Source organism: Phoca vitulina, unplaced genomic scaffold, assembly GCF_004348235.1.
Source record: "Phoca vitulina isolate PV1807 unplaced genomic scaffold, GSC_HSeal_1.0 scaffold3, whole genome shotgun sequence".
In the NCBI taxonomy this organism is placed as follows: domain Eukaryota; kingdom Metazoa; phylum Chordata; class Mammalia; order Carnivora; family Phocidae; genus Phoca; species Phoca vitulina.
In genome coordinates, this window is record NW_022589706.1 from 61687756 (window position 1) to 61751167 (window position 63412).

General features: G+C 39.4%; 2 protein-coding genes across 6 annotated transcripts in view; one reads left to right on the forward strand and one right to left on the reverse strand.

Annotated features, from left to right (window-relative positions):
• Window positions 1-17805, forward strand: part of COPS4 (COP9 signalosome subunit 4) — a 40012-nt gene extending 22207 nt beyond the window's left edge. For 4 of the 5 annotated variants that reach the window (XM_032400684.1, XM_032400687.1, XM_032400686.1 and 1 more), the window contains 6 exons: window positions 695-848; window positions 1011-1161; window positions 2534-2704; window positions 10553-10668; window positions 12487-12571; window positions 17305-17805. In XM_032400684.1, coding sequence (XP_032256575.1) covers window positions 695-848; window positions 1011-1161; window positions 2534-2704; window positions 10553-10668; window positions 12487-12571; window positions 17305-17438 — 811 coding nt within the window. In that variant the 3' untranslated portion in view covers window positions 17439-17805. The remainder of the gene's footprint in view (window positions 1-694; window positions 849-1010; window positions 1162-2533; window positions 2705-10552; window positions 10669-12486; window positions 12572-17304) is intronic. The other variant, XM_032400688.1, reaches the window with a different exon arrangement.
• Window positions 17806-22878: 5073 nt separating this feature from the next.
• LOC116628298 (placenta-specific gene 8 protein) lies at window positions 22879-49461 on the reverse strand. Its single transcript, XM_032398536.1, has 5 exons — window positions 49406-49461; window positions 34613-34754; window positions 32407-32531; window positions 26987-27102; window positions 22879-23164 (listed from the first exon to the last, which is right to left on the reverse strand). Exons 2-4 carry the CDS (start codon window positions 34722-34724, stop codon window positions 26998-27000), a joined length of 342 nt encoding a protein of 113 aa, XP_032254427.1. The 5' UTR covers window positions 34725-34754; window positions 49406-49461; the 3' UTR covers window positions 22879-23164; window positions 26987-26997.
• Window positions 49462-63412: the final 13951 nt, after the last annotated feature.

Below are 63412 nucleotides of genomic sequence, written 5' to 3' on the forward strand. Positions count from 1 at the left end.
TTACTATCTTCATATGTATGTATAGAAATACATCTTAATAGTGTCTTACATGCTGTTTTATCCTGTTTTTTTACTTAGTAAAAATACATGACTATTATATAGTAATGATTATAAAAACTGTATATTATTCTACCATCTTTTATGTACCACAATTTAGTTTATTATAAGTATCATAATAGGTGATTCCCAGTTTTTTCCTGTTAAGATGTTTATGAGTAACTTTACAAATGAATATTCCTTGTATGTATGTGTGCACATCCCTGATTATTTTCTTGGGATTTATTTTCTAGAAGTAAAATGTAGTAGTTAAGGAATATATGTATTTTAAAGGATTCAAAGGGTCATTGGAAAATATATTGCCAAATTGTTTTCCATGATGGTTTACTCATATTATAGCCCCAACAGCAGTATATGATACACCTCTCAACTGGGCATTTTTTCTTTTAAGTTCTTTGACTTGTGAGATTATCCGAGGATTGAAAGAAGCTAAAATACAATGGAACAATCATGATAAAAATAATAAAAATTCAATATAATTTATTTGGAAATATTTTTTACATTTTCTCCAATGCAGTAAAAATTTGATTCTCTTATATTAACAAAATATATAATGAAAAAAATGTATTTTCTCCAACTCCTAAAAATTTTCTTGATAATATACTTAGTCATTCTGTGTTTATCTGTTACATCCTAGGCAGTACAATGTAGATTATAAGCTGGAAACTTACCTGAAGATTGCTAGGCTGTATCTGGAAGATGATGACCCAGTCCAGGCAGAGGCTTACATAAATCGAGCATCATTGCTTCAGAATGAATCCACCAATGAACAGTTACAGATACATTATAAGGTAACAGATGAGTTGATTTGGGATTAATTTTGTATTGAAGAATCCTACTACACTAAGATTCTCCAGAACATCTGATAAATGATGTTATATATTAGAAATTATCTTTTATTTTTTGCTTTGATTTTTAATTTTTTCCCCTAATTGAAAAATTTCCCCCTATAGGTATGCTATGCACGTGTTCTTGATTATAGAAGAAAATTCATTGAAGCTGCACAAAGGTACAATGAGCTCTCTTACAAGACAATAGTGCACGAAAGTGAAAGACTAGAGGCCTTAAAACATGCTTTGCACTGTACCATCTTGGCATCAGCAGGTAAACATGTAATTTGTGCTTTCATGAACAGTTATGTTTGCTTAATAATTTCAGGTTCATTACTGCTAGAGGATTTAGCAAGGAACTATTTTATTTTTATTTATTTATTTTTTATTTTTAAGATTTTATTTATTTGACAGAGAGATAGAGAGCACAAGTAGGCAGAGCGGCAGGCAGAGGGAGAGGGAGAAGCAGGCTCTCCGCGGAGCAGGGAGCCTGATGGGGGGCTCAATCGCAGGACCCTGAGATCATGTCCTGAGCCGAAGGCAGACGCTTAACCAACTGAGCCACGCAGGCGCCCCGCAAGGAACTATTTTTAAATATGCATGTATCAGTCTGTTACCCACATGTGTTAGGAGTAATTAAGAGAGATAATATGAAGTTTAGTTTGCCTAATATATCTCTTAAAAATGAATAACGAAATTAAGTGAGAATTATATAGAAGGAAATAAAAATTAAAATCTAGAGATTAATAATAATGTAGTGCTTTGGGGATTTTCTTTAACCTTCGAGCCTTAGTTTTAGATCTCACATTTATCTTTTTTTTTGATAAATAAGAAAAATAAACTATTCTTCTTTTTTACTAAATTATAGTATGTAAATCACTCAACTTATAAAGCAGAAAAGGCATTGAGAAAAAATGCTGATAATTCTAAACCATGGCTTTTCTAAATCGTTTTTAGAATGTTTATTGATCTGTATTTAGTTGAGAGCCTAATGACATGTTCACACTACACATTTCATTCTTTATGAAGCAGTGATCTTTTTTAAAGGTTTTTTATTTATTTATTTGACAGAGAGAGACACAGCGAGAGAGGGAACACAGCAGGGAGAGTGGGGGGAGGGAGAAACAAGCTCTCCGCGGTGTAGGGAGCCTGATGCGGGGCTCAATCCCAGGACCGTGGGATCATGACCTGAGCCGAAGGCAGACGCCCAATGACTGAGCCACCCAGGCGCCCCTGAAGCAGTGCTCTTACTTATTTTATTTTTGTTACTGAAAAGGCAATACATAAAATGGTACTGCTTCCACTTCTAAAGAACTTTTACTGGTTACTTGGAATTCCTTCAGTGTAAAAGTTCTGTGTGTGTTCTCTTTTTTTATCAACGGTATCATGATACACATACTTTTGTAACCTGCTTTTTTCCTACCTGTATATTGGCAATCTTTATATGTCAGTACATACCACTCATTCTTTTTGGATGAGCAATTGAGTATTCACTAATTCAGTGTGGGCAGCAACTTTGTAGAACATAACTGCTACAAATCAGGACAATTGACTATATCTTAGTAGGCAAAAATTGAGTCATTAACATAGTTTCTTATTGGAGAAATAGATTGTGAGAATATTTGATGCTCATTTGTTTCCCTTAGGACAGCAGCGTTCTCGGATGCTAGCTACTCTTTTTAAGGATGAAAGGTGCCAGCAACTTGCTGCTTATGGGATCCTAGAGAAAATGTACTTAGACAGGATCATCAGAGGAAATCAACTTCAAGAATTTGCTGCCATGTTGATGCCTCACCAAAAAGCAACTACAGCTGATGGTAATGATCATGTCTTAAAAATTTGTGGGAGTGAATATTTAGGTACACACTAGTGGAAAGTGTGTTAAATTTGAAGCATCTTGGTATCTTCCTATAATATTTTTATATAACACTTGACCAAAAAGGAATATTATATTGACTGAAAATGAGTATTATATACAGATAGGGTTTGAATTATAAAAATAGCCCTATTGGAAAGTGTATTGTAGAATAATGCATTTTTGGGAATTGTAAGGGCAGAATTACAGCCTATGTTAATAGTGCCTGGTTTTTATTTTTTAATTTTTATTTATTATTTATTTATTTTTAAAGATTTTATTTATTTATTTGACAGAGAGACAGCGAGAGAGGAAACACAAGCAGGGGGAGTGGGAGAGAGAGAAGTCGGCTTCCTGCTGAGCAGGGAGCCCAATGCAGGGCTCGATCCCAGGACCCTGGGATCATGACCTGAGCCTAAGGCAGATGCTTAACAACTGAGCCACCCAGGCGCCCCTAGTGCCTGGTTTTTAAAAAACTCAAACCCTTTGATAAGTACCTTAATTAATTTTAAGCATCAGTTTTTAACAGTATAATTATCCAGTCCTATTTTAGATAGAGTAAAATTTGGCACAGTAGCTTGCTTAAGGTTATTCAGGGTGAAAGTATTGCCAGTAAGAATAGAACTTGGTGTCATGTTTCCTAGTTAAGGGATGTATTTGTTTTGTCAGGCTACCTTTTCCAGAAAAGTTTTTAATAGTTGCTTGTTTATAACATCAGTCACTTTATATATGTTTGTCTACAGAGGTTTTAAAGTACTTAAAACAATAACATATGTGATAATAAAAATATAAACAGCATCAGAAACATGAAAAAAGTCAAGATAAACAGATTTGTTGGACTCACTTCCTTGGATTCAATGAGTATATATCAAAGAGAATTTAGCTATAAAGAGTCATTTATGCAGGGATTTGCTGAAAGGTATACACTTCACCCAGTCCTACTGCCCTGGGTTAAACCGGATCACTGAAGGGATTATAGTGATCTCCTATTGAATTTTTCATTTAATTTATATTTTAAGAAGCAAACTAGTTGATTCTCACCTTTCTGTCCAAAGGAGGTATTTTTTTCTATAGGATATTCGTTACGCAATCCTCAGGGAAAATTCCTTCACAGTCTTGCAGTTGTGATTCTCCTGAACAGTTGTTTTTTTATCTTATTAAACACACTTTGAGTTGATGAACTGATTGGCTTTTCTTATCTTGACTGCTAGAGAGCTTATTAAATTTGTGGCCCACCTATAAATAGTGTGTATGTATGTGTTTTGATATTTGCTACTTTTAAATTCTTTTCCATGTATTCTGAGCAGCTTTAACCATTTTTTTTTTTTTAAAGATTTTATTTATTTATTCATGAGAGAGAGAGAGAGGCAGAGGGAGAAGCAGGCTCCCAAGGAGCAGGGAGCCCGATGCGGGACATGATCCCAGGATTCTGGGATCATGATCCGAGCCGAAGGCAGACGCTTAGCCATCTGAGCCACCCAGGCGCCCCTGAGCAGCTTTAAATTCTTTTTGCAAGGAGATACCTGACAAGTTAAAAGATAGTTAAAAAGAAAAAGTTTCCAGGATTGATATAGTCAAGCTTCAGATTTGACTTTGAGCTTTCTGGCTGTGAAAAAAAATGTGAAAAGATGCTTTTCTAAAAAGGATACTTACTAGGACCTCTGAGGATGCAGATGATTCTCAAATTTCTCACATGGGACTATATAGAGAGGACAGATGTTTTGTCTTTTTCCATTTTAGGCCTTACTGTTTTTCCTTATTTATCTCTTTTGGACATTTTTGTTTACTGGCATTACAACCCTACATTAGCAATCTTGAGATGTAATTTTTTTTTAATTACAATTCATTGTTTTTTAGTATATTCCCAAACGTGTATAATACTACTACTAATCTGCTTTCTGCTCAGTAGATTTGTCTGTGGTGGGCATTTCATGTAAGTGGAATCACACAATATATAGCCTTTTCACTTGGCAAAGTGTTTATCCATGTTGTAGCATTTATCAGTACTTTATTCCTTTTTATTGCCAAGTAATATTCTATATATGAATGTACCACATTTTATTTCCTCATCAGTTGATGGACATTTAGGTTATTTTCACTTCTGGGCTATTAATGCTTCTATAAATATTCATGTAAATTTTTTAAAATTTTAATTCAGTTAATTAACATATAATGTATTATTGGTTTCAGAAGTACAGGTCTGTGATTCATCAGTTTTAACCCCGTGCTCATTAAATCACAGGCCCTCCTAATATCCATCACCTAGTTACCCCATCCCCCATCCCCCATCCCCCTCCCCTCCAGCAACCCTCAGTTTGTTTCCTATGATTAAGAGTCTCTTATGGTTTGTCTCCCTCTCTGGTTTCGTCTTGTTTTATTTTTTCCTCTCTTCTGTGATCCTCTGCTTTGTTTCTTAAATTTCACGTATCAGTGAGATCATGTGATAATTGTCTTTCTCTGATTGACTTGTTTCACTTAGCATAATACCCGCTAGTTTCATCCACATTGTTGCAAATGGCAAGATTTCAGGGGTTTTTTTTTTTGATGACTGTGTAATATTCCATTGTATATATGCCACATCTTTTTTTTTTTTTTATTAAAAGACTATTTATCTATTTGACAGAGAGAGAGACAGTGAGAGAGGGAACACAAGCAGGGGGAGTGGGAGAGGGAGAAGCAGGCTTCCTGCTGAGCAGGGAGCCCGATGTGGGGCTCGATCCCAGGACCCTGAGATCATGACCTGAGCCGAAGGCAGATGCTTAATGACTGAGCCACCCAGGCGCCCCTATGCCACATCTTCTTTATGCATTCATCTGTCAATGGACATCTGGCTCTTTCCATAGTTTTGCTATTGTGGACATTGCTGCTATAAACATTGGGATGCAGATGCCCCTTCGGATCACTACATTTGTATCTTTGAGGTAAATACCCAGTAGTGCAATTGCTGGGTCGTGGGGTAGCTCTGTTTTCAACTTTTTGAGGAACCTCCATACTGTGGAGAGTGGCTGCACCAGCTTGCATTTCCATCAGCAGTATAGGAGGGTTCCCCTTTCTCCTCATCCTCGCCAACATCTGTCATTTAATTTTAGCCATTCTGACCAGTGTGAGGTGATACCTCATTCTGGTTTTGATTTGTATTTCCCTGATGCAGAGTGATGTGGAGCATTTTTTCATGTGTCTGTTGGCCATTTGGATGTCTTCTTTGGAAAAATGTCTGTTCATGTCTTCTGCCCATTTCTTGATTGGATTATTTGTTCTTTGGGTGTTGAGTTTGATAAGTTCTCTATAGATTTTGGATACTAGCCCTTTATCTGATATGTCATTTGCAAATATCTTCTCCCATTCTGTTGGTTGTCCTTTGCTTTTCTCGACTGTTTCTTTTGCTGTGCAAAAAGCTTTTTATCTTGATGAAGTCCCAGTAGTTCATTTTTGTCCTTGCTTCCCTTGCCTTTGGTGATGTTCCTAGGAAGAGGTTTCTGCGGCTGAGGTCAAAGAGGTTGCTGCCTGTGTTCTCCTCAAGGATTTTGATGGACTCCTGTCTCACATTTAGGTCTTTCATCCATTTTGAGTCTATTTTTGTGTGTGGTATAAGGAAATGGTCCAATTTCACTCTTCTGCATGTGGCTGTCCAATTTTGCCAATACCATTTGTTGAAGAGACTGTCTTTTTTCCACTGGACATTCTTTACTGCTTTGTCAAAGATTAGCTGACCATAGAGTTGAGGGTCCTTTTCTGGGTTCTCTATTCTGTTCTATTAATCTGTGTGTCTGTTTTTATGGCAATACCATACTGTCTTGATGATTACAGCTTTGTAATACAGCTTCAAGTCCAGAATTGTGATGCCACCCATTTTGGCTTTCTTTTTCAATGTTTCTTTGGCTTTGGAGCAGACTTCTAATAGTTCTGATTTTGTGCTCCGCGGCTCTATCACTTGCCGGTAGTGGCTGATGGAGGCCCCCTCCCCCTGCGATCTGTCTTCCCGAATATCACCTCGGATTCACTTCTCCGCACGTCCTGCCTTGCAGAAAGTGGTCGCTTTTCTATTCGTAGAGTTGCAGCTAGTCTTTTCTTAGATCTCTGGTTAAGTTCACAGTTTGATAGCTATGTAGCTGAATTCCTGGGACGAGATGAAATTACGGTCTCCTACTCCTCTGCCATCTTCCATGTAAAAATTTTTATATGAACACAGGTTTTTAATCCTTCTGGGTATTTACCTAGGAGTGGAACGACTGGGACATATGATAACTCTGTGTTTGGTCTTTTGGAAAGTTGCCAGACTGTTTTCAAAAGCAGCTGCTCCTTTTTACACTCCTGCCAGCTGTGTGTGCAGGTTCTAATTTCTCCATATTTGCTGTCACGTTTATGATCTGTCTTTCTGATTTAGACATCCTAGTGTGTATGAAGTGGTATCTCATCATTTTGATTTGCATTTCCCTGAACAGCTTTTCATGTACTTACTGGCTATTTGTATATATTTAGAGAAAAGTCTGTTCAGATCCTTTTTGATTTTTAAATTGGGTTATTTGTCCTTTTACTACTGAATTGTAGGAATTCTTTATATATTCTAAACCTGATCATTATCAGATGATTTGCAAATATTTTCTCCCATTTTGTGTGTTGTTTCTTCACTTTTTTGATGGTATCCTTTGAAACATTTAAGTTTTTAATTTTGATTAAGTCCAGTGTTTCTCCTTTTTGTTGCCTCTACTTTCAGTGTCATATCTAAGAAACCATTGCCAAATCCAGGGTCATGAAGATTTGCTCTGTTTTCTTCTGTAGGTTTTATAATTGTAGCTCTTACATGTAGACATTTGATTCATTTTGAGTTCATTTTTTTGTATATGGTGTAAGATAAAGGTCCGCTTCTATTCTTTGCATGCAGATATCCAATTGTCCTATCACCATTTGTTGAAGAGACTGTAAGTTCCCCATTGAATTATTTGGTACCGTTGTTGATAAGCAGTTGACCATAAATGTGAGAGTTTATTTCTGGAGTCTCAGTTCTATTCCATTATTTCATATTCCTGTTCTTATGCCAGCACCACACTGTCTTGGTTGCTCTATCTTTATAGCAAGTTTTGAAATTGGGACGTGTGAGTCCTCCAATTTTTTTTTTCCCCCTCAAGATTGTTTTGGCTCCTCTGAGTCCCAGTAGAATGAATTTTAAAATCAGTTTGTCAGTTTCTGCCAAGAATCCAGCTGGAGGGGCGCCTGGGTGGCTCCGTTGGTTGGGCATCTGCCTTTGGCTCGTATCATGGTCTCAGGGTCCTGGGATTGAGCCCTGTGTCAGGCTCCCTGCTCAGCCAGGAGTCTGCTTCTCCCTCTGCCTCTCCCCCTGGCTTGTGCTCTCTCTCTCTCTCAAATAAATAAAATCTTTAAAAAAAAAAAAAAAGAATCCAGCTGGAATTCTGATAGGGATTACCCTTAGTCCATAGATCAACTTGGGGACTGTTGCCATCTTAGCAATATTAAGTCTTCCTATTTTCCCATTTATTTAGGTTTTTATATTTGAAAGTTGCTAAGAGAGTAGATCTTAAAAGTTCTCACCACAAGAAAAAAAACTTTTAACCATGTGAGGTGATGGATATTAGTTAGACTTATTGTGGTAATCATTTTACAATGTATACGTATATCAAATCATTATGTGGTACATCTTTTTTTTTTTTTTTAAAGATTTTATTTATTTATTTGAGAGAGAGAGAATGAGAGAGAGAGAGCATGAAAGGGAGGAGGGTCAGAGGGAGAAGCAGACTCCCTGCCGAGCAGGGAGCCCGATGCGGGACTCGATCCCGGGACTCCAGGATCATGACCTGAGCCGAAGGCAGTCGCTTAACCAACTGAGCCACCCAGGCGCCCCTATGTGGTACATCTTAAACTAATACAATATTATATGTGATGTCTGATAAAGGGTTAATCAAAATATATAAAGAACTTCTAAAATTCAGCACCCAAAAAACAAACAGTTCAGTTAAAAAATGGGCAGAAGACATGAATAGACATTTTTCCAAAGAAGACATACAGATGGCTGACAGACACATGAAAAGATGCTCAACATCACTCGTCATCAGGGAAATACAGATCAGAACTACAAGGAGATATCACCTCACACCTGTCAGAATGGCTAAAATTAACAACACAGGAAACAATAGGTGTTGGTGAGGATGCAGAGAAAGGGGAACCCTCTTACACTGTTGGTGGGAATGCAAGCTGGTGCAGCCACTCTGGAAAACAGTATGGAGGTTCCTCAAAAAGTTAAAAATAGAACTAACCTACGATACAGCATTTGCCCTTCTAGGTATTTACCCAAAGGATACAAAAATACTGATTCAAAGACCCAAAGGATACAAAAATACTGATTCAAAGAGATATGTGTACCTTGATGGTTGTAGCAGCATTGTCAACAATAGCCAAATCATGGAAAAGCCCCAATGTCCATCGACTGATGAATGGATAAAGAAGAGGTGTGTGTGTACACACACACACACATACATACACACCGGAATATTATTCAGCCTTATAAAAAAGAATGAAATCTTGCCATTTGCAATGACATGGATGGAGCTAGAGTGTATTATGCTAAGTGAAATAAGTCAGAGAAAGACAAATACTATATGATTTCACTCATATGTGAAATTTAAGAAACAAAACAGATGAAAATAGGCAGAAAAGGAGGCGAACCAGAAAACAGACTGTTAACTATAGAGAACAAACAAGGTTACTAGAGGGGAGGGGGCAGGGGGATTGGTTAAATGGGTGATGGGTATTAAGGAAGGCACTTGTGATGAGCACTGGGTGTTGGATATAAGTGGATATAAGTGATGAATCACTAGATTCTATACCTAAACTAAGGTAACACTGTATGTTAACTAACTGGAATTTCAGTGAAAGCTTGAAAAAAATCATTGAAATTAAAAACAACAACAATACTATGTCAATTTTATCTCCATGAAACTGGAAATTAAAAAAAAAGAAAGAAAGAAAGAATTGGGTGAGCCTAGCAGTCAGACACCTTCAGAATGGGGCCTTATGTCCAGCACTTCGTCAGGCCTTATGTTATTTCACTTAAGGGAGGATGCATACCTGATCTCTCGTGGTTAGCTGGCCCTACCTTCTAGACATTTCTCATCTTTGCCTCACAGTAAGGTGCTTATGGAATGCCCAAAAAAGGAGAGAGGTATTTCTACTGAGCTGTATACGTATTGACTTTGTCAAGCTGGCAGAACAGGTTGCATGATGGTTTTGCTGCTTCTTGCTAATCAAAGTTTGTGCTAATAGCAAGAAGAGTAAAGTTAATGAATCTGATAGCTACCCTAAGGAAGTAGAACCCCAAACCTAACGGGTTAAATCCATTCAGCCTGTTAGTAGCTACTTGCCAATCACTTATTTTCTAAATATGTTATTTGTATTTAGTTGTATATTATTCATACTCTACCAAATAAGGCATTTTCCTTACTTTTACAATTTGGTAAAAGGAATAAAGAAAATGATTATGGGTTGTTACATGTGTAGAAATTTTTAGAAAAAAAAAGGATGAGTCTTTTAAAAGTGTAAAACAAGGGGCGCCTCGGTGGCACAGTTGGTTGAGCGTCTGACTCTTGGTTTTGGATCAGTTCGTGATCAATCAGGGTTATGAGATTGAGCCCCATGTGGGGCTCCGCTCAGCATGGAGTCAGCCTGAGATTCTCTCTCGTTCTCCCTGTGCCCCTCCCTCCCACTCACTCTCTCTCTCAAATAAATAAATAAATCTTTTTTAGAAAAACGTGTAAAACAAGTTTCAAGCTTATAACTGTCTTATTTATATTTATTTAAGGTTCTAGCATCTTGGACAGAGCTGTTATTGAACATAATTTGTTGTCTGCAAGCAAATTATATAACAATATTACCTTTGAAGAACTTGGAGCTCTTTTAGAGATCCCTGCAGCTAAGGTATTTTCTTGTTTCCAATATATAAAAAAGAAGTTAAGAGACTATTGATGTAGTGAGAAAATATGTAATTGATAGATATTGGCAACTGCAATAAAAATACACATAAAAAGCCTCAGGAAAATGGAAATAAATTATTTGAATGTTAAAGTAGTACTGTGATGGAATTGTCTTAGATCTTTGCTTTTCTTAAACTATATTTTATGATAGAGTGAGGTGTTCCAGGTTATGATACCTGTTTTGTGAGAATCTTTGCTTAGTGTCTGTTTAAATCCACTTCATAGTGTTTTCTGATTTCTGATGAACTTGAGATTTTGATACATGCCTTACTTCTTTTTCTGTTCTCATTGACTCAAAGGTTAAACATTTCATCTGTTTGAAAGAATAACTGTGATAATTCTCTAGGCTATTCCGTGGTAACTTTTATGCTTGATTTATCTTAATTTGACTGAGTTAGTATGAAATTAATTTCATTTTTAGTCATGATAAGGGTTTGGTTGGCTCTGTACAAATACCAACAAAGTACCAGTAGTCTTTAGAGGGTATTTCAGCTATCATTTAAAAAACATTCTCTTAATTTTAGATAAGAGTAAAAATAAGCAATCAACTTACTTTTACCTAACTTGCATACCTTAAAGTCATGTAGTAATGGATCACATCCCCTTTTATCTGTTGGTGAAATTTTAATTTAGAATTTCCTAACATAGTTCCTTTACTTGTACACATTCAATACACAGTACAGGAAATGGAACAATTTGGGAACCAAAGCTTAAGTTCCCATTAAAAGATACTTTCTTCTTAGACTGAGAGTTAGGGAAGTGAATATATACTTAATAATATAATACAGTCTGTTTAGGATTTATTGTGAAGATGGTCAGAATTACTAAAATGACCAAGTCATAAGCCAGTTTGCTTACACATAGTAAACATGAAACATGTCTTTAGGAGCTAGGTAGAGGACCTTCTGGTTCCCTTTAATGTCTTTATTTTTTTTTAAAGATTTTATTTATTTATCTTAGAGAGTAATAGAGGGAGAGCACTGAGGGAGAGTGAGAGGGAGAAGCTGGCTCCCTGCTGAGCAGGGAGCCCGATGTGGGACTTGATCCCAGGACCCCAAGATCATGACCTGAGCCGAAGGTAGACGCTTAACCGACTGAGCCACCCAGGCGCCCCTCTCTTTAATTGTCTTTAGAATCCTTTTAATTTTTATTTATCTATTTATTTAATTTTTTAAAAAAGATTTTATTTTTTTTAAGTAATCTCTACAACCAGCGTGGGGCTCGAACTCACAACACCAAGATCAAGAGTCCCAGGCTTTACCAGCTGAGGCAGCCAGGCGCCCCTTTTTAATTCCCTTTTAAATTTGAACATCATTCCTCCTTCAAAATACTACTTTCTTCAAAAATATTATTTTCTGAAAGAATTTTTTAGGTGATAAACACTGTAAATTTAAATGAAATAAAAAGAAAAACTAGTTTGTTTAGGTTTTTTTGAAGTGTGGATCTCAGTGAGAAGAAAAATTGTTAGTTTGATTTTAAGCAGAGGAAGAAATTGGTAAGAGTGCTAGGTTCTTGTCCAAAATCGCACAAGTAAAACAGATCCCAGGGTATATTAAAATAATCAATTATGCCCAGAAGAACTGGGGGTTAAAATAGGCAGATTTACAAGAGTAATCTTGTGGTGAATGGCAGATGAACATATACAGAAAGTGTGTGGGTAGCTAAACCAAGAGATTTCAGTTCTCTTATATGTGAGTAACTGTTAGATATGATAAAGTCTGTGAGAGTTTATTGTTTCTTTGGATTTTTTTTTTTTTTACAGGCAGAAAAAATAGCATCACAAATGATAACAGAAGGACGTATGAATGGATTTATTGATCAGATTGATGGAATAGTTCATTTTGAAAGTAAGAAGTTTTGCTTATTTCTATCATAATGAAATGGCAGGAAACTCTTGTATATTTATGATTAGGACATGTTGAACAATTTCCTTTGACCCAGTATATTACTACTGGAATGAACTTATTTCCCAAAGAAATAATTTAAAATAATTTTTATGAACTACATTCATGGATCTACTTAATGCAGCATTTTTTATGCTGTGGAAAAATTTGAAACTGGAATCGTTATGCCAGTTCATTCACTGACTCATCAAGCACCACATACAATGTATCAGGCATGTAGCGATTCCAGTGGATTTCTTCTTCAGCAGCACATTAAACTCATGGAGGCAGACAGATAAGTCTATCTCTTGACTCTTGTCAAGCCTATTCCTCCTCAGCCCCTATTCCTACCTCATTTCCACCCTGGGCCTTGCTGTACCTGGAACCATGCTACTTGTAAGATTGGAATTTGAAATACTCTCACCATAACCTTTACCCTGTCTTTCTAGCAGTTTGTGTCAGTTAAGTTCCACTTCAGCTCCTCCCTGACTACTTTCGAGCCTCCGGTCCATTAACGTTAACTTTTTTCCAGTCAGCCCAGTCCTTTTTTGTCTTCAGTCTTCCTATCCAGGTTGGCATCCATGATTCATTTGTATCTTTTTTTTTTTTTAAGATTTTATTAATTTTTATTTTATTATTTTTTTTAATATATTTTATTTATTTATTTGAGAGAGACAGAGATAGAGAGAGCTCGAGCAGGAAGGAGGGGGAGAAGCAGACACCCCTCAGGGCAGGGAGCCCGATATGGGGCTCGATTCCAGGACCCTGGGATCATGACCTGAGCCGAAGGCAGAGGCTTAACCATCTGAGCCACCCAGGCGCCCCTAATTTTTATTTTAGAGAGAGAGAGAGTGTGTGAGCAGGGAAGGAGCAAAGGGAGAGAGAGAGAATCTCCAGCAGACTCCACGCTGAGCGCAGAGCCCAACGCAGGGCTCAGTCGCAGGACCCTGAGATCATGACCTGAGCTGAAACCAAGAGTTGGTCACTCAACCGGCTGAGCCACCCAGGCGCCCTGATCATTATTTTCATTACTGTTTCCTAGGTGCCCTAGATGCCTTGCCTGTTAACTTTTTGTTCTGGCTGTCCAGGAAAGCTTCACCTGGAATGAACCCATTCTCCATCTTTTTCATTCCTTTACTCGGGTAGCTAACTAATGTTGGAGAAGAGTCAGAACACCAGACAGATTGATAACCACCACAAATTCAAGGTCATGGGTTCTCAACAGTACCTGGGATTCTTTTTTTTTTTTTTTAAGATTTTTATTTATTTATTTGACAGAGAGAGAGACAGCAATAGAGGGAACACAAGCAGGGGGAGTGGGAGAGGGAGAAGCAGGCTTCCTGCTGAGCAGGGAGCCCAATGTGGAGCTTGATTCCAGGACCCTGGGATCATGACCTGAGCCGAAGGCAGATTAATGACGAGCCACCCAGGTGCCCCAGTACCTGGGATTCTTGACACATTTCTCTAATCCACCCTTTTTTTCTACTCTGCAGTGGGTATTTCAGATTTCATTTTTCTTAAATCTCAGACTTTTCTCCTCCTTCACTCTCAGCAGCAAACCTTGTTTCCTGTTTCACAGAAAAAAAATCTATCAGTATGAAATTAAATTAACTTCTTGATCAGATTTATAAAACTTCTGAATTTTAAATATCATGTGATTATCTTTTTCTTCCTTTGTGTTATACTGGAGGTGGTTTCTGTCTCCCTTTCCAGTTCTCCTTGTGCTTTGGATCCTTTCTCTGACTGGTGTCCCTCCCTCTCAACAATTTTTTAGGAACTTGAAATTAGCAGTTATTTTGTCTGTTTTCATTCTTTCTTGCTCTGTTGGCTTCTTTCCATCAATATTTAAACATACTTGGGTCTCTCCCATTTTAACAAAGATCTTTTTATCTTTCAGGCCTCATTTTGACTTTTCAGCATATTGAGTAGCATTGATCCTTTACGACTTTTTGAACTATCCCCGCCACCCACACCGTCTTGATTCCTTCATCTCTTTCACCCCATTCTCCTGCTTTCCCTCCTCCTTTTCCAGCGATTCTTCCAGTCATCTTTGTAGATTCTGTAGTGCCTTTAAATATAAATATTGCTTAGGGCTAACTCCAGGCCTTTTCCTCCTCACTCTACTGTTCCCCTTGGTAATTCCATCTGTTCCCATTGATTCAGTTGCCATCTCTATGCGGACAATGCTTATATTTGCCTTTCTAGTGTATAATTCTCTTCTGAGTCCTAGACCCAGTGGTGTTAAGTGACTATTAGGTATTTTCCACCTGTTTGTTTGTTGAGCATCTCAGAATGAACATATCCCAAACTGAATTCATTATCTCCCCTCCCTGTCTCCCTTCCACAACCCACCAACCAGCCAGCCAGCCAAAAGCTGCATTGTTCACTTTCTCCAGCATTCCTTATCCTTGACCCCACTTCTTTGCTGCCCAGAATCCTTTCAGTTTTATCTCCTAGGTGCATCTGGAACCCATATACTTGTCTTCATTTATTACTGTCACCAGCCTATTCTGAAACCTCCTCCACCTTCTGGGCTTTTCCCCCTCATGTCCGCAATTGCTCCTTTCTGGCCCAATTGCCATAGTACAGCCAGAATGATTGTGATCTTTTCATAAGGCAAGCAAACAAAACAAATAAAAACCAAATTATTAAATCATGTCAGTTGTGTTTCTGAAGTAAGGCAATGCATACCATAAACACATTTTAAAATTCTTATGCAGCCAAATATGTCAGTTTTTAATTTTATGGCTTTTTAGTTTCCTGTATTGATTTAAAAGATCTCATTCAGGGCGCCTGGGTGGCTCAGTCATTAAGCGTCTGCCTTCGGCTCAGGTCATGATCCCAGGGTTCTGGGATCGAGCCCCGCATCGGGCTCCCTGCTCCACAGGAAGCCTGCTTGTGTTCCCTCTCTCGCTGTGTCTCTCTCTGTCAAATAAATAAATAAAATCTGTAAAAAAAAAAAAAAAAAGGTCTCATTCACTTTGTGGTAAAACTAATATTTTTCTAAAATTTCTTCTAATATTTTTATTTATGTTTAGAAATATAATCTGTCTATAGTTCATTTTTGTGTATAATTTTAAGGTATGGTCTAGTTTATCTTTTTTTTAAGATGGATTGCTAATTTGCAAGTACTATTTATTAAGTAAAACATACTTTCTGATCTTTGACAAATATTAGGTTCCACATACATGTTTGGATCTCTTTCTGTAATCTGTTTAGTTCCACTGATCTGTAACAATATGATAATAAACAAATTTATAGTAAATTTTGCTGTTGGAAGAGCATCTCCTACCCCTCCACTGCTATGTTTTTACTGAGTTGAAATTCACATAACATGAACCATTTTATTTTTTATTTTTTTATTTTTTATTTTTTTTTAAAGATTTTATTTATTTATTTGAGACAGAGAGAATATGAGAGAGAGAGAGAGAGAGAGCACATGAGAGGGGGGAGGGTCAGAGGGAGAAGCAGGCTCCCTGCTCGGCAGGGAGCCCGTTATGGGACTCGATCCAGGGACTCCAGGATCATGACCTGAGCCGAAGGCAGTCGCTTAACCAACTGAGCCACCCAGGCGCCCAACATGAACCATTTTAAAGTGAGCAATTCAGTGGCCTGTAGTAGGTTCACAGTGTTGTGCAACCACTAACTCTACCTCGTTCCAAAACATGTTCATCTTCCCAAAAGGAAATCTTGTGCCTATTAAGCAATTGCTCCTCATCCCTCCTTCTCCCAGCCCCTGCCAGCCGCTGTCTGAATTTTTTTAGGACTTACCTATTCTGGATGCTTCATGGAAATGCAGTCGTGCACTATGTGACCTTTGACTTCTCTCACTTAACATAGTGCTTTCCGGTTCCATTCATGTCATGGCATGGAAGTGGTACATTATTCTGCGGTAGAGATAATACTACAGTGTTGCCACTGTTCTTAATTTTCAAAATCACGTTGGCTGTTCTCAAACATCAGTTCTTCCATATTAACTTTAAATATTGTCCTGTTTAGAAAGCAACACAGGAAGGGGGGATTATCTTTGTAATTTTTAAAAAATTTATATATTAACAGGGAAGGACTTTTTTTTTATGATATCGCATCTTTCCATCTGGGACTCATTTGTGTCTACTCAGATTATTTTATGTCCTTTCTTAAAATTGTTTTATTTTAGTTTTTCTTTTCTGTGCCCATTTCTGTAAATTTGGGTACTGTTTCGAATGGGATATTCCCTCAGGTTTATCATTTCTAATTGCATATTGCTGGTGCAGAACAAATCCTGGTGTTTTCATGTTGAGTTTTGTTTTTTTGTTTAAACATTAAAATATTTATCTCTCAGAGTCCAGTAGAGACAGCCTTGACTATATAAAGAGATTTGCTTTCTCCAGTAGGTGGCAGTGTCTTATGAATCAAGAAACTAGTGATGAGATCGGTTCAGTGACGCTTTTATTGTGGTGGCTTTTGTGATTGAGGTGCTTTGGTTGGTTTTATTTTGTTTTCATGAATAATAACATGGATCTGTGTGGATATGTTTTTTGGCTTTGTGCCTTGTGCCAGTGATTTGGGTACTTTCCTTAATTAGCTTAATTTTATTAGCCAAGATTTTTGGAATAGATTTTTGAAAATTAATACTACTGTGTTTATCTTTTAACTCACACTTGCTATGAATATATGGAGTAATGTTCAGCTGTGTACATTGTTCTTTTGTGTAGCACGGGAAGCCCTGCCGACGTGGGACAAACAGATCCAGTCCCTTTGTTTCCAAGTGAATAACCTGTTGGAGAAGATTAGTCAGACAGCGCCAGAATGGACAGCACAAGCCATGGAGGCGCAAATGGCTCAGTGAATGCTTGCAGGGCTCTGTGCACACGACAGCTTTTACAATGTTGTACAGATTAATTTCACGGTCTCTCCAAAGCATTTGCATCTGACCTTACGTATTTCAATCCCTTTTATGCTGGATTCCATTTAAAGAAGACATTGTTAGAACAGAAAGTGCAAGCATTTAAAAATATGTAGTTCCTATATATTCAGGGTCTCTGTGTCTCAAGCTAACTCAAATGTTCTGAAAGCTTTTTCTTTAAACGGAGTAAGTGAAATAGCCGTGGCTAAAAGGTTTGGGATTTGTGATAACTTTGTAGTCATGTAAAACGTTAAAGTGCTTCGTGCCTCTCCAAACGTGGTAATTCTAATAAATGGAGAAGTGAGCCAAATAAAAGTAGTACTTTGTTTTTAATTAGCGAACAGTGTTTTGTTCATTTTTCCTTTCATTTCACTAGACATTGATTTATACCACGTGCTAGAACCGCAAAGCTGTGCCATGACGCCGGTTCTCCAGCCAGTTGGTCACAGAGCCAGTAGCCAGCAGGGGAATACTTGTAGTTGCGCCAAGCACTGGAGCGCACAGGAAGGAGCTTTTCATTTCTTAGAGACAGGTCTGGGAAGGCTCCTCGGAGAGGGTTATTTCAGGCCAGCTTGATAGAGAAAATCAGGAAAGGACTAAAAACAAGTTTGTAGGAAACTTCCAGTTTCAGCTCCAACATGTGAAGGGCCTGGAAGTCATTACTCCATCCTCACAATAAGAAAAAGGCTGGGGGCGCCTGGGTGGCTCAGTTGGTTAAGCTACTGCCTTCGGCTCAGGTCATGGTCCTGGAGTCCCTGGATCGAGTCCCGCATCGGGCTCCCAGCTCAGCGAGGAGCCTGCTTCTCCCTCTGACCCTCCCCCTCTCATGTACTCTCTCATTCTTGCTAAAAATAAATAAATCTTTAAAAAAAAAAAAAAGAAAAAGGCTGAACAGGCTGAAAATCGATGGCTTTTCTTATTTCTACCAGAGAATTGAGGTCACAGGGCAAACTACCGCAAAAACTGGAAAGACAGGCAGATAGACTCGCAGTTGAGCGAGCTTACTGGGAGCAGAAGCTACTGGAGCAGTAACTGATAGGAACAGTGAAATGGTAACTTTGACAAGTTACTGGAGGCTGAGTGTAAACTAGCTTGACAGTTAAAACCCACTGAGGGCCCACTCTCAGGGGAGGCTCTGCACTGTCTAGGATTTATCCCCAGGAACCCCATCAAGTTCTCAGGATTGAGATCAGGATCCTCTGTGTTTCAGGCAGGACAGGGGAAGGGAAAGTAACTATTTTGAAATACACCTGGATCGTCTTCCATGACAAAGGCCTGCCCTCTAAGGAAAACCAACCACATTACCAGAGCCTCATCTATCCCGGGGCAAGAGCAGTTAGACCATTCTAGCCCCCTGTAGCCTTCTTGTGTCACATAAGAGGAGGGAGAAAAAACGCTAAGAAACACTTCTGAAGGTCACAGCCCAGGGACTCAGGGTAAGTATAAACAGATTTGGAATCGTAAGATTATACAATACTTGCCAAATCCTTTACATCAAATGGGACTCCAGTGTCATAATAGCGGAATTTGACTGAGAGTGATAGGACACACTCCTTAAGAAAGTATTCTTAGGGAGACAGTACAACAGGGAAGAATAAAAACAAGGAAAAGAGGAAACTGAAGTCTATACAACTATAGCAAATATTAAATGCAGCCCAGCTCCTACCTGGATTAACATAAAACCTTATACTAAAAGCCTGATTTCCTCAGTTCCTGTTTACCTGATACATCATGTCTGGCTTTCAACCAAAAAAACCTACAAAGCATAATGAAAAAGCAAACAAACAAACATAAAAACAAAAACAATTTGTTTTCTTGTTATTGTTTTAGAGGGTATGGTGAGGGGCAGAGGGAAAGAGAATCTTAAGTAGGCTCCATTCCCCGGGGCAGACGGAGCCCAATGCGGGGCTCGATCTCACACACCTGAGATCATGACCTGAGCGGAAATCAAGAGTCGGATGCTTAACTGACTGAGCCACCCAGATGTCCCGAAAAATACAATTTGAAGAGACAAATCCAGCATCAGAATCAGATGGGTATGGCAGGGATGTTTGAACTAATCAGACCAAGAATTTAAAGCAGCTGTGCTTAATTTGCTAAGGGTTTTTAGTGGAAAATAGGCAACATCCAAAAACAGATGGGTAATGTAAGTAGAGAGATGGAAACTCTAAGAATTAAAAAGAAATGCTAGAAATAAAACACCCTAACAGAAATGGAGATGCCTTTGATGGACTAATCATCAGACTGAACACACCTGAAGAAAGATCAGCGAGCTTGAAAATATGTCGGTAAAAACTTCCCAAATTGAAATGCAAATAGAAAAAAAAAAACAAACTATCCAACAACTATGGGCCAATTATATAAGCTATAACATAGGTATAATGGAAATACCAGGAGAAGAAAGGAACAGAAGAGAGATTTGTGATAATAATGGCTATTTTCCAAAATTAATGATGGACACCAAACCACAGGTCCAGGAAGCATAGAAAAGAGCAAGTATGATAAATATGAAAAACATCTACACCTGAGCATATCATATTTAAACTGTAGAAAACAAGGACAAAAAGTCTTTTAAAAAAGCTAGGGGAAAAAATACCTTTTTTTGTTTTGTTCTGTTTTTTTTTTTTTTAAAGATTTTTATTTATTTATTTGACAGAGAGAGACACAGCAAGAGAGGGAACACAAGCAAGGGGAGTGGGAGAGAGAGAAGCAGGCTTCCCACGGAGCAGGGAGCCCGATGCGGGGCTCGATCCCAGGACCCTGGGATCATGATCTGAGCCAAAGGCAGACGCTTAACAACTGAGCCACCCAGGCACCCCTGTTTTGTTCTGTTTTTAGAGAGCACAAGTGAGAGGGGCAGAGGGAGAGGGAGAGAGAGTTCCAAGCAGACTCTGTGCTGAGCACGGAGCCTGATGCAGGGCTTGATCTCACAACTCTGAGATCAGGACTTGAGCCAAAATCAAAAGTTGGTCACTCAACTGACTGTGCCACCCAAGCGCCCCCAAAACACCTTTTCTATAAAGGAGCATGAATAAGAATGATATTGGATTTCTCATCAGAAACCATGCAAGCAAGAACAGAGTGTAGATATTTAAGATGTTGAAAGAAAAAACTCACCAACAGAGGATATTATCCAGCAAAATTATCCTTTAAAAGTGAAAGACGAAGAGTCAGCAAAAACTGAAGAAATTTGCCGGAGATCTGCCTTACAAGAAGTGCTAAAAGTTCTTCAGGGTGAAGGAAATGGCATGGGTTAGAAACTCGGATAAAGGACATGCACTGGAAAACAAATAGATGAAGGTAAATTAAAATCTTTTTTAAAAATTTTAATTGGTCTAATAGATGACTTTGTTCAAAATAATAGCAACAATTTTTTAGTGTTTATAGCGTATGGATAAATAAAATGAATGACAGCAATGATGGGAGGCAGAAATTGGAAATATTCTTTTATAAGATTGCTTACTACCCATGAAACAGTATAGTGTTTAAACATGGACTTAGATTAGTTGTAAATGTACATTGCAAACTGGAAGGTAACTTATAAAAATTTAAAATATATATACAGTTGATATGCTAACAGAGAAGGGAGAAAATGGAATCATAAAATGCTCAAAACCAGAGCATCAATAACAGAGCATTAAAATACATGAGGCAAAAACTGATAGGATAGCAAGGACAAATAGATGAATCCATTGTTAGATTTAGAGACTTCAGCACCCCCTTATTAGCAATTGACAGATCGAAAAGGCAGAAAATCGCTAAGGACATAGTTGAACTCATCGGCGCCATCAGTCAATGGGATCTAATTGACATCTATAGACTGCTTCATCCAACAACGGCATAGTATTTATTTTTCTTAATCTCACATGGAACATTCACGAAGATAGACCACATCCTGAGTCATAAAACACATCTTCTTTTTCCTATTTTGCCTTATTACCTCAATGAACAGTTGGATTTTGAAATTTTAAAAAATGTATGTGTGTTGAAGGTCGTGAAGGTAGGGAATTTTTAGAGTGAAGAAGTGACAGGAGAATAGGCTAAAGAGGTAAACTGAGGCTATATTATGAGGGGCCAGGGAAAATTTGGGGTCTTTTTTTAGAATCTTCACCATTGAACTTGTGGCAGGCAGTCTATAAGATGGATTGGAAAGAAGGTAACAGGAGCTAGAGTTACTAGAGGTAGGCAGACTAGTTCAGGAGCTATGCACCTGACTTTCCAAAGAGATCATGGCAGTGAAGACAAAGGACAGATTGATTCATTCAATAAATGATGTGAGTAGGTATCTAGTAGGTATCGGGCATTGTTCTAGGCACTGGGGAAATAGCAACAAGCAAAATAGATCATCCATTGAGGGTATCAAATGGAGTTTAAGTGACAGAAGCCAGTGTCTGATTAGATGTGAGGAGAAGGGAGAAGGGTGTGATTAGTCAAGTCAGGACTCATTGATACTCATTGATACTTAGATTTCTCATCTTGAACAACTGAGTAAGTGGTGATATTGTTTGACATGTGGGGTAGAGAAGGCCTAGGGGACATCCAGATGGACTTGGTTAGTAGGCAGCTGAAGAGTCATTCAGAACATCAGTAGTAAGGGGGAGACTGGAAATACAGTCCTCCCTGACATCTAGGAGGCAGTTGAAGCCATACGAGTAGGTGACACTAAGAAGAACAGGAGGTATGAAAAGAGCGGATCCCGGACAGAACCTTGCAAAGCATCTAAATCCACGAGGCAAGGAAAAGAAGGGGTGGAGCACTCAAGTTTGCTGAGTGCCTAGTAAGGTCCAGGGGCTTTTATATTTGCTCTCTCTGAAACTTCCCAATAAACCTATCCAGTGGTTTTGCTCCCCTTTACCCCATCCCAACAAATGAAATGGATTCAAGGGTAGGAAGAGAAACAAAGGAAACTGGGGAGCGAGATTTTCATCAGGGCAAAATGATGCATGTGGAACACATAGAATAATAAATGTGAAAAAAATGTTGCGTCGTGCATTTATCACCAATATTTCATCAAAACTGGGTCATACTGAATTTTAGCACTGAATTTTTATTACTTGTCCTGATACTTCGTATTGAGAAGAGAAAGAGTATCAACACAACAAACCTGTCAGGTATGCAGCTAGGAAGCAGGGCATATTGTGTTGTTACTTTGTCAGCATTAATAATCCTTATAGATAATAAGGAGCAAAAGTATTAGCTAAATTAGTATTATAAGTGTCTTATAATAGTTATCTGTAGTCTTTTTTTCTGTCTCCAAGTTCTTAGATGAAAGAGAACTGAGTTGCCGTGGACCAAAATTTCCTGTGCAGAAACTAAATTATCAGAACAAAAGTATGAGACTGACCCTTAAAATTAATGACATAAAAACATTGAGAACAAAAGAAGCATAAAGAATCTTGTTAGTAAAATCTTTTATTTTGTTTACATGCCAAATGTAACACAAAATTCATAAGCCAGAAAATTTAATAATATGAAAGCAAGGAGAAACTAAGCTGGACCATTTAGCAAAACTAAGGGAAAACATTCATTTAAAATACATCAAAATTCCATTTTTTTACCCCATCGATTGTGCTTAAACAGATCTATCGTATTTCAGTTGCAAAACGCAGAGGAGGACTCAAGCTGAAGGGTGTCTGCTAACTTTAGTTGCTTCAATAAGAGCTTTTCACCTATGAGGGACACACAAAGAATAGGTTTGAATTTTCTTAATCTAAAGTTTATTTTCAATAAACTTTAAATTTTAGAATCATTGTAGGTTTACAGAAAAATTGCAAAGATAGTACAGAGAGTTCCCATATAGCCTGCACCAATTTCCCTCAGTTAACATCTTACTAAGGTAGGTTTGTTACAACCAATGAACCAATGTTGATACATCATATTATTAATCAAAGCAAATACTTTAGTTCGATTTCTCAGTTTTTACCTAATGTCTTTTTTCCGTTCCGGGATCCCATCCAGGATAACACATTACATTTAGTCATCAAGTTTCCATAGGTTCCTCTACACTGTGATTGTTTCTCAGACTTTCCCTGTTTGTGACGACCTTGACAGTTTTGACGACTACTGGTCAGGTTTTGCAGAATACCTACAACTGATGAGGTTCCCTTTGGTCACCTGGCTGAAATTGTCTTGTCAGGTTTCTCCACTATAAAGATTTACTCTTTTTTTCCCCTTTTCATACTACACTCTTGAAAAGGACGTCACTGTACAAACCCACTCTTAAGGGGTGAGCAGTTATGCTCCATCTCCTTGAGGGAAGAATACATACATACATTTTTTGGAATTCTTCTGTACTTCTGGAAGATTTGTCTCTTCTCTTCCATGTGTTTGTTTGTTTAATCATGTATTTATATAAGTATGGACTCACAGATATTTTATTTTGGTTATAATCTTTTCTAAAAATTCCATTTATAATCTAAAATTACTTTGTTGCTCCAAGTGTTCCAGTGTTCACAATTTGGAGCTTTTTCTGCTGGTTCCTATGTCCCTTTCTTTCAACCTATTTATTTTTTTAAATTTATTTATTTGAGAGAGAGACAGAGAGAGCACCAGCGTGGGGAGGACCCAAGAGAAAGAGACAAGCAGACTCCCCACTGAGGGAGGGGAAGTCCAACACCAGGCTGGATCCCAGGACCCTGAGATCATGACCTGAGCTGAAGTCAGATGCTTAATTGAGCTGAAGTCAGATGCTTAACTGACTGAGCCACCCAGGTGCACCTCAACCTATTTTTAACATAAATCATGTTATTCTTTGATCTTTGTCTCTTGATTCTCCCACTTCAGGTATTTGTGTATCTAAAGTTTCACTGTTGATGAATAATGTCATGTTCAAGGTGATGCACCAGAGTCAGGATCACCAAGGTATTTTACTTAAAACCAATTCAAAGATTCAGTAAGATAATTTCTCTGAGATTAAAAAAAAATAAGTTCAGATGTCAGGATTCATTATGTATGTGTGGATATATATTTTATCCAACTTGTCTCATGTATTTATTTAAATAAACAGGGCTGAACTGGTTTAACTCTTCATCTTTGCTTCTGACTTCATTCTGTCCAGTCTGTGCTATATACCACTCTCAGATTAATTCTTCTAAAGTATAGCTCTATTTATGTTACTCCCTTACATAAAGCCTACAATAACTCCCCACTGCTTGCCAAATAAAAGGCCAAATCATTAGCCTAATTTCATTATATTGCATGCCATGGCCCTAGCTCACTTTTTTTTTTTTTTTAAGATTTTTTATTTATTCATTTGAGACACAGAGATACAGAGAGAGAGAGCATGAGCGGGGGGAGACAGAGGGAGAGGGAGAAGCAGGCTCCCCGCTGAGCCAGGAGCCCGACGTGGGGCTCGATCCCAGGACCCTGGGATCATGACCCGAGCCGAAGGCAGACGCTCAACCATCTGAGCCACCCAGGCGCCCCGGCCCTAACTCACTTTTAAAGTCTTTCTTTTCTCATTATTTTCCTACTTATATGTTCCTGCCAAGTTGGAAGGACCTAAGCTCGTAAAGATGTTTTTCCTTTTTTCTGCTTCTATAGTTTCACTAATGTTCTTGCTGATTAGAAGCAATATCCATTTCTATTAATTAAAGTCACATCTCGTGTCCGAGATCTTAAGTTTGCCCCATCTGATCCATTTCCATCCTTGTTTGCCCTGCTGTGTGTCCTGGGAGGCTGACCTATAGACTACAGCAACACTTTCCTGCCCGCTGCCAGCCAGTGGGTTCAAACAGTGGGAAGCCTAGAAGGACTTGGGAAAGTGATATCAGGGTACTTTTCCTCTTGCCTACTTCCTGTGAGGTTGCCCCAGGCTGCTCCTGTCCTTCTAGTGAGAAGTTACCGGTCCTTTCAGGGCACCCTTCTCCTTCTCAGAGCTCACTCCTTTGGGATTCTGGTAACTGCTCCCTCCTCCCCTCCCTGAGGCCCAGAGGTGGTTAGCAGTTCAACTGTTGCTAGTCTAGGTTGCTCTGGGACCCTCCCTGTCATTTCCCTAGATCTCCCACCCACGCCTGTTTTGTGAGTGGTCTTCATTAAATCTTTGTATTATTACAATTTGAGTGCCATCCATTTCCTGTTGTGACCTTGATAGTCACTTCCCCTTTAGAGGAAAAAACCACTTCTTTCAAGAAACTTTCATTTACACATCTCACAGAATATGATCTGTTCTTCCTCTGAGCATAAAATAGCACTTGGTCTAAAGGCATTAGTCAACCCGACATTTTATTTAAAGGCTGCCTAATCTTCTCCCTTAGAGTATAAAGTCTCTAACGACAAGAGGACCAGCTTATTTATTTTTGTTCCCCACAGCACCTAGCATTGTCCTGCATAGGACTGGGTACTTGATACATTATTTGCTAAATAAATGACATTTTAAAATATATCCTCCACAAGTTATATTTGTTAACCTATGCAGGGTTCTCATTCACTTGAAAAAGGAAGTGGCGTATTACAAAGAATGGAAAAATTAATGCTTCCTTCCCATACTCAGGATAAATTCTATAGGAGACTGACAAAATCATGTTTATTTCTACTTAATAGCTAATTCTGAGAATACTGGAAAAATTAGTTGGAAATGATTTGATTGATTTTCAGAAGTTCAGATTCTATATAACATTTCCAAATATTCTATATCCACCACTTTCAGAGTTCACTTTTTTCAATAGGATTTTCCTGTATAATCTTCCCTCATTCTTGAGACGCTTTATGCTGCAATCAATTCAAATATTACATAACATGTCATTTTCATTTGCTCTACTACTTTATAGTTATTTGCCAATTTCTTTTGTCGATTTGATTGTCTTAGTAGGGGGCATGTTTTCTACTTCTTTTGTATCTCACCACACCCTGGCATTTTACAAGTGGTAAGTGCCTCATTAATGGATAAAGAGAATTCTGAGAAGTCTAGAAAAGTCACCATCCCTTTATTTACTAAAATATGGTTTCAAATTATAAAGCTAATTGTTGTAGACTGAATGTCTGTGCCCCCTGCAAAACTCATATGTTGAAACCCTAACCCCCACTGTGAGGGTATAAGGAGGAAGAGCCTTTGGGATATAATTAGGTTTGAAATAAGGTCATGAAGATGAGCCCCCCACTATGGGATTACTGTCTTCATAAGAAGAGAGACCCGAGTTTACTCTCTCTCCACCATTTGAAGACACAGTGAAAAGGTAGCCATCTGTAATCTAGGAAGGAGAGCCCTCACAGGAACTGAATTGGCCCACACTTTGATCTTGACCTTCCCAGCCTTCATAACTGAGAAATAAATTCTTATTGTGTAAGCCACCCAGGCTATGGTAAATTGTTATGGCGGCCCAAGCAACGTAATGCAGCTATCTTCTTCATAAGAAGAAACCAAAATCAATCTTTATATTAAGATAACATTTGAGAGACTTAAGGAATTGTTATTTTAAATTATTACTCAAAATAATGCATAATTTACAAAGCCCTTATTGTGTTTCAAACAAAACCCAGATTCTGGGACCTACCATTAGTTTTTTTAGAAAGTACGCATGGCTCTCCTTCTGTTGATGTCTCTCTTGATTTGGCAAAGAGAACAGTGAGGACAGCAAAGCGTCGCCACATAGTCATCGCAAATGGATCCCTGTTTGAAAATACAAAAGAAATAGAAATTTAAAATCCACCTGTTTGGAAATTAAGACTTACGGATTTTTAAGACATTTTGAAGACAAGCAGAAGGAACTGATCCATTGAATTCAGAGTTTGGATGGATACATTTAGGAAAATGTTAATTGATTTTTCCATGTAACTCCTCTTTTTATGACATTAAATGTTTTCCTATACTTTGTAATATTGAATATAGAAGATATCAATCAACAAAACTGTCAGTATCAGGGAAAAACAGAGAGTTTCAGAAAGTAAAACCTCAAAATTCTTTTCTTCCACACCCCTTCCCTATCTCAGGAAGCTATTAGAGGATATCTCCACCCCCAATGAGGGAGGAAACCAAGAAAGAGGAAGATGTGGAATATAAGAAACAGGAGCCTAACACAGGAGGGAAGCTAACGGCATCCCCAGGGTAATGGTGAAGGAGATCCCAGGGCAAGAGAGTTAAGCACCACAAGTGAAGAGCAATTAGTTCCAAGGGTAGTTGTAGGTCAGGGAGTGATTTCATTGAGAAGATAACAATGGTAGAATGTCTGATATGTTGAATACGTTGGAAAGAGACTTAGAAAACTGGGAGAGTTTGGGGGTTAAAGTAAGTGGAAAACGACTCATAAGAAAGTGGAAAATTACTAATTAAAACACCAAGAATTATTAAGACCAAGGAATACAAAGTTTTGTATTTGTATACAGGAAAAACAAAGTTTAGTGGAAAAAGCAATCATAGTTCACTACATGACTCAACTCGGAAGAGCACATAGGTCTCATAATGTAAGTACCAAATATGGATTTAACCCAAATTACATATACCTTTTTGGAAGAAGTGGGGTGGGGAGAGGGTGCATGTTTGTGGTGGGGAAGGAGAACAAAACAGAACTAAATTCTCATCGTTTATAGTGGGAGGTCTATAGACAATGCCCCAAATGGAAAACTCGAAAAGTAGCAATACAAGTCTATGATTTGGAGATATGGAGGAAAATACCTACAGAGCTCTGGGGAGAAGGTGGTAGGAGAGAGAAGTTTGTGGACTGCTACTTTTCTTAACAATAATTAGATAATCTAAAATTAAGCTATGTGCTTGCAGAGCTTTGGTAAATAAATTAAAGCTATACTAGAAAACAGGAATGGGGTCATTTAGTGGGCCAGGAATTTTGAGCAGTTTTTTGGAAATTGGGAGCAGACGGGATTACACTGATGGAGAAAGTAGAACAGAGCTAGGGATGCAGAAACCTCTAACAGGGTCATGGGCAGGGCATTTGATTAATCCCGAACTCAAAAACCTGGAACTCAGAAAGGAGGATGAACAGGCTGGGGAATGGAAGGCAGGAGGTTCACTGAAGACTGCCTGAGCAGCCGGCCCAGGCCTGCATTGCCAAGCTGTGGCTTTGCCCCAGGATACAGCAGGCAGGTGAATTTAACAGAGGACCCTGGGGTGGGCTTTGGGGTCCTAGGAGAGGACGGGGGTAGGTGGGGGCAGTTCTTCACCTATCTTCTAAGAGATCAGGCTCCCTAAGACTTAACACAGACACACTGGAAGAGAGAATAAAGGGTAAAGACATTTTGGCACATCAAAGAAATCTAAATTGCTCTCACTCATGAGATAGCCAAATTGTTTTATGTTTGGTATTCACTGATTATTTTATTTTATTTATTTGAGAGAGAAAGCTCAAGCAGGGGGAGTGGCAGGCAGAGGGAGTGGGAGAAGCAGGCTTCCCGCTGAGCTGGGAGCCTGATGCGGGGCTCGATTCCGGGACCCTGAGATCATGACCTGAGCCGAAGGCAGCCGCTTAACCAACTGAGCCACCCAGGCATCCCCATACAACCCCCCTGCTTTTTTTTTTTTTTTTTTAACTTCTTCTCTTCTTGTTGTTGCATAGGTCTTTCCTGATTGCTTTTATTCCCTAGAGATGTCCCACAACAAATTTTTATCCAATTAGTGAGGACCCTTCATTTTTCACCCACAATTTAAAATTCTATTCATCTTGAGATTCATCCAGGTTTTTGTGTGTATCAGTAATTCACTCCTTTTTATTACTGGGTAGTATTCCATTTTATGGATATATCACACTTTGTTTATCCATTAACCAGCTGGCGGACATCTGGATTGTTTTTAGTTTGGGGCTGTTACAAGCAAAACTGCTCTGAACATTTGATACAAGTCTTGGTATGGATATATATTTCTTTGGGCAAATATCTAGGAGTAGAATGGCTGGGTCAAATGGTAGATGCATTTAACTTTTTAAGAAACTGCATTTTACATTCCCACCAGCATTACATGAGAGTTTCGGTTCCTCCATATCTGGCAACACTTGGTGTGGTTTAGTCTGATTAATTTTAGCCGTTCCCATAGTTGAATAGTGGTATCTTATTGCGGTTTTCATTTGCATTTCTCTAATGATGACTAATGATGCTGAACATCTTTGTATGTGCTTATTTGCCATCTAAATATTTTCTTTTTCCCCGAATTTATTGTGTTAAGAACACTTAACAACTTGGATGGATCTCAAAATAATTATACTGATTAAAAGAAGCTAGATAAAGGAGTACAGACTGGACAGTTCTATTATATAAAACTGCAGAAAATGCAAACTATAGTGAGAGAAAACATTAGTTGGGGAAGTAAGGAGGGGAAAGAGGGAAGAATTACAAATGGGTGTGAGTAACTTTTGGAGGAGATTAATATGTTCACTACCTTGACTGTGAGGATAGTTTCATGGGTATATATCCCGGGTATATAAACTTATCAAATTATACACATTAAATATATAGAGCTTATTGTAAGTCAATTGTATATCAATAAGGTTTTTTTAAAAATAGGAAAAATTATATTTGTCAATGTCATACAAAATAAGGTCTTTAGAATGCCTTATTTCTTCCTCTGCCCTCCAATCTTTTAAATTTTGTTAAAACCAAGTAAAGTTTTACTTTCAGACTGTTATTCATTTTTCAAATACCTGAAAAGCATTTAGAAAAACTGATTATGGACTAAACCTTTAAAAAACTTGATAACTTTCGTGTTAAACAATATAGCCACAATTTTTTTTTATTTTTTAAAAGATTTTATTTATTTATTTGTCAGAGAAAGAGAGAGAGCAAGAACACAAGCAGAGGGAGCGACAGGCAGAGGGAGAAGCAGGCTTCCCGCGGAGTAGGGAGCCCAATGCGGGACTCAATCCCAGGACCCTGGGATCATGACCTGAACCGAAGGCAGACGCTTAACCAACTGAGTCAACCAGGTGTCCCAATATAGCACAATTAAATAAAAAGCTCCCACAAATCAATAAGAAAAGGCAAACAACCCAGTAAAACAATGAACAAAGGATATGTACGGATAATTTATAGAAGCCATGCGAAGGGACAAAATAGTTTTTTTTTTTTTTAAAGATTTTATTTATTTGCCAGAGAGAGAGAGCACAAGCAGAGGGAGTGGCAGGCAGAGGGAGAGGGAGAAGCAGGCTTCCTGCTGAGCAGGGAGCCCGATGCAGGACTCGATCCCAGGACCCTGAGATCATGACCTGAGCCGAAGGCAGCCACTTAAACTGACTGAGCCACCCAGGCGCCCCAGGGACAAAATAGTTTTAAAAAGTTGTTTGATCTTAACTAATAAAACTTAAACTAAAACAACAGTCAAATATCATTTTCCCTCTCTGATTGACAACATAAAAAATATTACCCAATATGGGACACACATATAGTGTTAATGGATTATAAATTGATATAATCCTTTTGGAGGGGTATTTGACGATATCTTTCAAATTTTGAATGTGCATACACTGTGATCTATCACTCTAATCTCGGGCACTATTGTACAAAAGTACCAGTGCATATACAGAATTTCATGTCCTAACAACGATTTAATCTACAATACTATTTAACCTTTCATCAGTAAGGAAGTGATTAAGTAAATTATCTGTATGGTGGAATACTATGAACACATTAAAAAGGATCTGTATTACAGACACAAAAGGGGTCTACCAAATGTCACGTGGAAAAAAAAAACAAGTTGCAGTATAGTATGACCCCATTTTAAAAGATAAACACAAATCAAAAGAGCCCTGCAAACCTCAAGCCCCATATGTCTACATCCATAGCTAGAGCTCCATCTAATCTATATCTGTATACCTTATAGGCATAGAAAAAGCCTGAAAGAGTGCATACCAAATTATTAATAGAGTTTATAGCTGAGTAGTGGAATTGTGTATAAAGGGGTTAGATTTTCACTTTTTACTTTCCATAATTCTGTGTTTGAATTTGTCATAAAATTAGGTATATAGCATGTATTATTTTTGTAATTAAAGAACTAAGAAATATCTTTAAATGAAAAAATAAAATAATTTCAGTGGAATAAAATAAGTTCCTAATATATTCTGCCTATTTATTTGTTCCCTGTGGTGCTTAATTTTATGTGCCAGCTTGGCGAGGCCATGGTACCCATATATTCTAGATGTTTCTTTGCAGACTTTTTAGATGAGAGTAACATTTAAATCAGTGGATGCTGAGCGAAGTAGATTATCCTCTGTAATGTGGGTAGGCTTCATCCAATCCGTTGAAGGTCTTAATAGGAAAAGACTGACCTCCCCAGAGCAAGAAGAAATTCTGCTGGCAGGCTGCCTTCAGGCCCGAGCGGCAACTCTTCCCAGCCTGCCAGCCTACTCTGCATTTTTGGACTTGCCAACGCTCACAATTACATGAACCTATTCTTTAAGACCCTTTATGGGTCTATATTTACCTATCTCTGTGTCATCTATATCTCTTTTTGGTTGTGTTTCCCTGGCGAGTCCTGACGGACGCAAGCTCCTGTCACATGAAGTGCAGCTTGCGATGTATCGGAATGTGCGTTCATGGAAAGACAGGGTTGAATATTGACAACTTATACTTCTAGTGCGTGTTTTTGGGCGAGTTACTCCACCCCTTAAAACTTTAAAGTCCTCATCTGTACAATGTGGACCTACTCACTTTACAGGGAGGGTGTGAGGATTCAATGAGGTGTCCTCTGTCATGTACTTGGGGCATGCTAGATTCTGAATAATCCCCGCCCATTGTATGATACACAGTGCAAATATGAGAGTTGCCTATGTTCTAAGGTCTTTAACAGAAACCTAGAAGGAGGTCACATAACCAAGGGGACCTATTGCTACAGCAACCGAATACAAAGTTGCACGTGCTAGGAAAGACCTACCAATCAAATTCAGGTGATGGACACCATCAAATGGTTTGCAGGTTTATAACGATGATTTTGAAAGTGGGGGCATGTTTGAATGATACAGTGTGGTAAGAGACTCACAGGGATGCCATATCGGGTCCGGTAGAGGGTCCTCATTGCGACGGATGTCCCACAGAGACAGCATTCATTCATGTCAGCTGCAACTTGACATGCAAGGCACATGAAACAAAATGTGCCACAGAGACCTGGACACATGAAGCCAGAGGCACGAGTTACTCCACTCTGTTCCTGTCACCTTTGGAAGCTAGTTTGCTTTCACAAACAGCAGTCCCAATCATGGGGCCTTTGCCACACATCCTGCTGCCAAGGCCATCCGCAATGCTTTTGCTCGGCATTACATCAGCTTCTCCCTTCTCCCCACCTGGTCATTTCAGGAATCACCACACCTTGGCAAGTATGCATCCTTTTTGTAGCCCTGCCTTCCTTCATCTATTGAATGCCTCACTGAGACCTAGCCATGTTCCAGAGATTGTCCCCAGAACTGGTTGCCTCTGTCTAGGAGGGCAGTCAGATAATAAATGAAAAATTCTCCAATGGAAATCTACTCAAGATGTCAAGAGGTCACCCACAGAAATGAGGCCTCAAAAAGCTCTGGGAAGGATATGCTGCTTGAGCGGAATATTGACAGATGAGTAGAATTTGGCAGGCAGACAAAAGGGAGCCGAGCGTCTCTGAGATCACTTGGCGTGTCTTGGCAATGGCTGGTGTTCATTCAGTGTGGCTAGATTGGATGGGGGTAAAGCTGGAGGGTGAGGCAGGTTGGGGACTGGATGACGAATGAGTGCGTGGAGTTGGTCATGAAAGTCATGAGGAACCACTGAAATATTTTAAGAAGGGAGAATGATTTGGTCAGGGCTGCCATTAAGGAGTCCTGCCATGAAGCAATTAAGCTTATATTAAAACTTGTAATTCACTTATTTGAGTGACAATGCAAAGGGCTGGAGGATTAAACTATTCATCTTTAGAGGGTTTTAGTAATGTAGTCAGTCTTAGTATTACTAAGATTTGCAGATGTTGAACTAATGTCTTGAGATGTGTAAGTCATCACCCCAGGTCATCCAGTAAGACAATGAGAGCCAATGAACAAACCCATCGTTCCATTTTCTAGGTAATTTTTTCTCTCTGTGTTTTTTAATGTACAGTTGACCTTTGGACAATGTGGGGGTTTGGGAGCACCGACCACCTGCGCAATCAAAAAATCTGTGTGTAACTTTTGATTCCCCCCCAACTTAAGTACTAATAGCTTACCATTGACCGGAAGCCTTATGGATAACATAAACAGTTTACTAATCCATGTTTTGTATGTTATATGTATCATATACTGTATTCTCACAATAAAGTAAGCTAGAGAAAAGAAAATGTTAGGAAAAGCATAAGGAAGAGAAAATACTTTTATAGTGCTGGACTGTTAAAAAAAAATCTGCATATAAGTGGACCAGTACAGTTCAAACCTATGTTGCTCAGGGATCAACTTGATTCCAAATTTCAATTTCACTGGTAAGTTAAAGGTTAATGTATTTTCTTTCCTTGTCTCAGAACACTCTGTGGACTTGAGGCAGGCAAATAAACCTCAAAGCAAATTTTTTTGTAAGCAAGTTTGTTTCTTGTTTGGTGTTGAGCACGAAGCTCTTTGGTCCTCTCTGACACCCCCCATCCCATCCCTGAACTTACTTTCCCCAACTTTATTTGGAGAGATCTCACAAAAAGGAAACAAAGCAGAGTTAGAGATTCTTTTCCTGATGAGAAGCTGACTGCCTTTAGAATTCTTTATTCTCAGCTATATAAAAACCTAAATGTATAAATTTAAATAGTTTTTTGCTGAGCTCCCGTTGAAACCATGGATGAATACTATGTCTTGTGTGCTGGGCACAATGTAACTCTAAAGTAATGAGTTTACATATGTAAGAACAGTCTTTTTTCTTTTTCTTTTTTTAAATCAATGGTAATTGTCTCTTTTATTTTAATGTATGGTCTATTTATAATCATTAGGCCAGACCCATTGGTTGTGAGAATCATCAGCTTCGTTACTATCATCTTAATTCCAGGACTTATCTTAGGAGTAAGACTATTGATTGATGTGCTGGAGAAAAATTAGCTATAATCAGCACAAGCCTTTTTTCTTCACTTACCATTCATTGCCTGACATGCCAGGTGCCCTGTGATAGGCTGGGAACCTTTACTACACCATAAGGGAGGAATGAGGGAAAGCTTTGGCCTTTGGTGCTTCACCTCCACGGCAATTACGGGGGCATTTCCCAGCACTTACAGACACCACAGTCGCTGAAGCAGTCACACATGCCTGTCTGCCAGTTGGAGGTTTGGGCCACGGGACCACATCCAGGCTGAGTCACAATGACCACCGGTGACTGAGCTTGCATTTTCGATGTAGGGTCTTCAATGGCCGTGGTCTGAAAAGGAAAAAGTTGGTGTAAGTAGACTCCAGGTTGCTCATGGAAACCTGTTTTGAGGCATTTTGCTTCACAGGCAAGTGGGACAATTTAGATTAAGTTGCTTGCTGCTCTTTTTTTTTAGATTTTATTTTTTCATTTGAGAGACAGAGAGAGCAGGAGTGGAGGAGAGAGGAAGAGGGAGAGGGAGAAGCAGACTCCCCATTGAGCAGAGCCCAACGCAGGGGCTCGATCCCAGGACCCGGAAGTCATGACCTGAGCCAGAGGCAGCCGCCCAACCATGTGAGCCACCCAGGTGCCCCTGCTTGCTGATCTTTGAAGAACGTAATTTTTATCTCTACTCCTCCCAAGACAGAGGCGCCTGGGGGAGGGAATTCACTGAACTGGTCAATGGAACAATGGCTTCTCTTGGAGTAAGGGAGCAAAACCGGGTTATTGGTACTGTTTTTAGACAGGTACCTAGTATCCACACAAGACAGGGGAACCAATGACCAACTTGTTATAGTTGTCAGCAGTAGTGAATTGCAGAAGACAGGCTTCTTTAAAATTGCACCATCCTGAGCTTTTGTGCACACACACACCTTTCCCCTCTTGCTCCTTTTATAGGTTCCCTTTTGTTTTGGATTTATTTCTGATTAGCAGTTGTAAAACAAAAACAAAAACAAAAAATGTCCTCTGTTTTCTGTTTACCCACAAAATAGTCTACTTCACTACTGCCCACCAAATATGTGGTAGTATTTCCCACACCAAGCAATTCTGCAATACCAGCTGGAGTGTCCTACAATCCAACTCAATTCTGACCCTTGTCTACAGGAGATAGCTTCAGATCCCACAGGTTAAGGGCTCAGTCCCATGAGATTGCTCCTACTTCTCCACTGTGGACAGCAATTAGAAGCCCAGGTTGTCACCTGTGCTTCTGACTTACCAGCTATAGACTGAAGGTTCCCATGACCCCTCCTTGGGTTCAATTAATTAGAGTGACTCACAGACTCCAGAAAACAGTTTAACAGTTTACTTACTAGGTTATTGCTATTTTACAAAGGAAATTAAAGGATTCAAATGAACAGATGATGAGATACATAAGTTCAGAACATGTGGAATTTGGGGTTGCCACCCTGCTGGCTCCCTAACCCAAAAGCTCCCTGAACCCCATTCTTTTGGGGCTTTATTGCATTAGGCATCATTGATTAAACCATTGGCCATTGGTAACTGAAGTCAATCTTCAGCCCTCCTCTGGCCTCCCTGGAAGTCTGGGAGGTGGGGTTGAAAGTTCCAGCCCTCTAATCACAAGGTTGGTTCCCCTGGCAACCAGCCCCATCCTCAAGGGCTTTCCAAAAATCATTTCTTTAGGATAAACTCCTTGGTAGTTGAGAGGGGCTTGGTATAAATAAAAGAACACCTTTATCGCTCTTATCTACAGTTAAGAGATTCCAAAGATTTTAGAAGTTCTGTGCCACGAACAGGGATGAAAACCATACATATATTTCTTATTATAAACCACAATATCACAGCAGTCCTCTCCAATCTTTTTGTATCCAAGTTCTTCACTTCAAATTTACCTGGGGCCTGTGTCCTCCTCTCAGTGCTGGCTTGGAGGCCCTTTGACATATTTTGGGGCAAATCCTGATAGTATGTCTCAGCAAAGTGTATTATGAAGTCTGTTTTGTGAGGTTAACCCTAATTTCTATCAGGAGAGGCAAGGTGGGGTCAAAGAATGTGGATTAGATTTGGAGTGAGAGTATCTTTGCTCAAATCCTGATTTCTTAAACTCTGTGATCTTGGACTAGTCACTTACCAGTCCAGTCATTTAAGTTTCCATTTATTAGTCTGTAACATGAAAGTGGTTTCTGACCTAACCACCTCACATGTTTTTTGAAAGTGTTTTTTTTTTTTTTTTTTTTAGATTTTATTTATTTGACAGAGAGAGAAACACAAGCAGGCAGAGGGAGAGGGAGAAGCAGACTCCCCGCTGAGCAGGGAGTCTGACTCGGGGCTCGATCCCAGGACCCTGGGATCACGACCTGAGCCGAAGGCACACGCTTAACCGACTGAGCCACCCAGATGCCCTATTGAGAGTATTAAATGAGATATAGTCTGGGGATGAGTTTAATGAACAATAAAGAATCAGATAAATATAAGGGAGTGGCTATCACGAAAGTGTAGCAAGGAAATATGATGAATTCCATATACGTTTGTTGGCAATAATATCAGCTAATAGTCACTGAGATTCTACTCTATGTCAGACATCGTGCTAGATTCACATTGTCCACTTAATCTTACAATAGCCCAGCAAAGTAGAAACGATTATCTTTATTGAGTTGATAAAGAAATGGACACTTGGAGTTTAAGTGAATTGTGGAATTCAAATCCTCTTCAGGCTCATTCCACAGCCCCATTTCCTCCCTTTGTCTCTTAGCTTTGGACTCCCACTCCATCACAGCACTTAGTACAGTGTGGCATTGCCACTGGTTTGTTGTGATCTCCTTGAGACCTGGAACCCTCTTTTCATATTTATTCTTTTAGCAACAAGCTCAATGTTACGCTCATAAAGGTATTGCCTCATTGAATTAAGTGCTTAAAATACGTTTGATTTTCTTACAGTGTGCTGGGCACTGGGATGTAATACATTTCCACTTCAGAATTCAGGACATGTTTTGAAAAGCACACACACACACACATGCTAAAGTTGAAAATACAGTGCCTTGAGATCCTCAGGCATTGTCATACTATTTGCCTTTTTTATATGATTTTCTGCATAGAGAGAGCAGGTCCAAAAACAGGCAAAGTACCTCAGTTGTTCCATATCATTTTACACTTTTCTATTTCTCGAATAAGCTTGTTTCTTTACAGATCTCATGGCTTAGTTAACACTTAGCTAGTTTGCTAGTTCCCTTGAACAAGAAGAGAGCACAGTATAGGAGACCAGGAATAGTTTTAAAAGCAGGGTAATGTCTTCGATATTTCTCTGCACAACTGAAAGTGTATCATGCAGGAATGGTTCAAACATGTCTAAATCTGCCCAGGCTTCACCATAGCTAATTATAAATCATCCAGGTCCACACTCACAGATGGTCCCCTGAATCTTGGCAAACAGTCTCATGAAATAAATGCTCAGTTATTTTGGATGAGGACAAACTAGTTTAAATTTTTTTTTTAGAAAGCAGGAAAAGCTTAAAAATGTTCTCTTAACTATTTGTTTCTGTTGAACACCATCACTATCAGAAAGTAGCTCTAGGGGGCGCTCGGGTGGCTCAGTTGGTTAAGCGTCTGCCTTCGGCTCAGGTCATGATCCCAGAGTCCTGGAATCGAGCCCGGTGTCAGGCTCCTTGCTCAGCGGGGAGTCTGCTTCTCCCTTGCCCTCTGCCTGCCGCTCTGCCTACTTGTGCTCTCTATCTCTCTGTCAAATAAATAAACAAAATCTTAAAAAAAAAAAAGAAAGTAGCTCTAGGTATTTCCCTTCCCATTAGTGGGTATAGTATGCAAACACCACACATTTTTAAAGTTTTAATAAAATGATGATAAGTATCTCAGAGTACAAAATTTGCAATTATTTATTTTATTTTTTTAAAAGCTTATTTATTTATTTTATATATATAGAGAGAGTACATGAGCAGTGGGAGGGGCAGAGGGAGAAAAAAAGAATCCTCAAGCTGACTCCCAGATGAGCAGGGAGCCCGGTGTGGGGCTTGACCCGAGGACCCCAGGATCATGACCTGAGTGGAAATCACGAGTTGGCTGCCCAACCGACTGAGCCACCCAGGTACCCCTACATTAAGTATTTAAAGAAGACTCTAAAATGAGAGACATTTAAAAGCCCCAAGTTTGAGAAAATAGTAAAAAGGCAGGAACAGATAATTCACTAAAAAAGACATAAAAATGACCCTTAAAAGATATATATCAAAAAGATGGTCAAATTCACTCAAAGTTAAAGAAATGCAAGTTAAATACCTGTCAGATTGGCAAAAATTAAAAAGCATGCAATGCATTCTTTTGGCGAGGCTTTGAAGAAACAGGCACTCAAGTTTTGCTGGTGACAATACACCATTTTGGAAGGAACTTTGACAATACCTAACATAACTGCATATGCACTTACCATTTGATCCAGTAATCTCACTTCTAGAAATTATCCTGAAGATATATCTGTAACAATGTAAAAATATATATGCCTGAGGTTATTCATATGTATGGGAGAGTGGTTGAATAAACGATGGTACTGTTAGAAACAAGACAGCAGGCCTGAAATGGAGCCACTTCTGCTAAACCCCACGTGGCCACACCGAGACTTAGTTTCAGCCCTCCCAGAAATGGAATCTTAAACCAGTCAGTCAGGAATTGCCTAATCTGCACTTGTTAGGTAATCTGCCAGATAGACCCCTACCAATCTCTAAAGAAAAGTGACCTTGCCATAACCATTTATTTGCTTTTTTGTCTAATATAAGTGCCTTGTTCCTGCTCCCTTCTGTCTATAAAAGTCTTTCATTTTGTACAGCTCCTTAGAGCTCCTTTCTATCTGTTAGAAAATTGGGTGCTGCCTGATTCATAATCATTGAATAAAGCCAATAAGATCTTTAAATTTTACTCAGTTGAATTTTTTTTAACAGTACATCCATACGACAGAGCATTATGCAGCTATCAAAAGAAAAAAATGAGGAAAATCTCTATAAACTGATATAGAATGATTTCTAGGATATACTAAGTGAAAAAAACCATGGACAAAAGAGTATGTGCTGTCTGATATCCTTTATGTGAGAGATAAAGGGATATAAGAAAACATACCTATACAATAAGAATTACAGAAAGAATAAACCAGAAATGAATAAATGTGTTATGCTCAGAGTAAGTGGGGTGAAAAGAATGGGAGAATGGAAATGGAATGGTAGGGATGGGCTGACACCTCAAGTGTACCTTTTTGTATGGCTCTTCCTCTAAATCATGCTAATATGTCACACATTAAGTCAACACACAAATGGACAATTAAAGTCAACCAGAATGTGGAAGGAACCCCATAGGCAATATAAACAGTGACAAATTAACCTAATTGTATCACAATTAATATTAGAAACATGCTGAAGTGAGTGAGGAAGAAAAAGTTAACTATAAGAACTTCAGAAAGCAGTGTTTTGACTATGTAACGTAAGGCTAAAGACAAAAAGAACAAATATTATACCTTAGTTATAAACTGGTTTTTCAGAAGAGTGTGGGTTAGCAATTCTGAAACTTCTTTATATATATATACACATGCTAGGCTTGAACAAATAAATATATTGTGGATAATGAGACTGAGGTTTTTTTACTGTCAGAGAAAGAAATTACAAATAAGGAAAGGAGGAGGGCTGGTATGAATCCTGTGCTGTTGGATTGGAATCAGAAGTACAAACTCATGATTATTTACGCACACACACACACAGATAGATATGTGTGTATACATAAATATATTTCCTAGCTCCACCCACTGAGAGGACCTAGAAGCAACAAAAGCCCAGTATCACTGAATATACCCTGTGCCCAAATCTTGGTTTTGAAATGCCATTTTCCAATAAAAGGGAGCCAGAGTTCATTGGAGAAATGGCTGATTCCAGGGCTGGGGCAGGGAAAGTACAAGAAAAGCCTGGAACCTTTGTTTCAGGACCAAAAGGTCAAAAACGGCTCAAGAATGGATTAGAGACAGGACCTCAGAGCCCATCTGACGGCTCTCACAGTGGCCAAACCAGGACAATTTGAGCAACAAAATAATGTTAATAATGGGTTATAACTCATAAACCAATGTAAGTATCCATAATTCCATACTGATGTAAACAAAATAACAAATTTTAAAATGAGGGGAAAGGTATAGTGCTTTTTTTTCTTAAAAAGATTTTATTTATTTATTCATGAGAGAGAGAGAGGCAGAGGCAGAGGGAGAAGCAGGCTCCCCACGGAGCAGGGAGCCCGATGCGGGACTCGATCCCAGGACCCTGGGATCATGACCTGAGCTGAAGGCAGACGCTTAACCGACTGAGCCACCCAGGCGTCCCAGGTATAGTGCTTTTTTATGATAGAATTCCCATTAATGAATGTACAAGGAATGATGGAGATACAAGATCACCATTTGGCAAACACCACAGTGATAATTGTTTGTTTTTTTTTTAAGATTTTATTGATATATTTTGAGGGGGGAGGGGCAGAGGCAATGAGAATCACAAGCAGACTCCACGCCAAGCATGGAGCCCGATGAAGGACTTGATCTCACGACCCTGAGATCATGACCCGAGCAGAAATCAAGAGTAGGACACTCAACTGACTGAGCCACCCAGGCGCCACCACAATGATATTTGTTGAAGGCAAGGCTTATAGATGGATGCTCATGTGTTTGTTTATTGTCATGCGCTGAAGGACACAACATCACTTCTGTGTTATTTTACCAAAAATACGTACTCAGAATCCACTCATAAGAAAGTATCAGACAGGGGCGCCTGGGTGGCTCAGTCGTTAAGCGTCTGCCTTCGGCTCAGGTCATGATCCCGGGTCCTGGGAATCGAGCCCCACATCCAGCTCCCTGCTCCACGGGAGGCCTGCTTCTCCCTCTCCCACTCCCCCTGCTTGTGTTCACTCTCTCGCTGTGTCTCTCTCTGTCAAATAAATAAAGTCTTAAAAAAAAAAAAGAAAGTATCAGACAAAACAAAAGGAGGAGGATTCTACAATATATCTGGCCAGTAAAAAGTGTCAGGATCATGAAAGACGAATGAAAACAGAGGAAATATTCAAGATGGAAGGAGACTAAGGAGACATGGTGACCAAATTCAATATGGGATCCCGAGTTGAATCTGGAACAGAAAAGGAGCTGTCAATGCTCTCCAATCAGAGACCATGAAGAACACAACTACAGTTGAGCAAGGCAGGTGTATTATGTATTACAGCAGGGGAGAAGGCACACCATGGGGACTGCGGGGAATTTCAGTGACAGGGTATTAGAAAACACTTTTCGGTTGGGTAGATTTGGAGGAGGATCAAGGAAATGGAGGTGGCCCAGAAAGTGGAATACAATTCTATGCCTGGGTCTATTAATAGACCCTCTCTACGGGGAGCACTGAGGAGAGCAAGGTTAATCCTGCAAGAGGTGCCGCAGCAGCACTCACTCATATTAGCCAGGAAAGGACACTGTTTGGTATGTTGTGGCTTGGATAATGTTTAAAGTTCAAATATATGTCCAAATATGATTATGGAGTGTGAGTGTTTTTATCTTGATCCATCATGGTCACAGACTAGCTTTATCTGATGTTGATGCTCTGTGAAATTCTTTATGTGTAAGAGAAGAACATCAGGACCTAGTGTGAGCGACAGCATGGATGGACCTTGAGGGTACTGCGCTCAGTGAAATAGGTCAGACAGAGGAAGACAAATGCTGCATGATCTCCCTTGTATGTGGGGTCTAAAACCAACCAACCAACCAACCAACCAGCCAACCAAACCAACCTCACAGATACGGAGAACAGATTGGTGGTTGCAGAGGTGAGGGGTGGGGCGTGGGAGAAATGGGTGAAGGTGATCAAAAGGTACAAACTTTCATCTACAAAATAAGTGCTGGGGATGTATTGCACTGCATGGTGATTATAGTCAATACTATTGTATTGTATATTTGGAAGTTGTTGAGATAAATCTTAGAAGTTCTCATCAAAAAAACTTTGAAACGTGTAGTGATATGTTCATTAGGCTTATTGTGGTGAACATTTCACAATATATACAAATTTCAAATCATTACGTTGTACACCTGAAACTAATATAATGTTAGATGTCAATTATATCTCCAAAAAGACAAAAAAAAAAAAAAAGACCCAGTGTGAGTGCCAGGCCAGCAAGTAGCCACACCGACGCCGTGCTGGCAGGACCAGTCCAGCTCCCCAGTGCCAAGGACTGCTCTTCTCTTCCCTGAGACATTAGTGGGACAACTAGTAAAATCTGAATAAGATCTGTCAGTTAATTAGTTAATAGTTTATCAACATTAATTTCCTGGTTTCATTATTTACACTATGGTCATGTAATTTACATTAAGAATCAGGAAAGCTGGGTGAAGGGTACACAGGGATACTGTGTACTTTAAAAAAGTAGCTTTATTGAGATATATTTTACAGGCTGTAAAATTTACTCATTTAAAATATATACTTGAGCAATTTTAGTATATCCATAGTTGCACAGCCATCACCATAATCTAATTTTAGAAGATTTTTATCACACACCCCTTAAAAAATACCCATAACCATTAGCAGTAACTCCCCACGTCCTCTCGCCTCCCCCAGCTCCAAACAGTCTCTAATCTGTCTCTATTGGTTTGCTTATTCTAGACATTTCACATAAATGGAAACATACAATACAGTAGTCCTCCTCATCTGTGGCTTCAGCTACCCACGGTCAACCGAGCTCTGGAAGCAGAGCATCTTACTTCTGACGTATGGTCAAGACTGGTCTATGCCTAGAGCTGTCACAATGCCTATGTCATTCGCCTCACTTTATCATCTCAGGAAGGGTGAGTAGATATAATAACATTTTGAGAGACCATGTTCACATAACTTTTATTACAGTATATTGTCATAATTGCTCTATTTTATTATTGTTGTTGTTAATCTCTTACTATGCCTAATTTGTAAATTAAACTTTATGATAGGTATGTATGTGTAAGAAAAAAACATAGCATATGTAGGGTTTGGTACTATTTGCAGTTTCAGGCATCCACTGGGGGGTCTTAAAACATGTCCCTGGGGATACAGAAGACCGTGTGTAGTCTTTTGTGACTGACTTCCTTCAGTTAGCATAATGTTTTCAAGGTTCATCTATGTCCTAGTATGGATCAGTACTTTTTTACTGCTGAATAATATTCCGTTATGTGGATATACCATTTTGTGTTTATCCATTCATTAGTTGATGGACATTTAGGTTGTTTGTCCTTTTTGGTTGTTAACGAATAATGCTCTGGTTACTACTTGTGTACAGGTTTTTGTGTGGACATTTATTTTCATTTCTCCTGGATATATAGCTAGAAGTCGGATTTGTGGATCAAAATGGTAGCTCCACGCTTAGCGTGTTGGAAGGAGGATGCTCACCACTGTCCCACCAACGCCATGTGTAACATTCTGAAGACTCGTTTCAAACTGTTTTCCAAAACGGCTGCATTTCACGTGAGGGCTCTCCTGCACATCCTGGTCAACACTGGTTATGATCTGTCTGTGGGCTATTTTGGCAGCATTTTTCACAAGTCAAAATTATTAAAAAATAACAAAACAAAACATAAAAAAGAACATGGGAAGAGGGGAGCCCCGTAGGATTTAGAGTGAAAAATACAAAAACAATCTGTGCATAATGTAAATATAGCCATTATAAAAATTTTAAAATTTCCCCCTTATTCTTAGGAACTATCTTAAAGAATTTCTCTTTTTCTTTTTCTGTATAAAATACCATAAACTCCATCCAGAGTAGTTGAAGCTTATTTTAAATTTATTAGGTTTGCCTTTTTATAAAGATACATTTAAGTGGTTTTTAGTTTTGATCTTTGCTCTCTTAAATATACCAAAACGGCCTTTTACTGCCGCCTGACAAATACAGGAGAGGCTAACCATCGTGGATGTCCAAGAAAACAACGTGAAGGAGTGCTGTAGTAAGTGAACACAGAATCAGTGGCGCTGCGCATTCCGGGCGTGCCTTGTTTGTGGGTGTCTACGTGGGGAGGAGCTGTCTATCTCGAGGTGATGGAATTCAGTGAACTTGCTGCTGGCTGTGCTCCGGCCGCCGAGAAGGGAGCCGGTCGGTGTCAGGCGGAACCAAGCTGCCAAACCCTCCCTGCCCAGCCTCTGGTTTTCCTTTTAGGGCAGACGGCCCACCTGCTCGCAGTCGCGGCCCACCGCGGAGGCGGCCTTCCCGGATTCGAGGGCAGGCGGGCTTCAGCACTGCCGCCTGGCGGGTGGGGTGGGCTGCTCACGGGGTCTCACCCCTCGCCACCAGGGATGGTGACTGCCAGCCGCAGCTGGGCGCTGAAGGTGTTTTCCACCGGGTACCCACGTTCTCCCTCCCGCTACCGTTGGTTATGTACCCGGCTGTGTCCCCTGCCGGGACCAGACCCGGGGGCCTCCGAATTGTCCAGGGCGACCCGCACACAGCCCAGGGGTAGGGTCGACCGCAGTCCGGGGTCGGCCACTCCAGGCGTCTGCCCCACGGGGCCGCGAGGCTGGGACCCGCTGCTCCCTCCGGCCGGACTCGGCGGGACGCACTGGCCGAAGCGCGCGCGGCGGGGTGGACGCGCCAGGACGACAGCGGCTGGGCATTCCCCGAGCGGCAGGACCCGGCGTCGGGAGCAGGGAGCCGGGGGCTGGGACAGGTCCGCCAGCGGTGTCCCGCGCTGGCAGCCGGCCGCTCCCCTCCGCCGCCGCACCCACCCAGTCTCACCAGGCATTTACATAAACTTAGCAAAGTTTTCATCAACTGCTCAGGGCTGACCAGCTTACTTCTGATCGGGAAGTAAGACCGAGAGAAACTAACACATCTCACTGATTTTAACACCTATTAGGTGCGCCCTAGATTCTACTTTTGGTGCACATGCCCGGTTTTTATCTTAATAGGCAGCAACCGCAGCTCTCCGAACAAATTCGTTCTGTCAATCTCATGAAAAAGGACGTAAAGAAATTTCAATTATTTCCTTTCTGGTGCTCACTCCTTTCGCAATAATTAGCTTGACTTTGGGAAAAGTAAGCCTCCAGTCTGGAATGGAAGCTCCGCAAGGGCAGGGAATTCTGTGGGCTATTTTCGCTGATGTATCTCGAAAGTTTGGTACAGGGCCCGGCACACAGTAGGTGCCCACTAACGTTCCCACGCCCGCGTTCTCTTATTCGCATCTTGCTGAGGCAATGCATGACGCCAGTCAGAGGTGGTGTGCATCTGACGCCCGCTGGTGCCCATTGAAGCAATGGCCCTTCTTCACAGGACCCTTTTAGACTAGCAGAGTACTAGGACCCAGTGTTTCCCTGTATCCCAACGATAGAAGCCATATTTTTGGGTGATAGCTTCCTACATTTAGGGCCTGGGAAGAAGAGGCATTTTGCAGGAACTACTAAAAGAAATTCCACGTTTTCTTTTGCATTTCCTTTTAACGATCAAATATTAGAAAAAAAAATATGAAAGGCTATTCGTATATTGTCTAAACAATTACAATTAACACATTTCTTTTTTTATCAACACAGGAAATATCCATTTTGGGAACAATAAGTCCACAGTGATTAAAAAAATTGTAAAGGGGTTATACTGATTATCCTATAGCTGCTTGTATTTTTTTTTCCAGGCTAGCCGATGCCGGGCACACAACTGTCAGTCAATAAATACCAGCTGAATGAATAGATTATTTCCACAATATCTCTCAGAGGAAAAACATGTTCATGTAACTAGCTTATTTTTCTTCATTTTTTAAAAAGAAATATATATTTTTAAAGACTTTATTTATTTTAGAGAGAGAGCGAGTGCGGGGAGGGGCAGAGCGAGAGGGTGAGAGAGAATCTTAAGCAGCCTCCATGCCCAGCGCAGAGCCGCATGGGGGGCTCCATCTCAAGACCCTGAGATCATGACCTGAGCCGAAATCAAGAGTTGGCGGTTTAACTCACAGGGCCACCCAGGCGCCCGTTTGCTTATCTTTCAAGAAGTCTACGCTATAATTTTAAATATAAGAACAATTTAAAGATTTCAGAATAAAAACTTGTCTGCAGTTATAGAATTGCCCTTTCCTTCCCCTGACTGTCTTCACTCAGTATATGCTATGTGTACTTGTGAATTCAAACTGGTTGCTGTTAGCCCTGAGAGCTGCGGGAGACCCGAGCATTCTCGGAGGGCCTTTGGAGTCCAATCTGAATATTCACACCGTAGCAAGCAGCTTCATCCAAAATATCCCTACGCTGACGGCCGCTTCATTTGTACAGAAATTTACTCTTTCAGTTTAGTGACTTAAACAGTCTTCAGCCCAACAGTCAGTTTTAGGTTTCTGTTTCTTTCACTACTTTTGACTTCTTCTTTTGAATGTGAAAACTGTGGGGACCCAGGTGCTTCCGTGGACCTTTTAGCACGCATAACTGAGCAGAGAGTGCGGGCCCCAAGAGATTTCTCTTGTTATTGGAAGGAAGTTCATCTCTAATGAAGGTTGCCTGCAGGAGCGGGGAAGGTTGCTCTGTCCAGCCCAGCCCAGAAGAGCAGCGCTGGAGGGAATCACGGTCCTACACTTCCATCTGACCAATTTAGCTTATTTGGAAAAGGGTTTTGTAAACTCCCACATGAGATTTCTTACTCCAGGAAATACCTCCTTGATAGTCATAAAACCGAGAGGAGAAAGCAAATACACTCATCTGCAGCTCAACTTTCCTGAAATCAAAGTCCAGTAGAGACGCTAAGGATTTCGGAGACCTGATCTACAAGCCTGTCTCCCAACGTCAGTGGTCCTCAAGGCTTACTTAGCGTAAAAAACACGTGGAGAGCTTGTTTACGAGGTAGATTCCCAGGCACTATGCTCCAAAATGGTTATTTAGGTGGGCTGGGCTGGGCTGCAGGAATCTGTCCCGAGCACCCTCAAGCTGCTGCTCCGAAGCCAGAAGGTGCTGTTGTGCCGAGTAGAGAAAGGTCGCCCTTTCGTGTAGACACAGCTCGGTGAGACCTAGAACAATCCTACCCTTTCTCCAGGCAGATACAGCCCATGCTGGCGCCTCCAGCTTGCCTGAGGAGCACAGGCTGAACCAGCCCTGCTCCTTCCTTTGCTGGCTGCCTGTGCAGAACCTTGGCATCCCAGGAGAGCCCAGTGCCAATGGCCTTGCAGAGCACACTTTGTCACCCACGCCCTGGGCTTTGTCATTTCTCTTCTGTTACAAACAACTACAGATCTGGTCTAATTCAGCAAACATTTGTTGGGCAGCCAATGCATGTAAAAGCGTTGTGTTACATTTGGTAGGGACGAAGGGGCTATCTGTAGTTCCCTCCTGAGGCCAGCGGCTCTGCCCATCACTAAGTGACAACCTGGCTGTTTTGTTTGCTGCCATCTTTGTTCCCACAGGAGCCGAGAGTGATGGAAAATTCCACTCAGGAAAAAGAAAAAAAAAAAAAAAAATGGAGACAGGAGGAACTGAAATGGGAATCTTGGTGCACCAGTTTCGAAGAGAGACTACAACTCCTTTCTCCAGAAGGTTCCTTTCATGGAATGGCCTCAATGCTAGGAAACCTTGCAGAATTCTGCTCACATTTTAAACATCCTAATTGCACCAATTAGCGTTAGTTACAACTAACCTTACACCTGTCTCCCCTGCCTTGGAACACCTCACTCTTGAGAAGAACAGCCTGTCTTCTTATTAATATTAACCGATAGTATTAGTGTATTACATTAATGTATTACTATATTATATTATTATTAATCAATCCAGGTACTAAATGTATTACTTAGATTTTCCTCTTCTTTCTAGTGTTTACTGATGCTAAATTTTCTTTTTTTTCACTTTTTAAAAAATATTTTATTTATTTATTTGAGAGAGAGAGAATGAGGGAGAGAGAGCACATGAGAGGGGGGAGGGTCAGAGGGAGAAGCAGACTCCCTGCCGAGCAGGGAGCCCGATGCGGGACTCGATCCTGGGACTCCAGGATCATGACCTGAGCCGAAGGCAGTCGCCCAACCAACTGAGCCACCCAGGCGCCCTTTTTTCACTTTTTTAAAAAGATTTTTATTTTTAGGTAATCTCTACACCCAACATGAGGTTGGAACTCACAACCCTGAGATCAAGAGTCGCACACTCCAATGACTGAGCCAGCCAGGCACCCCGATTTTTTTCACTTTATTTGAAACATTTTCGTTTCATGATCTCTCATCTCCTAAGCTATCAAAAGTAAAAATATAATGATAGAGGGGCGCCTGGGTGGCTCAGTCATTAAGCGTCTGCCTTCGGCTCAGGTCATGATCCCAGGGTCCTGGGATCGAGCCCTGCATCGGGTTCCCTGCTCAGCGGGAAGCCTGCTTCTCCCTCTCCCAGTCCCCCTGCTTGTGTTCCCTCTCTCGCTGTGTCTCTCTCTGTCAAATAAAAAAAAAAAAAAAAAAAATATATATATATATATAATGATAGGAGAGAAGGGTAACACCTCTATGCATATAAATGAAGCACCAGAATTTAATTTTGTAACATTCCAGTCTGTTTTCTTACTTTCATACTGAAAATTCAAAGATTCTCATGATTCATTAGCTAAATCCAAAAAATCCCATTTCCTATTTCTAATATTTTACATGGGTAGATCAAGTAAAATATTTTCAAAGCACAAAGAAATTAGACCAGCACAAGTAAACATGCATATGTATTAATATAAGGAATGAAATTAATGATCCAGTTAGTAAATACAATACCTGATGTGTGTTTTCTGCTGGAAACAGTAGTTGATAAAGATTCAAGGCTACACTACTTTGAAAAGCATGGCATCTAACTCATGCTTGGCACATTCTTGTTGAATTTGACTGAATTTAAAGCAATTAGGTAAGAAAACATTGGTCTTTCAGCTGGAAATAAAGAAATCAAACACTTAAAAAAAAAAGAAAAAAAAAAACCCAAAAAACCTTTTCTTCCCCCCCACCCCCCAGTGCTAAGATAAGCTTTTAAACAATCACTTAATTTCAAAGTACTTACAGTTGAGAAATAGGTTCTGAGCAGGCAGTGTTTAGTGGCTTGGGAAAGTATCTCACTAAGAGAGAAAGATATGTGAAAACAGAGAAGTAAACGTGTTTCTTTTGCAGAAGTAGTACAAAGAACAGATTCAGAGGTTTTTATTGGCCAGTATAATTCTGACAGCAAGGTGTGTTCCTTTATCTTGAACGACGTAGATAGAACTAGAGGGTATTATGCTAAGCGAAATAAGCCAGTCAGAGAAAGACAAATACCATATAATTTCACTCATATGTGGAATTTAAGAAACAAAACAGATGAACATAGGGGAAGGGAAGGAAAAAGAAAATAAAATAGGATGAAAATAGAGAGGGAGGCAAACCGTAAGAGAAGCTTAACTCTAGGAAGCAAACTGAGGGTTGCTGGAGGGGAGGTGGGTAGAGGAAAGGGGTAACTGGGTGATGGGCAGTAAGGAGGGCACTTGATGTGGTGAGCACTGGGTGTTGTATGCAACTGATGAATCACTGAATCCTACCCCTGAAACTAGTAATACACTGTGTGTTAACTAGATTGAATTTAAATAAAGAATTAAAAAAAAAAAGAAAATGAAAATATTTCTTGCTAAAAAAAGGTGTGTTCCCTTCTCCTATGTTAAGTACATTCATATATCTTTTGGTGGGGAAAAGGATTTGATTCATTATATAATTTGGTTTTACGTGCCTGGCAGAGCTTACCAATTCTCAAAACTTTCTTTATCCCTTTAACACAGTAAATAACTTTGATTTAGTGCATATTTATTGCCATCTTTATATTGGGGAGTTTGTAGGTAGTATTTGGGAGAAAACAGGCTATCTGGCATTCCATACGTAATCAGACACTTCTCTTTTCCTCTCTCTTTTTGTCTGCTTCTTTGGATGTCTTTCTTTGTTTTCTCTAACATTGATTAAATGTTATGTGTTAGGCACTGTTTTCATTGCTTTGCGTGTATTAACTTACTGAATCCTCCCCACAGTTCTGCGCAGCAGGAACGACTATTACCTCCATTGGACAGACAAGGAAACGGAGTCACAGCTATGTTAAGTGGCTAGCAGGCGGCAGCTGGAATTGGTCGAAATGGACTCTGATCTGTGTACTCAGGTATCTGCACCACATACTCCCTCACCTTCTCACAGTATGGTCGAACATTATTAGCCTTGCTTTTGTGGGAAATACTTGCCATTTCAAAAACCTCAGAGTGGGTGAGAAGTTTTTTTTGTTTTTTTTTTTTTTAAAGATTTTATTTATTTATTTGAGAGAGAGAGAATGAGAGAGACAGCACATGAGAGGGGGGAGGGTCAGAGGGAGAAGCAGACTCCCCGCCGAGCAGGGAGCCCGATGTGGGACTCGATCCAGGGACTCGATCCAGGGACTCCAGAATCATGACCTGAGCCGAAGGCAGTCGCTTAACCAACTGAGCCACCCAGGCGCCCCAAGGGTGAGAAGTTCTTAAAGGCTTAAATTATGAATCAGAAATCAAGACTATGAACAAGTATTTCCGAAGAAAACATACAAATGTAAAAAAATGGCATAAACAACTTGGACTTGACGTAGTAAAAAAAAAAGTCATAATTTATAGCTGAGCTGACATGAAATCAAATCCTAGTCGTGCAATTTGTTAGCTATGTGGCCTCTGAAAGTCAGTTCAGAAACATGAGCTTTGGTTTCCTTACCTCTAAAATTAGAGAAATAAGACTTACCCTACCAGTCATTAAGGAGTCATTGACAATGTGGCCCATTTTAATGTTCCATATATGTAAGCCGATACCACTGAAAGATGCTTGAGATACCAACTATAGTCTGACCCAGTGATTTTTTTTTTTGCCACAGAGATGATATGAAGTCTTGACAAAGTTTTGCAAAATGGATAGACTTGTTGATTTTGGTGGCATTAAAAATTGGTGCTCTCTTTTTTGGAAAGCAGTATTGGCCATACAGTATATAGCAGAATAAAAAACAATATCCTTTGGCCCTACAATGTCACTAAGAGTGAGTGTCTTCTTAAATTTTGCACCCAGAGGCACTTTGTTTGCCTCAGCCTGGTCCCAGCCCTGAATGAATGAATACATTTGAAGGAAATGGTCAAATCATGTCCAAGTCTGTGCTGGGGAAAAAGAGTGGGGAATAAGAGTTTAACCACCCAGCCCATCTCTTTGAGATATGCTGGAGGCAACTGGAGAAGGCAAGATGACATATTGCAGACAGAAAATGTGGGCAGAACACAATGTAATAGGAATTAACTACGAGTGAGGTTCACTGTGGGCTGGGAAAGTTAATTAATTCTGTGGGAAGTAAACCTTGAAGGATAGGATTTGAATTGGTGCCGATGCAGAGGTAGAATAGAATGAACCAAGATAAAGACATAGGAACCATCAGGAAAGTCAAGTGACTACTTTTCTGACGCAATGCCTTGACTTCATGGGGATAAAGGGATGCATTGAAATACGCAGAAAAACTGTTAACTTTACCTATCCCTCGAATGTCTGTCTAATAGGTATCTCAAGCTTAACATGTCTTCATTGAAATTTTGGATTCCCATCCTTGAAAGATGCTTCTATCACCCCTATCATTCATGGAATTACCAGGGTTTTAGAGGCTCTGCACCAGGAACTGGGGACAAAGAACAATTATATATTTTTTATTATGTCACAGTGCTCCAGCCTGGGAAGAACATGGACAGGGGATAGCCACCTACCTATCTGTGGTTCATAGACCGTGAAAGAGGGAAGGTTTCATATGGCTCTGCTTGGCTTTCACAAATTGTTAAAATCATTGTATTATTGTATTAAAGCCTACAATTAAGTTGAGAGAATTGTATGGACCCATCGCCCAGCTTCAATAATAATCAACTCATTCCCAACATTGTTCTATTTATATCCACATCCAAATACAACTTCTTTCTCCTCTAGATAATTTTGAAGCAAATTCCAGACACCATATCATTTCATCAGTAAGTATTTTAGTATGTATCTCTAAAAGATAAAGATCAGTGACTATTTTAGTATTATCTCTAAAAGAAACTTAAAAAATCATAAACCAAAATGCTATAGCTAGCCCTCCCAATTTCTTAGTATCATCAAATATTCAATCAGTGTTCAAGTTTTTCTGATTATCTCATAAATTTGCTTTTTTAAAGTTACTCTGTATCAAGATCCAGATAAGGTGTATACATTGCCACTGGTTGATAAATCTCTTAAGTCATTTTAAATCTGTGGGTATCCTCTCCTTCTCTCTGTTCCCTACTCCCCTTACCCTCCTCCCCACATATGTTTTTGTGGGAAATAAACCTAGTTGTTTGTCTGGAGTGTGTCCTACAGTCTAGATTTGGTAGATTATATCCCCATGATGTCATTTAACATATTCCTCTGTCCCCAGTATTTCCCGTAAAGTGGTTGTAGATCTAGAAGCTTGATCAGATTCAGGTAAAAATTTTTTGGCTAGAACAATTCATAGTATTGCGGTATACTTCCATAACAAGGCACATAAAGTTTAGTTGTTTTTCTTTCTCTGATGTTGGTTGATGATCATTGCCTAGGTCCATTCTTTCATTAGAGGGTGCAAAGCAATGGTATTCTAATTTTACCATTCTCTGGCAGTCTTGAGAATGTGCCTTGGAGACTTACTACTAGACGGAGCATAATTAACTAGGGTCCAGCTGCTGGGCTTTGAAATGAGCCCTACAATTTCACTAAGAGTGAGTGTCTTCTTAAATTTTGCACCCAGAGGCACTTTGTTTGCCTCAGCCTGGTCCCAGCCCTGAATGAATACATTTGAAGGAAATGGTCAAATCATGTCCAAGTCTGTGCTGGAGAAAAAGAGTGGGGAATAAGAGTTTAACCACCCAGCCCATCTCTTTGAGATATGCTGGAGGCAACTGGAGAAGGCAAGATGACATATTGCAGACAGAAAATGTGGGCAGAACACAATGTAATAGGAATTAACTACGAGTGAGGTTCACTCCAGTGACTGAGTGCAGTGGGGGTATCAAGGCAGACATGGACTCCTTTGTGAGTTGACTTTGGCCAACCTTCCTTAGACAGCATGGCCCCTTAGAATGCTTTCAATCAGCTTTCTTTCCCTCTCCTTCACTCCCAGTGGGATTTGCATCACAGTCCAACAGACATCCTGGCCTTTTCTTGCTCCCTCTCCACTTCCTTTGACATAATAATTTTCCCCAAGAAAACCCCTTGCACTTCTCATCCAGTTTTGGCATCTGCTTCTCAGGGGACAAGGACGGACACACATTCCTTCTTCATTTATTAGCTGGAACGCCTCTAAAAAGAGAAAACCCTCTTTATCAATTATTTGTTTACCTTAAGGTGTAATTCCTATAAAAGGGCAAATAAATTATTTGTTCCCTTTATTTACTAGTTTGCAAAATGATGAGCTGCTCCCTAGAATTTTCACAAGTATCCAGTGGGTTAAAATGTGTATCATTATGAACCAATAAACATATGTTTCAATCCATTGTAGATATTATTCTTTTTTTAAGATTTTATTTTTAAGTCATCTCTATACCCAACATGGGGCTCGAAATCACAACCCCAAGATCAAGAGTCACATGCTCCACTGACTGAGCCAGACAGGTTTCCCTATTGCAGATGTTCTTATTGATGCTAAAATTGGTTTTTGATAGATTCCTTGCTTTCTTTATGACACCATGTTCCCAGATTATTTTATATATTTTCTGATATATATATATATATATATATATAATCTCAAGTCTGAAAATGACCATTTCTCCAAGGAGTCCTGGCTTGTGAAAGTGTACTGGGGGGTTAACATCTGTGAGAAGAAAAGAGGAAGAAGAATTGGGCAGAGGAACCATTAGGCCACCATCAGACAAAATCTATCAGCTAACCACATTCTTCGCAGCTGGGCAGCCCTTCCTTTCTTGAAGGGAATCTAGGTGGGACATTGCAATGCCAGCAACAGCAAGTGCCCCAGGCTTAGCTAATCAAAGGGCTCTATATCCTTGGAAACAATGATTGGACAAAAGATTGGGCATATGACCTAAGTAGAGCCAATTCAAATTCTTTCTGAAGATTGCTTTAAGCAAGCTGGAAAGTAAAAGCTCTGTCTTTTCTGCTGGAATTATTCAACTGGAATGAGAGCCTGGCATTGCCAGTGGCCATCTTCCTTGGCTATCTCACGGAAGTTTGACTGTAGCAGCAGAGAATGATTCCAGTGTGCAGGCTCAGGTAGACAGAGGACAGGGGAGAGTGGGAGGAGCACTGAGGTTCTACTCCTTGCTGCAGGCCCTGACTTCTGGTAGCACTCCCTTAGATTGATTCCAGTCTAAGGCCCCAGTACACCTCCCAGCTATGTGATCCAACAAATACCCATCCTTCCCCTTTTTAATTTGCTTAAAGAAGCTTAAATTGAATTTAATTACTGTCACTTTGCAGCTGAAAAAAAAACCTCTTGAGTAATAATTTATTTAAAATTATACTGTCTTAGCAGTGGAAAATTACTCTTTGAGAGATCAACAAAGAATGGCTCTTGTCTGATTTGCACTCCCAAGTAAATAGCAAAACTGTCATTGAGGGAAGATTGTTTTTAGCATTCTACTTTCAAGGTTTTAGAGGTTACTGGCTACTAAGGTATGTATATATGTAGATAAATGTTGCAGAGATAAGAGAAGATTTTTTTCTTACTCTAAATCCCTAAATATTTTTTAAGTTTTGAAATATTTTTTCAAAGTTTCAATTCCAGTAACAACAAAAAAAATTCAATTCCAGTATAGTTAACATACAGTATTATATTAGTTTCAGGTATACAATATAGTGATTCAGCAATTCTATACATTACTCGGTGCTCATCAAGTTAAGTGTACTCTTAATCCCCAACACCTATTTCACCCACCCCCCCCCCCGCCCACCTCCCCCTGGGAACCATCAGTTTGTTCCCTATAGTTAAAAGTCTGTTCCTGGTTTTCTCTTTTTTTCTTTGTTCATTTGTTTTGTTTCTTAAATTCCACATAAGAGTGAAGTCATATGGTATTTGTCTTTCTCCGACTGACTTATTTTGTTTAGCATTATGCTCTCTAGATCTATGCATGTTGTTGCAAATGGCAAGATTCCATTCTTTTTTTATGGCTAAGTAATACATAAATATGTAGGAATATATATATCACATCTTCTTTATCCATTCATCTATCGATGGGCATTTGGGCTGATTCCCTAATTTGGCTATTGTAAATAATGCTTCGGTAAGCATAGGGGTGCATATATCTTCAAATGAGTGTTTTTGTATTCTTTGGGTAAATATGGTAGTTCTATTTTTAATTTTTTGAGGAATCTCCACACTGTTTTTCACAGTGGCTGCAACAGTTTGCATTCCTACCAACAGTGTAAGGAAGTTCCTTTTTCTCCACATCCTTATCAACACTGATTTTTTCTTGGAATTTTGATTTTAGCCATTCTAACAAGTTTGAGGTAATAGCTCATTGTGGTTTTTATTTGCATTTCCTTGATGATGAGTGCTATTGAGCATCTTTTCGTATGTCTGTTGGCCATCTGGATGGTTTTTTTTTGGAGAAATGTCTGTTTATGTCTTCTGCCCATTTTTGATTGGATTAATTTGGGGTTTTTGGCATTGTGTTATATAAGTTCTTTATATATTTTGGATACTAATCCTTTATCATCTTTTGCAAATATCTTTTCCCGTTTAGTATTGTTGATCGTTTCCTTTGCTGTACAGAAGTTTTTTTAATTTTTATGTGGTCCCAATAGTTCATTTTTGCTTTTCTTTCCCTTGCCGCAGGAGACATATCTAGAAAAATGTTGCTACAGCTGATGTCAGAGAAATTTCTGCCTGTGTTCTCTCCAAGGATTTTTGTGGTTTCAGGTCTCACATTTAGGTCTTTAATCCATTCTGAGTTTATCTTTGTGTATGGTGTAAGAAAGTGGTTCGGTTTCATTCTTTTGCATGTTGATGTCCAATTTTCCCAGCACTGTTTGTTGAAGAGACTTTTTCTCACTGTGTATTCTTTCCTCCTTTGTCATAGATTAATTGACCATATAATCATGGGTTTATTTCTGGGTTTTCTATTCTGTTCCATTGATCTATATATCTATTTTTATGCCAGTACCATATTGTTTTGATTACTACATCTTTGTGATATAACTTGAAGTCTGGAATTGTGCTACCTCCAGTTTTGTTTTTATTTTTCAAGGTTGCTTTGTGTATTCAGAGACTTTTATGGTTCCAAACAGATTTTAAGATTGTTTGTTCTAGTTCTGGATAATGCTGTTGGTATTTGATAGGGATTGCATTAAGTCTGTAGGTTGCTTTTGGTAGTATGGACATTTTAACAATACTTGTTCTTCCAATTCATGAGCATGAAATATCTTTCCATTTTTTTTGTGTCATCTCCAATTTCTCTCATCAGTGTTCTATAGTTTTCAGAGTATAGGTATTTCACTTCCTGGTTAAGTCTATTCCTAGGTATTTTATTATTTTTGGTGAAATTGTAAATAGGATTGTTTTCTTAATTTCTCTTTCAACTATTTCATTATTAGTGTATAGAAATGCAACAGATTTCTCTCTATATATCCTGCAACCTTAATGAATTCATTTATCAGTTTTAGTAGTTTTTTGGTGGAGTCTTCAGGGTTCTCTATATAGTATCATGTCATCTGCAAATAGTGACAGTTTGACTTCTTCCTTACCAGTTTGAATACCTTTTATTTCTTTTTGTTGTCTGATTGCTGTGGCTAGGACTTCCAGTACTATGCTGAATGAAAGTGGTGAGAGTAGACATCTCTGTCTTGTTCCTGACCTTAGGGGAAACACTCTCAGTTTTTCACCATTGAGTAAGACGTTAGCTGTAGGTTTTTCACATATGGCCTTTATTATGTTGAGGTATGTTCCCTCTAAACCTACTTTATTGAAGATTTTTATCATGAATGGATGTTGTACTTTGTTAAATGCTTTTTCTGGATCTATTAAAATGATCATATGGTTTTTATACTTTCTCTTGTGGATATAATGGATCACACTGATTGATTTGTGAATATTGAACCACCCTTGCAACTCAGGAATAAATCTGACTTGATCATAGTGAATGATTTTTTTAATGTGTTGTTATATTTAGTTTGCTAATATTTTGTTGAGGATTTTTGCATCTGTGTTCATCAGAGGTATTGGCCTGAGGTTCTCTCTCTCTCTTTCTCTCTCTCTTTTTTTTGTAGTGTCTTTATTTGGTTTTGGTATCAGAGAAATACTGACCTCATGGAATGAATTTGGAAGGTTTCCTTCCTCTTCTATTTTCTGGAATAGTTTGAGAAGAATGGGTATTAACTCCTCCTTAAATGTTTGGTAGAATTCACCTGTGAAGCCGTCTGGTCCTGAACTTTTGTTTGTTGGGAGTTTTTTGATTATTGATTCAACTGCATTGCTGTAATTTTTGGTCCATTCAAATTTTCTATTTCTTCTTGATTCAGTTTTGGGAGGTTGTATGTTTTTAGGAATTTATTCATTTTTTCTTGGTTGTCCAAGTTTTTACATATAGTTTTTCATAATATTCTTTTATAATCCTTTGTATTTCTGTGGTGTCAGTTGTTATTCTCCTCTATCATTTCTGATTTTGTTTATTTGAGTCCTCTCTCTCTCTCTCTCTTTTTTATGAATCTGGATAAAGGTTTATCAATTTTGTTGAACTTTTCAAAGAACCAGCTCCTGACTTTTGGCTTCTGGTGGGTTTCTTTGATCTGTTCTATTGGTTTTTTGTTTTTGCTTTTGTTTTCATTTCTGTTCTGTTATTTCTTCTTAAATCTTTATTATTTCCTTCCTTCTACTGGTTCTGAGTTTTGCTTTTTCTTCTTTTTCTAGCTCCTTCTGATGTAAAGTTAGGTTGTTTATTTGAGATTTTTCTTGCTTCTTGAGGTAAGCCTGCATTGCTATAAATTAAGTTTTGAAATAATTTTTGACTTCACGAAAAAGTTGCAAAAATAGGATAGAATTCTCATATGCCCTTCACCTAGCTTTCCCTAAAATTAACATCTCATATAACCATAGTAAGAGTATCAAAACCAGAATAGTCTTCTCTGGTCCCCTAATCCCTCCCCCCAGCACACCCCTCACACTCTTTTCCTACCTATCCCCTCTCCGTAACCAATCTCTCTAGTTTCTGGTTTATCTTCCTTTATTTATTTTGTACTCATGTAGAGAGGATTTGAGACCCAGCCCACAACACCAACTGGACTCCCAACTCACAGCACCAACTTGTCATTTATCTTGAAAGTAGAGTCTCCCTGAGCTGATGCTGTGTGGAAGTACATGCACTGTTTCCTGAACTTTGCCCAAGTTGTGGATTTGTGAACAAAATGAATAATTGCTAGTTTAAGCCACTGAACATTGGGGTGGTTTGTTCCCAGAAACATATACCTGATGGAGCAGAGGGCAAACAATGTAATGTAGATGCATAAAAATTTTATTATGAAAGAGGGAAGTTTGGCACTTGAACAAATTTACTTTTGCCCTCTCCAGTTCCCCATAGATAACAGCCTTAAGGAATGATATGAAAGGGGCGCCTGGGTGGTTCAGTCGATGAAATGTCTGCCTTCGGCTCGGGTCATGATCGAGGGATCCTGGGATGGAGTCCCGCCTCAGGCTCCCCACTCAGCGGGGGGTCTGCTGTTCCCTCTGCTTGTGTGCTTGCGCATACACTCGTTCTCTCTCGCTCTCTCTCCCTCTCTGTCAAATAAATTAAAAAAATGTTTAAAAAAACAAAGAAATGATGTGAAAATTGAAAAGGGAAAAAATTCACCTTATACCATTATAAATTCATTTCTAAAGAAACTGATATATTCTTCTATCATCTCTAATCTGTGATCTATATTTACATAAAGCATTTTTACATTTTCAAAATAAAATTCACCTTTTCCCGCTCTGGATGTGATGTATGGTGGGTAGGTGGCTGTTATATTGCTTCTCTGCTCTTTTCTATTGTACTGTTTTCTATTGTATTTTAATTTCTTGTCTTCCTTCCTCCAATGTGTGTCTTCATATATGCCCTTACAAATAGCATGCCCTTATGATGAGAAAAAGGATTTAATAAATGATTGTTAAGTGATGAATGAATAAATGAGTAAACATTATGTATGGATGCTGTGTTTTTCAGTTTTTCAGCAATTTATTTAATCTCTTGGTTTATAATTTACTGCTCCCGCTACACACACAAAAATATGTAATGCTTAATTTGGTAGTTTATATAGATCAGGAGAAAATTCAAACAAAATAACTGTGAGTTGCGACAGAAGGTAGATTAGCGGTTGACAGAGGCTGGGCGGTAGGGAAGATAGGAAGTGACTGCTAATGAGTACAGATTTTCTAAAAAAGAAAACATTCTGGAATTAGTGGTGATGGTTGCATAATTTTGTGACTATACCAAAAACCACTGAATGGTACTTTAAAGGGGGGAATTTTATGGTATGTGAATTATATGTCAAAATTTTAAAGATTTTATTTATTTTTGAGAGAGAGAGAGAGAGAACGAGTTGGGGGAGGGTCAGAGGGAGAAGCAGACTCCCCGCTGAGCAGGGAGCTCAATGTGGGACTCGATCCCAGGACCCCAGGATTATGACCTGAGCTGAAGGCAGACACTTAACCAACTGAGCCATCCAGGTGCCCTATATATCAAAATTTTAAAAGCTGTGAGTTGGAAATCCTTTTCTTTCCATGTTTAAATTTATTTATTTATTTATTTACATTTATTTATTTTATTTTATTTTTTTAAAGTAAGCTCTATACCCAACATGGGGCTCAAACTTACAACCCCAAGACCAAGAGTCGCATACTCTATCAACTGAGCCAGCCAGGTGCCCCTCATCTTTTCTTTTTCTATATTAAAAAAAAATTAACAAATGGAGCTAAACTCTTCATTCAATACATTTTTCTAATCAGCATCTGGAATAACTAGAGCTATCATTCATATCAAACAGAGGGCCAGTTGCTTGTGAAATTATTATTCTTGAGAAATCATTAATATTCTTCTAACCAGAAAGTTGGCCATTACATAAATATTTTCATAGAAAAACTAAACATTTCCAGGTGTGAATGAGGACAAAACATTTATATTCCTTGATAGGCTTTTATCAAGTCATGTGTAAATGAATCTTAATTTCGTTTGCTTATACTCTGGGCCCATTGCTATAAACATTGTTCGAAATCATGGCATTTCTCCAGATGAAGTAATATCCTAAAAGAACTGATGGCAAAGCTCATTTTGGCTTATTGTCCCTTGTTTTTTAGTTAAAGCATGCAAACTAAATACAAATCATAAAGCTTACTGGGAATGGAAGACTGAAGAGTCTACATGCTCTAAATGCTGAGGAACCAGTTTTAACAATAAGCACAGTGCAGAGTAGTCCAATTCACATAGTTATTTCCCTAACCAAACATTCTCTCAGTGGGAAGGAACATGAAATGAACAAAGACCAAATGATTTACAGTTCACTTGATAAAGGAGAAGACAAATATAAAACTAGTTTCTGTGGAAATCTATTTCTGTGGTGAGAGCCTTTTCCACTTCCAGCTCAGGCCAGCAACTAAAGTCAATTTATGTCTGGTGGAAACATAGTCCTAGAAGGTTATAACCAGGAATACGGTTTTATGATAATGAATAGGTGCTATGGAAGAGGTTTTGAGATTTGTTTCCCTGGTTAAACTATACCTTTATTTTATTTTGTTTTTTTTTTAAGATTTTTTATTTATTTATTTGAAAGAGAGAGAGCGAGCAGGAGCACAAGCAAGGGGAGCGGGAGAGGGAGAAGCAGGCTTCCCTCGGGGCAGGGAGCCCGATGCGGGGCTCGATCTCAGGACCCTGGGACCATGACCTGAGCCGAAGGCAGACGCTTAACGACTGAGCCACCCAGGCGCCCCTAAGCTATACCTTTACTGTGGGGCTCCTCCATGCAGACTAAAATCCTGTTCTGTATCTCTATGAAAGACTCCCCATTGCTTGGGGGGCATAGGCTCCATACTCAGTAGCTACGGACTTGTAGCTTCATGATATTTGATAACTCTTATTAGGGGGGGACCATGTATAAGCTACAGGTAACAGAACCCACTTACCTGCCCCTCTTCCCCAAATAAAACAAAACAAAGCAAAAAAGAAAGAAGAGCCTGAGGGCAGGGATATAAATGGTCCTTAGAAATAATCAGAACCAAGGAGTTGAACAGGGTTGAGATCTCTTACTATTTGTCATTTTTGTTCTTTTTTATTGCAGACTGGCCTTTTCTGAAATAGCAAGTGGTCACATGGCTCTGGGTAGACAAAATCATATAAAAAGATGGAATTCCTTGGGGCATTTGGGTGGAGCAGTGAGTTAAGTGACTGACTTGATTTAGGCTCAGGTCATGATCTCAGGGTTGTGAGACTGGGCCGTGAGTTGGGCTCTGCACTCAGCATGGAGTCTGCTCAGGATTCTCTCTCCCTCTCCTTCTGCCCGTCCTGCTTGTGCTCTCACTCTCTCTCTCTCTCTCTCAAAATAAATAAATAAATCTTAAAAAAAAAAAAAAAAAAAGATGGGACTCTTTAACACAGGCTGGAGCAGAAACTGCAAAGATTCAACCTGTGGGGCTCAGGCTTACCTGGCACTTGGGAGAAGCATGGGGAAGAAGGCACAGCTGCCCCAGTGTGTCTCTTGGTCCCTGTGTAATGGCTTAGTAGGAACCTGGGATCTTAGCTGTGTCTTTCTGGTTTCAAGGGCATCACACCACTGTCAGATATTCTAAAACGATTTAACACACCACTGTCAGATATTCTAAAACGATTTAACTCAGCCCACAGACCCTCAAGAGATCTTAAACTTCCTCCCCAGTATCAAGGAGGCCTCCTGATTCCTCTTAGCTTCCTCCCCATCCTAATAGGAAAGAAAACTAAGGTGTACATGAGAAACTGTAGCTACAGTGGAAGCTTCTGGAGGCATTAGAAAACTAATGATTGTGCAAAACTGCCAATTTGTTGGGGGGGAATATATGATTAAAACAGTCCTCAACCAAGGCTTGAGGACTCCCTAGGAAGGTGAGTCATTTGTACCCTTTCAGTCTTAAACTTTTTTGTTCAACGCTCCAACCTCCTCCCTGCATCATAGGGAAATTTAATCTTTTTTTAAAATGGAAGTATTGTTGAATCCAATATATTAGTTTCAGGTGTACAACATAGTGACCTGACAATTCTATATATAACACAGTGCTCACCACAGTAAGTGTAGTTACCATCTGTCCCCACACAAAGTTATTACATTGTTGACTATATTCCCTATGCTGTGCTTTTCACCCCCTCACTTCCTTATTTTATGAGACATTTAATCTTTGAGAAGTTGAAAACAATTTAAGGTGCCAATGATGGCAAATTACAGTAACCACTTAAGAACTCCCTAATTGTGGGCGCCTGGGTGGCTCAGTTGGTTAAGCGACTGCTTTTGGCTCAGGTCATGATCCTGGAGTCCCGGGATCGAGTCCCACATCAGGCTCCCTGCTCGGCAGGGAGTCTGCTTCTCCCTCTGACCCTCTCATGCTCTCTCTATCTCATTCTCTCTCTCAAATAAATAAATAAAATCTTAAAAAAAAAAAAAGAACTTCCTAATTGTAAAATTGTCTCAAGAAAAAAGTGGAAATGTGTATTTTTTCCAAGTTTTCAGTTTTCTTCAAAATAGTACAAATAACTAAAAGTTTTCAAATAATATAGAAGGTTTTATAATGCAAAGCAACAGCTTCATGTTCCACCCTTTCTATTGTTGAAATCCTGCTCCACAGAGGGAAGTAATTTTTTAAATTTTTATTTAAGTTTAATTAATTAGCATATAATGTGTAATTAATTTCAGAAGTAGAAGTCAGTGATTCATCAGTTTTATATAACACCCAGTGCTCATTACATCACGTGCCCTCCTTAATGTCCATTACCCTGTTACCCCATCCTCCCCTCCAGCAACCCTCAGTTTGTTTCCTATGATTGAGTCTCTTATGATTTGTCTCCTTCTGTTTCCA

Bases quoted from the DNA above. Each gene is read 5' to 3' on its own strand.
- LOC116628298 (XM_032398536.1), bottom strand. From the start codon at position 34,724: ATGCAAGCTCAGTCACCGGTGGTCATTGTGACTCAGCCTGGATGTGGT. The intron at 32,532-34,612 runs GTAAGTGCTGGG...TCATGTGTCCAG, and splicing joins CTTCAGCGACTGTGGTGTCT to GTCTCTGTGGCACATTTTGT. The intron at 27,103-32,406 runs GTGAGTCTCTTA...ATTTTCAAACAG, and splicing joins GGACCCGATATGGCATCCCT to GGATCCATTTGCGATGACTA.